This window comes from Sarcophilus harrisii, chromosome 1 (assembly GCF_902635505.1).
Source record: "Sarcophilus harrisii chromosome 1, mSarHar1.11, whole genome shotgun sequence".
In the NCBI taxonomy this organism is placed as follows: Eukaryota; Metazoa; Chordata; class Mammalia; order Dasyuromorphia; family Dasyuridae; genus Sarcophilus; species Sarcophilus harrisii.
Genome location: NC_045426.1, coordinates 486,627,333 through 486,699,421, shown reverse-complemented (window position 1 = coordinate 486,699,421; position 72,089 = coordinate 486,627,333). Strand labels below are relative to the sequence as shown.

General features: G+C 34.0%; 1 long non-coding RNA gene across 1 annotated transcript; it reads right to left on the bottom strand.

Moving 5' to 3' along the window:
* Positions 1 to 20,719: 20,719 nt before the first annotated feature.
* On the bottom strand, positions 20,720 to 65,066 carry LOC116421310. The gene is made up of 3 exons (XR_004231625.1): positions 64,939 to 65,066; positions 35,307 to 35,381; positions 20,720 to 20,883 (listed from the first exon to the last, which is right to left on the bottom strand). It is a non-coding gene; the product is annotated as an uncharacterized LOC116421310 (long non-coding RNA).
* Positions 65,067 to 72,089: the final 7,023 nt, after the last annotated feature.

The window sequence follows — 72,089 nt, the reverse complement described above, 5'->3', positions numbered from 1 at the left end:
AGCCTGCTGATTTTACCTTTCAAATGTCCTCAGATTGTGTCCTCTTTTCTGTTAATACCTCTCCTCAGGTACAAGCCCTCTTCACCTAGTAGAAGAATTATTGCAATAGCCTGCTGGTAGGTCTGTTTGTACCCAGTCTCTTTCTACTCCAATCCATCTTGCATTCAGCTACTAAAGTGATTTTCCTGAAACACCAATCCTACAATGTCACCTTTCTGAATAATATCACCTTATCATATAAATCCTATATTCTAATCATATTAATAATATCACCTTCAGAAATATAAAATACTTTATTGGGTTTCAAAGACCTTCAGAACCTACACTCACCTACCCACCCTGCTTCCTCACACATATACACACAAACTTTCCTGGTTTTCTTTATACTTTATACATAACCCACTATGTATTCTTTGATCCAATAACACTGGCCTCTTTTGTATTCTTCAGATAAGATACTCTATCTCTCCACTGTCCCCATTTTCTCCAGGTATCCCCCATTCCTGGGGAACTCTACCTCCACATCTCTACTTGCTGATTTCCTGACTTCTTACAAGTTCTAGTTAAAAATCTCTCCTTACACAGGAAATTTTCCCCAATATCTCTTAATTCTAGTTTTTTTTTCCTTCTGCTAATTCTTCCCTATTTTCTCCATATGTATATGTATGTACACACACATATATATATATATATAGAGAGAGAGATAACTATAGATTTATAGATACATATCTATATCTATCTATCTTGAGAGACAGACAGATAGACAAAAAGACAGACACAGAGAGAAAAAGAGAGAGAATTTCTTGTCTTCCCCATTAGATTAAACTCCTTGAGGGCAGGGATTATTTTTTTTCCTTTCTTTGTATTGTCAGCATTTATCACAGTGCCTGACACATATTAGATATTTAACAATACTTACTGACTGACTGACCCCAAGGAAGTTCTAGAAAGATTAACATTTCCTCATCAAAAGTAGGGAAAAGATTGGGAAGACTTCATATATTTATAGGAATATTTTGGAAACAAACCCAAAATGACTTCATAAAGCAAACCTGAAAACAGACAGGTGCCAATGGATTTGTCAAATGAAAGCAAAAATACCTCCATTTGGAACCAATGAAATAGTTAAGAAAGGAGTGTAATATAGAACTCCCACAAGCAACATCCATATGAACACAACCAACAATAAAGGAACAAAGACACGTTCAACAAGTTACTGAGTCATATGAATTTGTTTATAGAATTGGAAAGCTTTATGATTGTGATTCAGGAATGGATCACTGTCACCAGAATATTATAGAAAAATTTTACTTAGAGAGTTCAGATTTATTGATCAATACAGATTATGAAAGTAAATAGGAAACTGCGCAACATAATACTTATAGGTTGCAAAAAAGCTAACATCAGTACAATTCCTACAAAAGCTTGGTTTTGTGATGGGAATTATAAACCAAAAAAATTTAGACCTTAAAAAATCAACAAATGATAAATAACTATGGTATAAGTACTAATTCAAAAATGTTTTTGCCAATTCAATAAACTAACTATGGTAGAATAAGAGCAATTCTATTACACAGAAAACTATTTTATATGGTTCCCCAGTACTTCAAGTGATTTTTTTATAGATGTCATCATGCAATATACTCACAGATCTCTGAATTACAAAGTAATAAAAAGTTCAAAAAACAGAGACATAGATAAAGAAATCAAAACCATATGGAAAGAATAAAAACTATATTGTCTTCAACTTTCTGTCTATTTCTTCAAAGTGTCCTGATGATGTTTTCAGTTGTTTTATGGAACTTGAGCTCACATCCCAATACTTTAATTCAGTTAAGACAAATCTATAATATGACCACCAAAACTTTTCATTTGTGTTTTGTAACTACAAGAAACTAAGGGAGAGAATGTTTAAAATGTCAAGATTACAATAATAATAAAAATTATTATTTTAATAATAATAAAAACAATAAAATAACAATAATAAAAACATATTAATAAAATAATGATAAAATCAATTAACATAGTACTTTAAGGTGTGCAGAATACTTTATAAATACTGTCTCATAAAAAAGCATGGGAAGTAGGTTCTGTTATTATCATCATTTTACAGATGAGGAAACTGAGGCAAACAGAAGTTAAGTGATTTGTGCAGAATCATACAGCCAGTAAATGGCTGTGTCTGTATTTAATCTCAGGTCTTCTTGACGCTGAGACCTATACTCTATCTACTATCTCACAGTTTCTGCTGACTATAAGACCAGCACTCTTTCTGCTCCACCAATATTTAACTAGATGTGTTATTTCCATTTATTGTAGTAACCAGATGATGTCCAATAATTTAATCAGAGACATTATGAAACAGAAATCAAAAAGAATAAAAAAACCTTATATATCCTATAGAGAAGGGAAAAGTCTCCATATTCTTCCCCCAATACTCAACAACAACAACAACAACAACAACAACAACAATAAGTTTTATTTAGTTTACTTACTTCCATAGCACTTATTATGTGTCACTCCCTAGGTGATATATGGTAAAAGAATATGAATAAGCAGTACTCAGAAAAAGAAATCAGAGTTCTCTATAATCAGCAGATAGATGACTCAGTAAATAGGGTACCAGGTCTGAAATCAGAAAAACTTTGTAAGTTCAAATCTAGCCTCAAACACTTACTATGTGACCCTAAACAATCCACTTTATCCTGTTTGCCTCAGGTTCCTCATCTATAATCTGCAAGGGAGAAAATGGCAAGCCACTTTAATATTTTCACCAAATGAGGTTACAAAAAAATCAAATAAGACTGAACAAATAGTCATGTGGAAAAAATAGTCTAAATCACCACTGAGTAGAAAAATGCATATTAAAACAATTCTAGGTACCATATCACATCTATCACATTGGCTAATGTGAAAGAAAAGGAAAAAGACAAATGTAGAAGGGGATGTGGAAAAATGGAAATATTAATACATTGTTTGGTTAAAAGTTGTGAACTGTTCTAATCATTGTGGTTAGAACTATTCCCACTAGGTTATGAAATTGTGCATACCCATTAACTCAGAAATATTATATTAGTTCTATATTTCAAAGAGATAAAAGAAAAAAGGAAAACCTAACGTAAAGATGGGTTATTTTTATATATTGTTATATAAGACATCTCCACTCTATGATTGATTTACCTGGGGTACATGCTCAGTAGTGGAATCACTTGATCAAAGAGTATGAACAGCTCAGTGACTTTTCTAGAATACCTAATTATTTTCCAGAATAATTAGATTAATTCACAACTCCACTAACAAGCAATATGTCAGTCTTTCTATAATCTCCCCAATACTGGATATTTTCATTTTTATCATATTTAGACAATTTTATGTGTGTTAAGTGAAATTTTAGAAGTGTTTGAATTTGCATTTCTACTGTAATTACTTTGGATAATATATTCATATAGTTATTTCTAATATCATTTATTCATTTCCTAATAATATCCTTAATTTCTTTTGTTTATTGCAATATTTTTTTCCATTTGTAATTTTGTGGTTAGTGTTTTCATACTCCTTTTTATTACATTTTCTAAATACTTGTCAATTTTAGCTCATGGGGTTATCAGAATTAACTGAGATAATATATGTAAAATACTTTGTAAGCCTTAAAAAAAACTTTATAAATGCTAGTTTTATTATTGTCATTATCATTAAATAACACAGAAATAGATTTTCAATTTATATTAATTTTATAAGTTTTTGATATTGTTGATAATTATAATTATGTGCATAATTGTCTCCTCCAGAACAAATATTCCTAGTTCCTTTAACCAAACCAAACCTAGTTCCTTTAACCAAACCACAACAAACCAAGTGATGTCAGAGTCAATCATCATCCCGGTTATATTGCTCTAGATAGTCTCCAGCTTAACAGTATGCTTCCTAAAATATGACACCCAGTCTGTCTTAGAATAGAGAGAAAATCTTAGACTGGTCTTGGACTCTATGCTTCTCAGTGTAAGCACAAATCAAATTAGTTGTCACAGTGCATGTTGTTTCACAGTAAACTTTAAGTAACTCCTAAAAAAATTCAGATTTATTTTTTTCTTTTTACTTCATAATACAAATTTCTTATTTATTTTGAAATACAAGAGATTTGAAGCTTAGAGTTTGAGTTTCTTGATTCTTTTTCTTCCCCTAAGGATGCTTCTCTATGTGAAACAGACAGACAGATTCTCCATTTCAATCCTTGGTATTTATACTCACTGTTTTTTTTTAAAGATAAACGTGATATGTTTAAACAGTAAGATTTTTCTCTAAACTTAATAATCAAATGCAAACCTCACTTGAAAATGAGACATGTTTACTCATGATGGTTCTTTGATCTATTCAGGTAACACTTCTTTTTTAAATTTTTTTATAATTATAACTTTTTATTCACAGTACATATGCATTGGTAATTTCTTACAACATTATCCCTTACACTCACTTCTGTTCTGATTTTTCCCCTCCTTCCCTCCACCTCCTCCCCCAGATGGCAAGCAGTCTTATACATGTTAAATATGTCACAGTATATCCTAGATACAATATGTGTGTACAGAATCGAACAGTTCTCTGTTGCACAGGAAGAATTGGATTCAGAAGGTAAAAATAACCCAGGAAGAAAAACAAAAATGCAAACAGTTTCCATTCATTTCCCAGTGTTCTTTCTTTGGGTGTATCTGCTTCTGTTCATCATTGATCAGTTGGAACTGAATTAGATCTCTTTGTCAAAGAAATCTACGTCCATCAGAGTACATCCTCATACAGTATCTCCTGGTTCTGCTCATTTCACTTAGCATCAGTTCATGTAAGTCTCTCCAAGCCTCTCTGTATTCATCCTGCTGGTCATTTCTTACAGAACAATAATATTCCACAACATTCATATACCATAATTTACCCAACTATTTTCCAATTGATGGGCATCCATTCATTTTCCTGTTTCTAGCCACTACAAACAGGGCTGCCACAAACATTTTGGCACATACAGGTCCCTTTCCCTTCTTTAGTATCTCTTTGGGGTATAAGCCCAGTAGTAGCACTGCTGGATCAAAGAGTATGCACAGTTTGATAACTTTTTGAGCATAATTCCAGATTGCTCTCCAGAATGGTTGGATCTGTTCACAATTCCACCAACAATGTATCAGTGTCCCAGTTTTCCCGCATCCCCTCCAACATTCATCATTATTTTTTCCTGTCATCTTAGCCAATCTGACAGGTGTGAAGTGGTATCTCAGTTACATAGCACACATTTTCTAAAAGGCTTACAAACTTTTCCTCATGGATTTCTCATTTTGCAAATTACAGAATTATGTTTGAGTGTGGGAAACTACCTCAGCAGCTTTATAATCTAATTTGTACATAAAGGAGTGCACAGCACAACTTTTCCTGAACTAGATAAATAACTCTGGACTAGAAATAAGATTCTGAGAAGTTGAGGAAATGAAAGGATGTTAGAAAGTCCATTGAATCTGGAAAATGATGGTACTAACTGAAAGATTCCAGTCTTTTTCTATTCTTTTACAAAATAAGTTCTTATTGATACCTTCCATTTCCCTTTTTTTTAAACTTGCCAGTTTTGAGTCCTTATCCTACTGGATGGGGTCTTTATATTTGTCAAATATTAGAGTATTTGATACATTTGCTTTTGTATTTAAACCTAACTTTTTCTACACAATACATAAATTCTCTTGCGATTTTTTATCTTTTTTTCTTAATATGAAGTTCATTATTTTGTTTTTGTTCTATAAAATTCTAAAATTTTAATAAATATGACATTGAAGAAGCAAATTGATTTAGGCAATGTTGTCATTTTTATTATATTGACTCATCCTATCAACAAGCAATTAACATTTTCCAAATATTTAGATTAGTGCGTTTCTGTAAATCATCATTGGTAGTTGTATTTATATAGTTCTTATGTGTATCTTGGAAAATATTTTCTCAAGTCTTTAGTATATTCCTTGACTTTGATTTCATCTTCTATACAAGTCTTTATAGCCAGGTAGGTGGTACTAGACATAGAATGCCAGACTTGGAGTCAGAAAGACTTCTTTAGATCAACTCTGGCCACACTTAATATCTTTATAACTAAGCAAGTCACTTAACTCTGTTTGTCTCTGCTTCCTCTCCTGTAAAATGAGCTGAAGAAGGAAATGACAAACCACTTCAGTATCTTTATGAAGAAAACCCCAAATAGAATCGTAAAGAGTCAAACACAACTGAGCATCAAGCCTTTGTGAAATCTAAACTGGTTTATAAGATCTCTCTCCATGCAGACTGATTATTTTAAAAAATTTGCCCTTTTAAATATATATATATATATATATATATATATATATATATATACTATATTTCTTTTATTTTGCTAGCTAATAACTGTATCAGGAAATATATATTATCTTGATTCATCAAGATAAACTATCTCGATGAATCCATTATGCCTTCTGGTGATTATCTATCCTTAGTGTTCCCATACTATTGATTTAATAAATCATTCTGTAATTTTACCTAAAATTTATCTTAATGCCTCTTTAGGCAATTCATAAGATCATAAGAGCCCTAGGAGTGGCATCATTTCCCATTCCAGGGATTCTAAGCACCACCCCCACAACCATTAAGGAAAGAGGGAAAAATCTGTTCATATGCAGCACTGTAGGCAATAAATATTGATCAAATGCTACCAGTAAGCAGATGCTCACAAGAGCTATGAGAATGAAATATCCTCTACATCAATTGTGTACTTTTGATCATGTAACCAACCCTAACCTCCAGCAGAAGATAATTCCTGTTGAAAAGGCGCTAGCTATCCCCACAAATTGGTGGGATCAGAAAAGTCAGTCTACCCAAAAGCAACAAGACATCCTGAGGGAAAGTCAGGCCATACTATGTGCTATGCAAGTCAAAATGCCACCATTACCTTGATCACTATTTCTCCTCAGACCCTGATGGAGATGGCTCCAGACTTTGAACATCAGAACATTAATAATAGCAATATGTTCCACCTAGTTCCAGTCATTATCCTGGAAAGCAACTCTTCTTGAGATTCAGCCTGGCAACATCCTAAAGGTACTATAGCCCAAACCACTGAAGACCCAGGAAAGAAAGTTCTTGGCACTCAAGGCAATGATTCAAGATCAGAAACTGATATGATTTTATCACTGGACTGTGCCATTAAGGAAAAGTCATTACTATTTGTTTTGCCATTATGGTAAAGGACCAAGGAGCCTTTCTATCTGATTTATAGCTGACACCTTCAATTATGTCTTTTCTCTCCCACTGCAATGTGAACTTCTTAAAGCAGGCATTTTCTTATTTTGCTATTTGAATCCTCAGTGCTTAGTCTATGCACATAGTACATTTGTTTTCTTCCTCCCTTTCTTAAAAAATTCATTATATTTGACAATATCCAGTCCATTAACATCTTCCCCATTCTCTACATTTGAACAATATTTCTTTTAATGGCTCATTAATATTTATGAATTATTTTATGATCATTGAATGTAGTTCACCTAGGCCCCCAAACTGTAACTTATTTGTAGCAATGAATTAATCTCTTAATCATGAATCTTTAGCTCAAATTCTCTCATAATATGATGGATACTCTACCCTTTCCAACCTAAAGATCATTTTCCCTGACAAAGAACACAAAAGCAAATTGCACTTGACCAGTTTCATTTTATGCATGCAATCCATTAACTTTATGCTATCTTTCCAAAACCAATGGATCAACACCATCTTTATTATTCTCTTTGCCCCAGATATAACATAAAAAGTATTTTATGTTTTCCATGTTGTTTCTTGCTAGTTTTGTCTCACAGTTCAGGAAGTTTCTCAGTCAACAATGAGCCAATATTCATTTATTAAATGTTAATTATTGCTAGGTTATTTCAGAGAAAGTTAAAACACAGTCCTTGTTCTCAAGGAGTTCAAATTCTAACTGCAGAGACAACATACATAATCATATCCCTACAAGATAAATGCATTGCTATTATTTTTTTTTATTCTTTTGGTCTTATATTCAATAGAATTCATAAATAAATGGTCCTAGGACAATTTACTATCCCAGCATTATTCATTTATGTTTATTATTTGGTGGACTATTGCATAGATGAATACAATATTGATTTTTGTAATTTGAATTGAAAGTATTAGGATTTCAAATCATCTTCTTTAAGCTAACTTAAACATCTTCAGGAAAACTTCAGTAGCAGACAAGATGATGGTATGTAATATTTCCACATTTTATTTTCCTACTAAGTTTCTATATTTTGAGAGTTTTTCATTCCACATAATTTAGGGGTTATGAGTATCAGTATGATGGCATAACTTAAAAATATTATTAAGTGTTTTATGAATTAATGCTAATTCAGGTCACTGAGGACAGCATTTTGCCCCGAATGATGTAGTTCAAGCATAGTTCATTTATTGCACTCTGAAGAATATTTGGGGATCTGTATTTGTAGTGTGGAGATGTCATGTTAGTTTTTCATGTACAGCAAACTTCTGGTGTATCATTTCAGTTGCCTAATCATATCTTTCTAAGAACTTGAGGAATATATTGTCTAGTTTCTATAATTTGCTTGCATAATCTGCATGAATTAATATGTCTGGGCTGCCTAAGAATAATATCTTCTGTAATTTTTATAACAATGACCTAGTCTTGAATTATCACACACTCTTTCATTTCTATAAATAAATCTACATGATCCAATCCCTTGTTCAACTATACTTTTGAAAAATATTTTAAGTTCAGTTAATGTAGAAATCATTCATGAAGGGCCTTTTGCTTTCACTGTTAAAACTTTCAAACTACTTCTAAACTACTTCTAAAGGTAAACTGTTGTCAATTATATTTCACAAGCTCAATGGCATGTACCTACTGTCGGACTTTACATTTGCTTTGTAAAGTGGTGCCTGTTTATCCTAGATATAGTTAAGTTCATTTGTCTGATTATTTTGTAATTTTATGGGATCTGTCGATTATCAAAGTATTACTTTTTCTATAGCTGTCTTGAGACTATGGACCCTGTTTTTATTTGATATTGGATGGGGTTTTAATAATTTCTAAGTCCATTTTATACCAGTTACTGTTTGAAAAGCATATAGCAAAAATGATATGAGATGGCATTAATTACTGTTATAGTATTCCTTTCATTGACTATAAAAGGCTACTGATCAAATAAACTTTATTAATGCCTTTTATTTTTTAACAGTCACTTTTGAATACACTTCTTTTCCGCCCATCTCCAGAACTGAACCTTCCTTTGCAACAAAGAGAAACTTATGTAAAAACAATTGTGATAACTGTGATCTCAATTGACAATATGTAAAAGACTATTTTTGCTTCCACCTTTATGGTCTCCCACATTTCTGCCAAAAAGAGAAAGGGATGTTTCATCACCTGTCATCTGGGATCAAGATCAGTTATTCTGATACTTAGAGAGTCAACCCTTCTAATTCATTAGCGTTCTATTCATTTGCATAATATTTATTATATATATGTATATATATATACATATATATATATACATATATATACTATTTCTATCTACTTATTTCATTCTGTATGATTTAATACAAATATCTCCAGGTTTCTCTGAATTTCTATAGTTTTCTAATTTGTCTTCCTGCCTCAAACCTTTTCTCTCTCCAATTCATCCCCCACTAAGTTAACAAGATTGTATTCCTACAATATATGTCATCTTACATCCTTCCATTGTTCCATCACTTTCCTTCTCTCCCTGTTGTCTCTGAAATCAAATACAGACTACACTATTAGATCTTTAAATCATTTTACTACATGGCTCACAACCTCCAACTTTTTCTGTTTTAGTATCATTCCTTTTCATATGTTTATCAACCAAACAAGCTCCTCTATTTCTAATAAGCAACATCTTATGTTGCCTCATTACCCAGAATTCAATTCCTTGTGGCTCTCAGTCTTTTAAAATCCCCTTTCAATTTAGCTCAGATTATTTCCTGATTTCCCCAGCTACTAATGTTTGTCCTTACCTCCATTCTTCCCAACCTTACCGTTACTTTGTATTTATTTGGTGTATTATTATATAAGTACCTTTTGTCTCTTCCACTAGAAGGTAAACTCTTTGATATTAGGGACTGTTTCATTTTTGCCTATTTTCCCCAACATCTAGTATAGTACATGTAGAAGAAACTTATTAAATATTTATTGATTTGGTTAATCAACTGAATTTCTTATATTGCTCTTTTCTAACTATACAACAATATTCCACTACATTCATATATTACAGTTTGTCCAACTCTTTCTCAAATAATCTGAGACCACCTCGCTACTACAAAAAGTGGTGCTATGAAATTTTCTATTTTTGACCTCTTGTGGTATCTGCCCATATAAGGAGGGCTATCCCTTTACTTAGTGTACAGATATCATTTGTGTGACTCAAAAGGAAAAAGTCCCTTCTCCTGCAACTCTTCCCCAAGGAGACAAGTTCCTGCTAGGAAAAGAAACAGGATATACTAGAAAATGCAGAATGGAAAAAGCTCTCACATAAGGCATGCGGTAACTCAGTTTAACCAAAAGATTGAATCTGATATTTCATGCAAAGAGAAGTTCTTGAACCAACAAATCAAACAGCTAAATTTAGCAAGCTAAGGCTTATATTGGGTCTCCTCTCATGTGGGCTTCTTCCCAGAGTCTCATTCTTCAGCAACCTTGAAGTAGAATTAGCATCTTATATCTTCTCTCTTGAAGCTGGAAGCCAAAGAAGCATTCTCTTGAAAAAGTGCCAAAGGAATTGTAGAACCAAAAGTACATGAAGAGACTCAAAGACAATCAAAGCAGTTCCAAATCTTAAAGATGTCAAGCTCAAAGAAGATTAAATCTCTATTCTCTCCTACTCTGACCAGCTCTGCCCCATTCCTCATATAGCTGCAGGACATTAATTTCCCTCAGTGATTAGAGAATCCCTTATTGTATGCTTTGGGACTTGGGTTCTACCCAGTGGTGAGACAACTGGTTCAGAGGGCTTAAGAATTTATTTGCTTTTCTTAGATAATTCCAAATTGGGATCCAGAACAGATTAACCAATTCACAACTTTACCAACAATGTTTTAATACGAGTATTTTCCTACAACTCCAGCATTATTTTCACTTTTTGTCTCACTTTGAATTCGCTGAGTGAGAAGCAAAACCTCCAATTTGTTATAATTTGCATTTCTTTGACTATATATGCCATTTATTTTCCCTCTTTGGTTATATATCCTTTTTGATTCTGAACTTACCAGTGAACTCTCTGTTCAGTCATATATATCTCTTTAAATGTTTTCCCCAAAGCCATTAGAATTTCATTTTTGAGAGCCTTCTACTCTTTTGGAGTCATCCTTCTTGAGTTTTATTTCATACTACAGATGTTCTATACCTACTTCTAATTAGATTAATATATTCAGTGTGAAATGAATGCAAAACTGCCCCCTTTCTTTGTGAATCATGTTTCCAAAGACTACAAACTTGCATAATGTGGACATTAAAAAAAAAAACAACATGATCCAAAATGCTTTCAACTCAGCAGAATGATTGTCAACAGAGAACAGGGTCTCTCTGTGTCAATGATAAGAGCAGTACTCCTTAGCATAAATGAATATAACATGTCTATTGAAATACAATGGCCCTCTGATTGGAACATCATGCATTTTGCAATGTGCTATAAACACACATAGGACTTCACACTGAGATGAATATTGTTGAAGAAGGTGAACAAAAACAACCAGTTCTGAAAAAGGTCTGTAATCTCCATCCTTACAAAAAAAAGCAGAGTATGTTCGGTGGTCAAAGAACAAGGTGAGGGGCCATTGTGCTCAAAGTGGCTCAAATAAAGGCATAGGCCTTTCAAAAATTATTGATTATTGAGAGGTAATGATCTTACAAGAGTCTGAATGGAAGGAAAGAAGACAAAAAGATGATAAAGAAGACAAGCAAAGCAAACTATGGCTTTAAGAAAGAGTAGTAGCTCAGGCAGCACTGAATATACTTAATGAGAAGCATCCTATCTAGGGAGTATGAGGGAAACAAATTAAAATGAACTTCAGCTGAGCTTTTGCAAGCAGATAATGAACAGAATAATTTCTGCATTCAATTTCAATATGCTTTATTTTAAAATAATTTTCCTGAGCCAAAGAGGCAACTCCTTCATGCCTGTAAAATGGATTTCTTCTAGCGCTTCATACCCCTATTCTCCAAACAGGAATAATTTATGTTCATATATAAACTAGAAAAGAGAACAACATCTAATATCCCAGCAGAGTAGAACAATTATCAATTTAGCAAATCTTTCTGTTTATGCTTCACAGAAATTATTTTTTAGTTTAAATAAATTTTTATGCTCCTATCACAAGTGATATGATATATAAAGGTTTGGATTATAGGATGCAGAATTCGTGTAATTCAAACAAATAAAATTGTGTCACATGAAGGAATACCAGAAAATTGCTGGAAATAAAGTTTAACCTCTTTTTTTCAACTAAGAATCTATGTAGACACTCATAAATCTATATAGATAGGTTATTTAAAATTGATTTATATAGGTATAGATAGCCACATATTTATTTAGGAATATAACTATAGATTATATATGTACTGATATATTTATGTATGTGTTGGTATATACATATATACACACATATATTGTATAATATGCATCTATTTATGTATGTATTGAATTAGTGAAAACACATCACATTTAAATTTGTAATTTTACTAATATCTAAGTTCTGAAAGTTAATGTTTTCTTAGTTTAAAAAGAGATTAAACTTTATTTCCAGCAATTTTCTGGCATATATAGGATTCAAGTCCTAATCATGTACCTTTAGACAAATCATTTAATATCACTGTGTTTGTTTCTTCACCAATGGAGTAGAATGGGGAAATAAATATTTTGTTACCTATTCCACAGAGTTGCTAAGAAAGTGAAATGAATTAAACATTATATAACTAATAAAATCCTGAATTCTAATCCCGTCTCAAGACATTGATTAGCTGTGTGACTTTCCCAGAGTGGTTTATGATATTAAATGATTTTCCTGAAAGGGTGGTAAAGCAAAAAAAAAAAAGTCTTAGAGAAACATTTTTGTAGACAATGAGGCAATGTTGGAAGTCAGAAGATGGATTTTTGATATGGGCAAAAAACTAACCTAGAACTCATGTGAGTAGAACACCAGTAGTATAATTAAGTGGTAAAGACAAAAAAAGCAGTAGCTTTGGGAACACTAAAACTAGATTTGATAAGGGAACTTGGAAACTTTATAGGCACCCCTGTGCTAGCTTTGTATGTAGGACTATGCAATATTTTTCAATTCACTGTCTATACCCACCTCTCTGTCATAGTTTAAGTACAGAAAGGAGGACTTTCGATCAAAAGATGGTGGAAATCCTGAAGGGAAGCATCACTTTTGAACCCAAGGAATCAGGAAATCAGAGGAGCAGTATCATTTCCAGTTCCAAGAGTGGAAGACATTGAGAAGTATTGATTGTAATCCCCAAATCAGTCTAATGAGAAAGGCGCTCATTGTAGAATAATTAAATTGTACTAGTGGAAGCTAATGACTCTATGTGATATTGAAAAATAATCAAATAAAGGGAAAAATGAAAAAAGTAGAAGAAAATGTAAAATATCAAATCAGAAAAATGACTGACTCGAAAAATAGATCCAGGAAAGAAAATATAAGAACTATTAAATTACCTAAAATCTATGATCAATGAAAGCATTTAAACATCATATTTTAAGAATTTATAAAGGAAAACTATCCTGATATCTTAAAACTGGAGGGTAAACTGGAAATTGAAAAAAATTCACCAATGACCCCAGAATCTTTGCCAAGAAAACCCCAAATGAGGTCATGAAAAGTTGGATAAGACTGAAAATAATTGAACACTACCACTTTTTTTTTCTTTCAATGATGTAGATGAACAGATTAATGAATTGGAAATGCAAATAATAAAAAGCTGAAAAAGAACAAATTAGAAATCTCCAATAAAATCCTGAAAAATAAAAGGACAAATTAATAGAATTAAAAGTAAATATATATATATATATATATATATATATATATATCATTGAACTAATATATAAAACTATGTATGTTTTGTGGGAAAAGTCAATAACCTAAATAAACCATTGATTAACCTGATTTAAAAAAGAAAGAAGAAAAGCAAAGTACTAGTATCAAAAATGGAAGGGGTAAATGTACTACCAATTAAGATTAATTTAAAACAAATTTCAGCAGTTATCTTGCCCAATTATATACCAATAAAACTGAAAATCTCCATGAAATGGATAAATATTATACAAATATAAACTTCCCACATCAACATAACAGGAAATGGAATACTTAAATAACTCTAAGAAAAAGAAATTGACCAAGCCATTGTTACAATTAAGGTAAACCGAGTCACAAAGTTCAGAGCAATTCAATTTATTGATAAGGCTAGCAATTACTAACAAAAAGGGACTTTCAACTCCATTTAAACTGAAAAAATCCCAAATAAAGGCCGATAGATCATTTATACAGACAAAAAGGGGAGCATCTCTAATGAATAAAATCAATAATCAATGCCTTCAGTACTTAGCTTTACTTCACTTAATCAGCTATCAGTTATAATCACTTTAATATGATAAAAAGTAATCGTATGACATATTAAGAATGAAGTGTCAGGGGGAAACTGGAACTGAAACTATTACATAAATAGCTGGGTAAATACCTGGATCAGTTAATTCCAGGAACTATTATTATCTTTATAACAAAATGTACTGGATAAAAGGTGACCTAATATATAATGCAAGAAAAGTTTAATTGTAATACCATGAGAAATAGACTATGACATCATATGTAATGATTTATTTTGACATGGCCTCCTTGAACTAAGAGTCTAGCTATACTGACTACTTGCACCAAACATAAATAAAAGAATGATAAATAACTGTGAATTCTGTTACTTGGTGTCTCAGACCATACTGGGAAGGTTGTCAATCCTACCTTTGTTTCTCAATAAAGTTTGGTTTCTTTGCTTAGAAAGGCTTCACATTTTCTTTATTTCATATCTAAAAACTAAAAAACAGCATCACATATAGGGAAAGCAATATGATTGGCTAAAATTTGGAATTCAGGGATAGAAACATTCCCTCCTTTTGATTTATCACTATGAAAAACTCATTGATGGTGTTCACCTATATGATTAGTTATGTCATCATAATGGCAACATACCAGATTTTCTTGAAAGACAGTGTTTCAGAGATAGTAAGTCAGACTCTCTAGTATCTAAAGATATCCATTTCAAGGAGTACTTGAAAAAAATATCTAAAAAGAAAAAAAGAAATAAGAAGAAAAGAAAATGATCCATGACATTCCCAGTGTGTGATGAAAAAGCTCTTACTACAGATATAGAGCTGAAAATTTTTAATGAAAATTGCATACTTTTAAACCTTTAATTTTATGATCATTTTATCTGTATTTTCTTTGCAATGTGTGTTTTCTTTTGCGATATGGTTAATATGGAAATATTTATGCATAGTCATACATTTATAATAAAAATCAAATTATTTGCCTTCTCAAGAGGAGGAGAGAGATTTGGGCGGAAGGGAGAGAGAGAATTTGGAATTCAAAATTTTTACAAATACTTTTAAAAATTTTATATGTAATTATATAATGTATAAGAAAATAAATAAAAGTAATTTTTATAAAAGGAAACTCAGGTAAATATGGCAGTAACTACAGCAAGAAAACCTTGAACTAGGAGCAGTGACAGCTCCCAGTCAGGAAAGCCCCAGGTTCATAACATAGCAGTTTACCAATGGTAATCTCAATACAACTATCACCTAACATAAAGCCAGAATTAGTAACCTTTCTGCCTAAGGTCTTTGCTCTTAACCAACACAACTCCAGCAGCAACAATACTGAGTATCCAAACAGCAGAACCTGAAAGGTCTTAACTAAGACACTCTAGACATGGAAAGTCAGTTTGGTGCTATGCTGGACCAGTGAGCAAGGATATCAGTTTTTGTTACCAGTGTAAATGACCTTTTTCTACCAGCCATCTCTTCAGACTCTTCCTTCAAATGGTACTTCTCTAAACACTATCTTAACTCCTTCCTCTTGAAGAAACAGTTTGTATTTCAAACCAGCTCATTCTTTAGCTAGAGAAATCTTTGCTTAAGTGTTGCCCCTTCCCTTGGGAAGTCATAAAACATGAATCAAAATCGCTTTAGCAAAATACCATAATTATAAATCTACCTCCTTCTGCCTTCTCTCTCCCAGCCATTCTCTTAAGGCCTCACTCAGCTGTATTTGAGCAAGGATACCTATAAATCAATAATGCAATAATTGACTCCATCTGCAATATTTAAAGGACAAAGTAAGTAGAAAGTAAACTTAAAAAAATAGAGGTAAGTCTTGTAAAATATACATATAACTTGGGAGGAGAGAAGGTGAGGAGAGAGAACAAAGAAGGTGAAGGAATGGAAGAATCACTAACTTTCAAATCAACATGGGGTGGGAAGAAGGGTGTTTGTTCATTTATACATCCATCCAATATTCCTCATGCACTGTGTGATCTGCACACAGAGCTCCACTCTGGAGTTCAACACAAAGTATCTCTGCTGGTGCTGTTTTCTTCCACAGTTTCAGATCTCCTAACTTGACTACCTCTTCAAATCTTATCCTAGATTTTCCCTAGCCTGCTTCTTTTTCCATGGCTTCCCTTGCCCAGCATTACTTAGGTTAGAAGGCAATGTCTATTAATGTCATCAGCCCCCTTCCACCAGTCCCCAGAATAGGGCAACATTGGTGAAATTTTCTCCCAAAACATCAGGCAGACCTTCATTAGTATGAGCACCTTGAAAATTTCAATGAGGGAAATAATAAGAATGACAGCAGTCACCAAAACCCTTTGTTGTAGCTTGCCCCAGGTCACCAAGAGTAGCAACCCAGGGACCCACAATTCTGAAGCTTACACTAATAATAGCAATCCCTCCATCAGAAAGTTTCTGGTATAGATGCAACAGTTGTCCTCATCTAAAGGTTGTCTCAGATTACAAGAGTAGCAGAAACTTCAAATGGAAAAATTCAGGTCCAACCCAAGTTACTACTTTCCCCATCAGCTGAAGGAACAAATTCCATTACTATTCAAGTTGGAGAAAGGAATTTCTGATAATTCCACCACAGAAGACTTTAAGAAAAAAAAGGGATGAATGGACATATCTCCAATAACACTATATTCCTTTACTTGAAGCCCAGACAGGATTTTTAAAATATATTTTCAGAAAAAAAGAAAAAGATAAATGGAAATATTCAAGACAATAAACAGATGAAACTAATGAAACTAAACCCCAATACAATAGAACAATTTGGTTTTTTTTGACAAGAATAGATTTAAGAAACAAAATTACCTCAGAACATAACAGTGACAACACCAGAAAAAACTTAAAAGGACTAAAGTTGGGAAGAACCAGAGAAATTTGGTCTTACTCTTTTATCAGTAAGATAACCAAGAATGAGTTCCTATTACCTAAAGTCTCATAGACAGTAAAGTTAGAATTGGACTAGCATCTCATGGAATAGCATGGTATAAATGAAAAAGTCTGGCTTTAGAGTCAGAGGACCTGAGCTCAAATCATAGCTTTGCCAATTGAAATCTACATAACATTGGAAATGTTTAACTTCCTGGAGGTACACTTTTTTTTTTTTGCATTTTTAAATTTCTTATTTATTTATTTATGTTTTTAAAAGTAATTCATTTTTCCAAATGAATGCAAAGATAGTTTTCAACATTCACTTTTGCAAAACCTCATGTTCCAATTTTTTTCTCCCTCCCCACAACTTCCCCAAGACAGCAAGCAATCTGATATAGGTTAAACCTGTGCAATTCTTCTAAACATATTTCCATATTCATCATGCTATCCAAGAAAAAATCAGATCAAAAAGGGGAAAAACACAAGAAAGGAAAAAAATCCAAGAAATAACAATAAGATGAAAATACTATGTTTACATCCACATTCTGTCTTCATAGCTTTCTGTCTGGATGTAAATTGGCTTGAAATACTCATTTTCCTATTATATACCAGGAATTATGCTTACCCATAAGCCTGGGAGAATAGCTTTTTTGCAATGGTCCAGGTGCAGTGATCAAATTCTATATCAGGATGATAGTAGTTTCAGAGAAAAAAAGAGCCTATAGAGGAAATTGTACAAGGTTTTTAAAAAATAGGACCTAAAAATAAATTTTATATGGGGTAGGTAGGAGGACATAGAAGAGTTAAAGGTGCCACTTAGATTTTGAACTTGGGTCACTGTGCCCTAAACAGGAACAGAAAATTTCAGAAGGGAAGAGAGTTTGGAGGGAAAGATTATGAATTGCTTTTTAGGGAATATTAAGTTTAATAAGGCTTTTAAAATTACAAAAATGAAAGTATTTCCCTTAGTATTATTAACTGTATTCATCCAAGAGCAAGAACTAGCATAACTTCTCATGAAAAACTCAAAGTATTTCCATTAAAATCAAGAATGAAGTAAGGATTATCTCCACTGTTAGCTGACATAGCATTAGAAATGCTAGCTACAGCAAAAAATGAGGGAAAAAAGAAATTAACGAAATAAGCATAGGTAAAAAAAAATATGTCTATTTGTAGGTGATATGATGGTTTATTTAGAGAACCCAAGAGAATCAACAGAAAAAATTCTTTGAAGCAATTAATAACGTTAACAAAGAAGCAGGATACAAAATAAATCCACCAAAAGCATTCAGTTTTTTTTTTAGTATGTTATTAATGAAACTCAGGAGGAAGAGATAAGAAAAGAAATTCTATTTAAGATAACAAAAACACATTAAATACAAAGGAGTCAATGTGTTAAAGCACACAGGAATTATATGTACAATTCTGAATTTTTTTAAATAAATAAAAGAACTATATAATTGGGAAGATTCTGCCTTTAACAGTTTGATGTTTTGGATTCTTTTCCAATTCATTACTGATGATTCAAGTAGGTACAAACGATACTACCAGAAAGAACTTAGAAAATATTGCTCAAGATTATACTTTTGAGGCTACATAATGAAAACCTTAGGGACATAGATTGCATTTTTATCATATCTGATAATTGAAGGCAAGAGTTTCAGAAGAGAAAGGCAAATTTGGAAAGTGAACAACTGATCTACAAGATAGCATCTAACAATAGTTTTGAGATTTCTGGATCACGATTTATAATGTAGAAATAGCAGACTTTTCGCCACTGAGCATGGATTTCCTTGCAATCTTACAAATCCAGTGGGAGGAAAGATAAGGCAAGGCAAGGCAATAGAAGGGAATTACTGTTTATATTCACCTGTTTAGATTTCTCAATGAGCAATTATGCTAATCACTAGCAGTATACCACTGAAGTTGATGTACAAGAAAGAACCAATAAATTAAATCCATAGCCACACATCTATCTATACAAAAATGTTCAAAGTAGGGATAACAAGCAAAATGTACTAGGGATCTAACTGAAAAGGGACAAATCTGACCATATGGATGTTCCTGAGAGTGAGATGAGACACATGATTGGAAAATGACACACAAGGGATGTAACTCTTTAAAAACAGATAGGATAGGTAAAATGTTTGGAAGGGTTAGGACCGCAGAATGTATTAAGAAGATATATTCAATATGGAAATCCAGGAACCAGAGGCAGGAAATATGCTGGAGAGAATATGGTAGGAAGATCAAGAGAGGCAGAAACAGATGTGACCTTGTCATAGTAGTAAACTTCAAAAAGAGGAAATAGTCAAGGTATTCTGGAAATATACCATGAACTTGACATGGGAGCATGATATAGAGTAGTAGTAGTATGGAAACAATTAAATGGAAAACTGCTAAAAAAAAAACTATTTCTTTGCCTAAAACAGTTGGACTAATGCTCTCTTGACTTACTTTAATAATAATAATTTCATTATTCAAATGTCTGTTGTGTCAAAACACATAATATCTTTAGCTGAAAAAGTTAGTATTTATGATTGTTGATGTAATTCTACTGCCCTATAAGAAATGATGACCTTAGAAAAATATGGATAGACTTGCACAAAATAATGAAGAGAAAATGAGCAGAATTAAGAGAGCACAGTATGCAGTAACAACAATTTAAGAATATCTTTCAGTGACTAAGTGCTTTTGATTATTATAAATATCCAAATTAACTATAAAGGACATGTGAAAGAAGATATAATCTGCATCTAGAGGAAGAACTAATAAATAAAAGTATGTATTAAGATAACAAAAACGTATTAAATCCATAGGAGTTAACTTATAAAGATATACAGTAATAATACGTACAATTGTGAATTTTCTTACATAAATAAAAGAACTATGGAATTGGTTAATACACATGTATATATTATGTATGTATATATACACATACACACATATATTCACAACAATATATTTTGTCTAATAGTATTTATGTCTAGAGTTGGGGGGAAGAAAGAAAAAAGTGGAAAAAAAGAAGAAAATTACAAATTCTACATGATAAATTTTCAGTTTCATATACAATCATCTTTTTTTAATCTACTATGTCATGGAAATGCTTATTTTATTTCTTAGGTTCAAACTAAAGTAATTTAAAAAAATAAAAGTTTACAAAAATTACTATATTGTCACTTATCAAGATAAGCTTATAGAAAATTATGCCAAAATTTAGTTGCCCAGAGAATTTCATCAATATAATAAGTCAATTTCATGATGACACACTTGCCTGGGTTCTGGACAATGGACAATGCTCTCGAGCTTTCCCAGTCACCAGTGGAGTGAAACAAGGCAGTTTGCTTGCTCCCTTGATGTTTTCAGCCACGTTATCAAACATCTTCAATAAAGACAAAAATGGAATCAAAGTCAGCTACCACATTAATGGTAAATTCTTCAACTTGAAAAGACTTAAAAGCCAAAACCAAAGTAGAGGGAGTGTTGGGGCATGATTTTTTGTTTGCAAATGATTATGTGCTTAATGCAGTCTCTGAAACTGAAATGCAACGAACTATGGATCAATTGTCTACTGCTTTTGCTAATTTGGGTCTACCAATTAACACTAATAAAATACAGGGCCCCATTAACCAGTTCCATGCCTTCACGGGTGCAACCATCAGTCATAGCAATCTCATTGTTGTATCCCTGTGAAACTTGGACAGTTTCCCAGTGGCATTCCAGGAAAATGAACCACTTCCATTTGAATTGTCTTGGGAAGATTCTGAAGATCACTTGAAAGGATAAGGTACCAGACACACAAATTTGAATATTTATAATAATAAAAAAGACTTAGTCACTGAAAGTTATTCTTAAATTGTTGTTACTGCATAGAGTGCTCTCTTAATTCTGTTCATTTTCTCTTCATTATTTTGGGCAAGTCTATCCATATTTTTCTAAGGTCATCAAGCTCTCAAAGTAAACTGCCAAACATTCCAACTCCCCTTCAGAGAGCATAACTGCATTGGGCTGGTCACATTGTTTGAAAGCCAAATGTACACTTGCCAAAAAGCAATACAAGGACCCTCTCAAGTTTCTTTTAAGAACTTTAGAATTGATTGTACTTCATGGGAAACATAGTAAAGGGCCACCTGTCATGACATGGCTTTCTCAGAGAAGATGCTGTGTCCTATTAGCAAAGCAGAATTGAAGTAATTCAGAAGAAATGTGAGATGAACAAAGTTAGAGACTTCTATGTTCATAGAGACTATTTGTGTCTGACCTGTAGCAGAGCATCCTATCAGCCACAATTGGAGACAGTGTAACTCAATTCTAATATAATGATGTCATTTTGGTCCTTTTACAGAGTTCCATAATTTTCATTTTTAAAAAATTATAAATTAAATAGAAGAAATCGGGAAGTGAATAGTTCAGGCTTCTCTGCCATTTGAAACCTTTATATCATTTCTTCCTCCATGTTATAGAGCTACATTCTTTGCTATTTTTCTGGCTCTAAATATAATTTTTAAAAATTACATCACTTCTTTCTTTGACAATACAAGAGGATTTTTTTCTAATGTACCTGGAAAATAAAATGAAAAACTGACATTTTAGCCCAATAAATTGTTTTCTAAAATTCTTCTAGTCTTCTCCTAACCAATATGGATCTAATATGAAGCTAATCATAAATGCTCCTCTCTAAAGACTTAGACATTGAAAATTTTATACCAATGTTATATCCTAATACCATTAATTAATATCTACACAAATCCTTTAGTGGATTTCATTTCAGGCTTTCCTGTCTTGTGGAATCTTGAAATAGCATTTCCCTTATTCCCCCAGATTGCAATATATAATTATATTAGCAATAATATCTCACTGTGTGGCATATTCTTTCACAGTAATAGTGAACTGTCAAAAAACACAGCTCACCTATGATATTTAATCATACTTTAGAAACAATCAACAATGCATATGATTAGCCTACATATGCTGAAAACATGCTATTTAAAACCTGCTAAATAGCTTCATTCATGAGACAGAATATTTTGTCCCTATGGGAGATTTCTCAAAAGACAGAAACTTTCAAAAATCCTAGCTCATTCTCTATTGGTCAGAAAAATTGAGAGTTATCATTAATTAATTAATGATAACTGTTACAACTGTCAAAGTTTCCAGTGAACAGAACTTTGTTCTTTTTTCTATTAAAGTATTTGGAAGCAGGTAGACACCAAATAATGCAATATAGTAGGTATTATAGGAAAATTACTTGATTCACATGATGTCAGTGGATTGTTTTGGAGAGTTAGGGAAACATAAACATATAGAAACATTTTTGAAGAAATAGATGATTATATGACATATTTAGGTCAACTTCAGAATGTATTGCAATAAGAATTAATGTGTATGCATGAGAGAGAAAGAGAAAGAGAGAGAGAGAGAGAGTCAGAGACAGAAACAGAGACAGAGTTTCTCAAAGTTAAAAAAAAGTTCATGCCCAATTTGAATTCCTTAGAAATGCCTAAGAAAAAAGCCTTTAATAAGAAGCCAATACTTCTTTCAAGGGAAAAATTATAATTATATAAAGCAACAATGGCACATTCCCATAAAGAACTTAGTTTTTTTTTTAAGGCATTAAAGTGGAGCCACCTTAGAGAGGAAGCCTTGATACTGACAGAGACAAGTATGAATCTCTAGAAACCAGTATATCCACCAGTATATCCAGTTAGCAATGTCTACATGAGAATCAGCCAGTATATTTATTCCTTCACTCATTGAACAAATATTATTTTGAACATCTGATACATACAAGTTACTATGCTATGCCCTATAAGTTAATCAAATATATAAGTCATCATGTTTGTCCTCCAGACATTTGAAGTATACTAAGAAAAATAAAGCATATACATATAGATTAAAATATACATGCATACATGTATATATACATATATGTGTATGTAATTTTCATGTGTGTGTGTCATTTTCTTTCCATATCTGCCATTCTATTTTTTTCTGCCAGTCTATTAGTAAAGGTAATTGTCTCTCCCACTAAAAAGTAGCCACTATACTACATATGTCGTCTGAGAGAGTTTCTTGGGTACTAAGTGTCAAATGCCTTGTTCAAGGTCAAACTACTGGCAAGAGTGAGAGATTAGACATGAAAACAGTTTCTCTTGCCATAAATAGCTGTTCTTCTATCCATAATGCTACCTCAGACTCACAATTAGATAATATCTCAAGGTTTCCAAAGTGCTTTCTTCCCAATAAGCTTATGAAGTAAGGTAGTATAGTTATCACCATCATACCACAACCATTAACAATATATACATGCTCAATGATGGTTGTCTCTTCCAGATGGAGTCATAGACTTTAGAAGAGGAGCAGAATAAAAATGAGTGAGAAAAAAAAAAACAGAAGATAATAGGATAGAGGGAAATTCATAGTTAATCATCATAATAAATGGGAATGGGATAAACTCACCCATAAATAGATGCAGAGAGCAGAACAGATTCAAATTCAGAAGCCAACAATATACTGTTTACAAGAAACACACTTGAACCAGAGACACACAGTTAAAATAAGGGGCTTGAGCAGAATCTATTATGCTTAAGCTGATGTAAAAAAGACAGGAGTAGCAATCATGATCTTAGACCAAGCAAAACTGAATGAAAAGGAATAAGAAGGAAAATTAAATCTTGCTAAAAGGAACTATAGGCAACGAAATTATATCGGTACTAAATGTACATGCACCAAATGATATCACATCCAGATTCTTAAAGGAAAGGTTAAATGAATTTGAGGAAGAACTAGACAGCAAAACTGTTCTAAAGAAGGACCTCAACTTTCCGCTCTCACAGCCAGATAAATTTAACATAAAATAAATAATAAGAGAAAAATAGAATTTTGGAAAAGTTAATTATGATAGACCTCTAGAAAAAATCAAATAGGAATAGAAAAAAAGATATTTTTTTTCTTGGCTACACATGGCACCTTAAAAAATTGATCATGTTTTAGGGCTTAAAAACTTATAACCAAATACAGAAATGAAACAATATTAAACTCATTCTCTTCAGATCATAATTCAATAAAATTATATTAAATAAAGGGCTATGGAAGTAAAGGTTAAAAACTCATTGGAAACTAAATAATCTAATCCTAAATAACAAGTGGGTCAAAAATAAATCATGGTAACAATCAATAATTACATTAAATAAAATGAAAATAATGAGACAACATTCCAAAATTTTGGGTATGCAGCTAATGTGGTACTTAGAAGAAAATTTATATCGCTAAATGCATACATTAATAAAGAAAAAAGATCAGATCTAATGAATTGGGCAAGCAACTTTGAAAAAAAAAAAACCTAGAAAAAGAACAACTTATAAATCCCCAAATAAATGCCAAAATAGAAATCCTGAAAATAAAAGGAGAGTAAAATTGAAAGTTAAAAAAGTGCAAGGAACTAATACATAAAACTGTGAGCTGGTTTTATGGGGGGAACCCCAATAAGATAGAGAAACCATTGGCTGATTTGATTTTTTTTAAAGATAAAAAGATACTAATATCAAAAATGAAAAAGATATTTTCATTTCATTCATTTCATTTGCACAACTTGTGAAAAGAAAATTAAAGCAATTATTAGGAGTTATTTTCCCCAATTACATGCTAGCAAAACTGAAAATCTAAGTGAAATGAATGAATATTTTACAAAATTTAAACTACCCAGTTTAAGAAAAAAGGGAAATAGAATTCATAAATTACTTTCTTGGAAAGCTCTTTTTTGTAATGGCAAAGAATTGTAGTTTAAAGGATTTTCTATTGAGTGGGGAATGGCTAAACAAGTTGAAGTATATGAATGTTACTGTGTACAAAATAATAAGCAGGATCCTTTCAGAAGTACCTAGTAAGATTTAAATGAACTGATGCAAAGTTAAGAGAGCAGAACCAGAAGAACATTGTACACAGTAACAGTAATACTGATCAGCTGTGTGTAGACTTAGCTACTATGACAATGATCCAAAACAATTCCAAAATATCCATGGTGAAAAATATTATCCTTCTCCAAATAAAGAATTTATAGACTCTGAAGACAGATTGAAACATACTTTTTTCTTTAAATCTTCCCTTATTTTTATTGCTTTATTGTAGTCTTTTGCAAAATGATTAGTATAGAAATATGTTTTGCAAGATCTCTTATGTATAATTAACATAAAATTGTCTTCTCAAAGTGAGAGAGGGAAAGAATTGGAACTTAAAAAGAAATTATTTTTAATTTATATGTATATATATATATATATATAATTTAGAAATAGCTAACAAAATAAATAAAATAATTTTGAAAATAATAAAAGGCTTAATTATTTAAGAAATTATTTTTGTTTTTTTCTCCACCCCTAGTATCTACCTCACCCATTGCTTAGTTTCTTGAACAGATTCCAATCTAAGATATTCATCCAATTTATAATAAAATTCGTCTCCAGAGATTAGTTATTGAAGTCTTCTAACATTAAAACACCCAGTGATAGTGGCAAATCATATAAACAGGAGAAAGAGACATAATTAAGAGTTCTAGAATCTAGGAAAAATTAGTTATCCTGAAAGATAAACTGTTGAAAGAGATAACAGCAATAGAGAAGACAGCACGACAGGGGGTTCCATTGTTCTAGGAAAGGTATGACCCTATTTCCCAGAGGATCTAACTTATTTCCTAATTCAAATGACCTAAGACTGGAATGACACATAAGAGAAATAGGAGACTGAAAGTGGTAACCCAGGGATTGCTCCATCTGCATGGGCATATAAATGGTACTCTCCATTGAGAAGAAATCCCTTCAGTTGGGGAAGCATCACCTCTATTAAATGATAATTTCTGTGCTGCAATTCCATCTGATTATTTAGTTTCCAATAAGTTGGGACTCTGACAGAAGATAGTGAATTAGTTATATAGTGGGTTATAAAGTGAGGAATATTGGTTTTAAGTCCAAGTTCTACTAAAAGTAATTACTTATATAACTTTGGTTGAATTAGTTACTCTTTCTAAAATTCTGTTTTCTCCTTTGGACATTAAGTTAGACATTGTGTCTTACTCTGGGAGGCAGCAAGGTAAAGCAGAGGAGAAAATGTTGAACTTGGAATGAGAAAGGTCTGAGTTTGAATCCTGACTCAGGTGCTTACTTAGTTATTGTTTTTGAACATCCCATATAAGCTCTCCAAGTTTCAGTTTCAATAATATTGGGATAATAATAGTACTTACCTCACAAGACTGTGGTTAGGATCAAATGATATAACACGACAAACTGCTTCTTTACAAACTTTGAAGAACTATATACATGCTAGTTATTGCAATTATTATTGCTGCTATTATGCATTTAGAAAAAGATGTAAAGAAAGTACTTTGCAAACTTTAAAGTTCTATAAGAAATGATCTGATATCTGAAGTTATATTCAGATATATGAATTGATATAAGGTATAAGCTTATTCAGACACAAGCATTCAACACTACTCTTCCAGGCTGGTAGATGAACATGTACTCATGAAAACTGAGCAAAATCAATCAATCAATCAGCTTTTATTATGTTCCAGAAACTGTATTAAGCACTGGGAAACAATTGGCTTTCCATAAGTTACAATTCCATCAAGAGTACCTGCCTTCTTCCAAAGATTCTTTAATATCAATTATTTCCTTCTTTTGTCATCTTTGACAATTTACAAAATCAAAAGTAAATCCTCAGAGTTTTATTTACCTTTGTCTTATAATTAGTCATTTGAATTAATCTTTCCCATAGTTATTAGTTCTCTATGCTTTTTTAGACTATAGTTGTTTTCTTTAAAATCCTTTGCTCACTTAATCAGGTATAGTAGATAGAGTACTGGGCCTGGAGTTATAGAACTGGGAAAACATTTTTATAGAGGAATTGTAATAGTTAATAAAAATAAACAAATAATGTTATATGCATTTGCTATGTGCCAGGTACTGTTTTAATTACTTGATATTTATCATATTTAATCAGTAATATTGCATTGCATCAAAAAATCACAAGGAGAATATTCCCTTAGTTTCCATTTTTGGCTATTAACAATAAAAAGTTGTTATAAATATTTTTGTACTTATAGATCCTTTTTCTCTTTCTTTGGCTTCTTGGGGAAGATGCCTGATAATGGTAACTGGGTCAAAGGATGTGATGAAAGTAATTTCTAATTAATTTCCAGAATGACTCGATCAAGTCATATTAACAACAGTATGCTAGTGTCCATTTTACTATAGTCCCACATCTATCATTTTCCTCTTTTCTCACCTTTGCCCATCTGATAAATATGAGATAGAACTTCAGAACTGCTTTGATTTACAATTCTCTAAATATTATTGTAGAGGATTTTCCCCCTATAGCTTGAGTTTTTTCCCGTGAGAACTTTTTGATCACATGCTTAATCTATTTGTCAATTGAGAATTAGCTCTTAGTCACTTAAGCAGGTTAAGGAATTTTGTTATATATTTTTCTTATAGGAAGCATGACGGGGAAATCTTTTCATGGTGAAGAAAACTAGAATTTAAATTTGACTTGTAACACTTGTTATAGACAGTCACTTTGCTGAATGATTGAAAAATACTTCCCTCTTCTCAATCAAGAGTAGGAGTTGAATCCTACTAGACTATAACCCTTCTTCTCCCTCGTGGTAAAAGGATGATGTTCTTACCTAAGAGATCTACTCATGCCAGTCTTTCTTTTACTATTCTTTCCTTTCTCTTCTATATGCCAATATGTCACATTTACAGTCAATTTCCTTTTTTTGTCCAACTTTCCTGGAGTATACTTTAGTAACAAAATTTCTTCTGTTTTTCCTTCATTGATCTTTACTGAAATGATTTCCATTCTTTCCAATTCTGATTTCTGGATTCTGTCATATAGTATCTTCTTTAAAAGGATATTACTTTGCCCCATACATATATAAATCTATTTCTTTCTTTTTCAAAAAAAAAGTAAGGCAGCTAAATGGCACAGTAGATCAGAGCACTGGGCCTGAAGTCAGGAGTTCAAATCCCAACTCAGATACTTAATACTACCTGTGTGACCCTGGACAGGTCATTTAACCCCAAAAACTTTGAAAAAAATAAAGAAAAAAGATAATCTTGTACAATCATATTACAGAAATGGTTCATTCCATCATGTCTAAGTAAAATTTAAGCTATGGCCAAATTTTAAATCTTATTTTATAACATATATATATATATATATATGCATGTATGTATATATATTTCACTTTGCTAGTTGTCAAACTTGATTGATGTGAATTTGTGTATAGTTAGGGTAGGTAGGGCAGGTTACTATTGGATTTTGTCTATAGTGAATTGGGTGTCTTAATTTCTATTATTCTTTCTTGATTATAACTACTTCTTTGGTGGATATCTTCAGGCAGCCTTCTACTCCACCTTTTTCAGCCCATATTTTGTCTCTTAATAGTCCTCTAGATGCTTGATGACATGAGGAAATGTCATTTAAGAAGCAGGTGTATTAAAAAAAACAACAACTTGGCACTATTATATAGAACTAGGTAAATTAGGCCTGGGCATCTGGGCTTGTCATTGCTCTCTCAAGACAAACTACTGTACTATTTAACCTCAACCCTCCACAACACTTTGGCAACTGAGATAACCATAGTTGCTTGGGGTATTGAAAAGTACCCCAGAGCTTCCTTCCCTTTTGTCCTGATTTTTTCCTTTGGCTGAATGCAGCCCATAAAGCTCGTCTCCATTTGCTATGTCTTGGGATTCAGTAAAGCTTGTCAGAGAAAGACAGCAACAAAAAAAATAATTAATGATCCATTGAAGCCTGCCAGTTTCTGAAGAGGTTGCTTACCTAGGAGCTTTCAAACATTTCATAATTATTTGACGGTACCAGCAGATTGATTTCTTTGCCAAATTTCCATAATTCTCAAAGTTAGCTATAGCTATTTCAAATATTGTTCAAGACTCTACCTACCTTCTAGCTTTCCCTGCTCAGGAGATTCCTTAGCTCAGGGACAGTATTCATGTAGAATATTGTAAAACTAATCTCAAATATGTTGTAGTTGGCAGTCATCTATCCAGGGGTCCTCAAACTTTTTAAATAGGGGGCCAGTTCACTGTCCCTCAGACTGTTGGAGGGCTGGACTATAGTAAAAACAAAAACTTTGTTTTGTGGGCCTTTAAAGAAAGAAACTTCATAGTCCTGGGTGAGGGGGATAATCATCTTCAGCTGCGGCATCTGGCCCGGGCCATAGTTTGAGGACCCCTGATTAGACAATCTGAAGAACCACTTCCCAAAGACAGTCCATTCATTATGTCCTACTTCAGATTAAATACAAAATTAAGCTACTATAGATGAGGAAATAAAAGACAAAACCAAAACAATTAAAGGAACTTCTGTCTTGCAAAAGTGGACTATTAAGGAATCAATGAATTCATATGCGTATAAAATTGAAATACAACTTTTCTGAATGAGTTTAGAGAATTAATAATTAGTGGTAACCTGGAATTCAGAGATTGGTATTAATTATGGCCTCTAGAAGCCTTTAAAATATTTGAGTTGCTTGGTATATTGGTATTTTTCCTAAATCCTCTGGTATCATCCAATATCTGACTCTATCCTTTTTCTTATGAACCTGATTAAGACTGACATATTTGGTACGATTAGAGCAAGGGAAAGAGTGTGAACAATATCTTCTCTAATCAATTCAAAATTGCTGAGAAAATTAAAAGTTCATCAAAGAGAAGAAAATTCACCATAAAAGATTGCCCTTCACACTTCCTATTAAAAATATATGATAAAATCCCTCTGTAAAAAAATGTTTCTCCAGTCTATAACAAACAAAACCTAGATTATTGATGAATGCCACTTAAAAAAATACATCTAGCATTTTAAATGGACAAAGATTAATTTATCAGAAACACTGAATTGTGAGTCCCAGGAGTTTCTGAGTTAAACTTTCTAGTTAGGAGTCAGTAGAATGATTAAAATCACAGAATCACAGGACCAGAATCAACCTTGAAAGGTCATCTATTCCATCCCTCTGTCTTGAGATAAGACAGCATCTTAACTGACTAAAGAAAGATGAAAATATATTGCATTTTTAAGACCTTCAAAAAAACTATTTCTAAAAACTTCCCATTTTTCATTATAACTCTAGTAGCTTTAAGGCCAAAACTTGATGTATGGGAAAGGCTGATATCTACAAAGATTTAAGATAGGTATACAGTGTGCTATAGGGTAAGAGCACCTGAGTAAGAATCAGGAGACTTGAATTCTTCTCCTATCTCTCAAGATAATGGAATTTAAACAAGAAATGAACAGAAAGCTCATGGAATGCAATCCTGTCATTTCACAGGTAAATGAAAAGAAAATGTCTCAAAGAGGTTGAGACTTGCCCAAGTAACTAGGAAGTAGCAAAGCCCAAATTTAAAACTCAATCGTTTTTCTATTATTCTATCAATCTCTTTCACTAACTAGTTCTATTGCACTGGAAAAGACATAACCTTTCTGGAGTTCAATTTTCTCATCTATAAAATGAGTAGATTTGGATCTTCCCTATAACTATAAAGTTCTCAGATTTTTACTGTAGTATATAGGGCACTAGCTGTCACATTTCAGTCATGATGAAAGCTACAAGGCACTTCAGTATCCATAATTCAGGAACATCCATAAATATATGATTTTACCGATCAACCAAAAGACATATTAGTTCAAACCCAACAAATTGGAACAAAATAGCATAGTGAATAAAAAAATAAGAAGAGATCCCTCCCTCACCGAGACTTATGTTACACTTTCACAGGTTACCACATTTCAGAGTTCTACAAAGCTGAGTCTCTCTGTGCCTAAGATTGATTGGAAGTCAGTGGTCCTAGATATACTGTTACAAAATTTCTTTAAGCTGCATCTCACCCAACAATGGATACTGCGCTCCAAAACCCCACAGCAGACATTATGTAGAAGGTAGAGTTAAAGTCCCTTTTCTCCAAAGATCAACTCTATTTAGAATCCAAAGGAAGACAAGCAAGAACCCAAGTTAGGTAAAGAAAATAAGGTTTTTGCCTGCTATCATTTTGGCTTAAATCCCTGTTTTTCTCATAGATGTGGCAAGAAATAAAACCAAACCCCTACACACACACACACACACACACACACACATCATATCTTTTAGTATGTATCAAATCAGTGCAAAATTCTTCCGTTGCCCTATATATTTGAGTTTATGAAATGATGCAGAAAAATTCAAAGGTTCAAATCACTGTTAAAGTCAGTGAATTTTGTTCTTTTCCATGAATATAGCAGTCATTTATTTCACAAATATAAACTACTAGTCATGTGTGAGGTTTTATATGAATGTGTTTAGAGTAACATAATCATTTATTAATATTAGAAAAAAAGACCCAAAGATCATGAGTTTGGGTTCGTTTCTTTGTTTGTTTTAAATACATAACATTTAAATTTGAACCATATGTTATTTGTTGGAATGTCCAGCAATTGTTGGTCATCAACTACCTGAAACTTAGCATGTAAAATTACCTGCAGCCAAAGGACTAAGGAAGAGAGAGGTTCTTTTCTCTTTTATATTGTTATTTCTCATGGAGGTTGAAACTCCTAACTCAGTTGAAGCATATTTGAATATTTCAATATCCCAATGCTTCATGAACCTATAAGCTCATTGATGTGTCTTCCTGATACTGAAGAACTGAAACTTGCAACTCATCCATGTCCTAATTAGGGTTTATCCATATTTTGAATCAGCAATCATTTAGGCTGGAATATTTTCTCTAGGTAAGATGATGCTTTTGATATGTATTAGGTTACAAGACAGAATTTAGTCTGGCCCTGTGTTATTTCTTGTCCTTTATATAATTAGCTTACCTTCTTTCACTATCATATATTCCCTGGATAATGTCTTAATGTCACTATTGGTAATCATTGAAATTATGATATAGTATACTTGTGGCTACCACCATCTCTGTATGTCTCTTCCCTTTGTTCTATCCATAACTGTCATTCTTTAGATATTACACTATTCCAGGATTTGGAGTCCACAGCATTGTCAGGAATTCCCCCAATGTTTTTTAAATCAGTTCATTTACCATGGAAATAGATTTAGATAATTGAAAACATTATAATTTTCTAAATGCAGGTTAGGATAAGTAGCCCTCTCACACATTTTCAATGCTAAGACAAACTTATTTTCCATCTGCAGTATTTGTCCTAGATATATGTATTGATTTATTAATTCAGTGTATTGGCTATTTAACTATGTCATAGTCCAGACAATAGGCATTTTGTCATTTTCCTATATAAATTATTAGATTTAAGAACATTGATTCATCTATTTTGAGAAGTCATATATCCCAGTGAGTATACCTATAATATTTTGGGGTTTAATCAATCATCTCAACATCATACACAGATAACAGTATCTGGAGAACCCCATAAACCACAAGAAATCTTTTCAAATTTGACCTTATTGAGCACATCCTCCATTAATGTTGAAGATTTCTGAGTAGAACACATCTGTACATATTTTATACATTATTGCATGTTACTACTTGGACATTTAACATGCATTGCAATTTCATATCAAAAAACATTTTTGTGAGTTAAACATGCGTGGAAGTGGGTGGAGGACTAATGATGACATATGCTGTTCACTCATTTTTTAGCTATGTCTGACTCCTCATGACCCCATTGGGATTTTCTTTGCAAAAATACCTGAGTGCTTTGTTATTTCCTTCTTCTACTCAATTTATAATTTATAAATTTATATATTTTATAATTTATACACAATTTACAAATTGAGACAAATAGGGTTAAGGTACTTGCCCAGGGTCACACAGTTAGTATGTCTGAAGCCAGATTTGTACTCACAAAGGAAGATGAGTCTTCTTGACCTCAGTTCTGTCATTCTATCCACTGTACCTCCTAGCCACAGGTATTGGAATAAATATGCAGAATAAGACACATTTTTGGACAAGGCCATCTTTTGCTTTATTGAGTTAAAAAATTTTGCAATTAACAAATAATAAATACCTTATAAGTGGAATAAGTGGAACCTTATAGTATATTTGATGTATCTATGGTTTTCATCTGTCTTTCAGCTCCATTCTAGAATCTATTTCATGACATTTTTTTTCTACCATGTAAAAGAACATCCTTATCCTGGAAGTTCACTCTACCCCGAACTACTTCTCACAAAGGAAGTGCTTACTTCCATCCCAGATGCCTTACTTCACATTTAAGGAGAAAGTTCCCATTTTGTAGGAAACCAAGATTGTCTTCATCCTTTTATAGACTGCACTCCTGTTTATTTATAGGACTTGATTATGCCTAGATTTCTAGAAGAATAGCTTCCTGAAGACAACATCTTTTTCTCCCTCTTTTATTTGTATTTCCAATGCTTTGTACAATACATAGCACATAATGGACGCCCATCGGTTAGAGAATGGCTGAATAAGTTATGAGATATGAATGATATGGAATATTATTTTTCTTTTTCTTTTTTTTTTTTTAATTTAATAGCCTTTTATTTACAGGATATATACATGGGTAACTTTACAGCATTAACAATTGCCAAACCTTTTGTTCCAATTTTTCACCTCTTACCCCCCCACCCCCTCCCCTAAATGGCAGGATGACCAGTAGATGTTAAATATATTAAAATATAACTTAGATACACAATAAGTATACATGACCAAAACATTATTTTGCTGTACAAAAAGAATCAGACTCTGAATTATTGTACAATTAGCTTGTGAAGGAAATCAAAAATGCAGGTGTGCATAAATATAGGGATTGGGAATTCAATGTAATGGTTTTTAGTCATCTCCCAGAGTTCTTTTTCTGGGCATAGCTAGTTCAGTTCATTACTGCTCCATTAGAAATGATTTGGTTGATCTCGTTGCTGAGGATGGCCTGATCCATCAGAACTGGTCATCATCTAGTATTGTTGTTGAAGTATATAGATCTCTTGGTCCTGCTCATTTCACTCAGCATCAGTTCGTGTAAGTCTCTCCAGGCCTTTCTGAAATCATCCTGTTGGTCATTTCTTACAGAACAGTAATATTCCATAATTTTCATATACCACAATTTATTCAGCCATTCTCCAACTGATGGACATCCTGATATGGAATATTATTTTTCTATAAGAAATTATCAGCAGGATGATTTCAGAGAGGCCTGGAGAGACTTACCTGAACTTATGCTAAGAGAAATGAGTAGAACCCGGAGATCATCATACACGGCAATAACAAGATTATATGATGATCAATTCTGATGGACATGGCTCTCTTTAACAATGAGATGATTCAGACTAGTTCCAATGGTCTTGTGATAAAGAGAGACATCTACATCCAGAGAAAGGACTGTGGGATCTGAGTGTCAATCACAACATAGTATTTTCACTCTTTTTGTTGTTGTTTGCTAGAATTTTTGTTTTCCTTCTCATTTTTTTCCTTTTTGATCTGATTTTTCTTGTGTAACATGATGATTGTGGAAATATGTATGGAAGGACTACGCATGTTTAATATATATTGGATTATGTGACAGCTAGAGGAGGGGGCATCAGGAAAGGAGGGAAAAATTTGTAATACAATGTTTTGCAAAGGTGAACTATCTATGCATATGTTTTGAAAATTAAAAAGCTTTAATAATAAAAAAGAACAATGTATGGCACATAATAAGCACTTAATTTTTTTTTGTCTGACTGGTATGCTGTAAAAAAAAAGTGTATAACAATCTACTCTTATCTTCTCATATTTTCATGAGTAAAATTTGCAAATTTGGCCGAATATAGGTATATGCACTCACAGAACAAGTTTCCATACATCTGATATAAGATCTGCCATTGTGTCAATCTTCAGAAGTTTAACTATGATGTGAAATCTATAGTAGAGAAAACATAAACATCAACATAAATTTTGGTTGGAAATGCTGTAAAAATAATTTTCAAAACAAAAAACAAGAGGAGGCATAATTTACCTTCTGTTATATGTCCCACTTTTTTTTTTCTCCTCTTTTCATCTTATTATACTCCTTTGTAAATAACTGAATTTGTAATGCACTTTCCCTGCAGCTCTTTATTGGCCATTAAGATGTAAAGTAAACCCCATATTTTTAGTCAGATTTTCTTCTCCACTTTCCCCTAGGCCATTGCAGTTTCTAATCAAATCACTGAAAATATCAGACAGAAGACTTCAGGGAAAGTGAGAAGACATTTAGTCAAACATGGGATTATTCTAAGCCCAAAGCCCAAGAAAGAGAGAAAATGAATGAAGGATAGAAAGACATATTTTGATAAGAAAATCATTGCCTTGAACTGAAACAGTCATTCACAAGTTTGGCAACAAAGCATTAAAAGGAAAACAAAATAAATAGTTTAAAAATCAGATTGAACTTCGCAACAAACTCAACACCCAATTTCTCAAAATAGCATGGGTAAGAATAATAGGCCTTAAAGAGCACGTTCTTAGGTGCCTTTTCAGGGCTTCTTGACCTGTTTTGTGTCATGGTACCCTTTGGCTCTCTGGTGAACCTTTTGAACCCCTCATCAAAATAATGCTTTTTAATGCATAGTTCATATATATAAACAGAAGAAACCAATTATAATGAAATAGTTACCAAAATATTTTTTTTAAGAAATCTGTTTATGGACCCTGCTTTAAGAACCCCTGCCTTTGATGATCTACCCAATCTATCTAATACAGGTTCTTTCTCCAACAATTACCAAATGAACCTAAAGAGTTTTCTACGGTTCTCTTAAAAGCTAAAGGGGGGCAATGGAGTTGTCAAGCTGTCCACTTAATGGTTCTATTCCCATTATATATGACCACCTTAGTTCATTTTTCAATTATAGATTTCTTTGACAATTGCTTCTGCCATACTTCCCTCATTTTAAGGTTACTGGTAATATGTGCCTTTTTAAAACTAAGAAAATTTAAATAGGTGAAATTACACAAAGGATTAAACCAAGGGCATATTGAATTCAGAGAGGTCAAGGGAAGGAGCAAGTAGGATAGTAGCTATTTTCCAGTGGCTGAAAAATTGGATTTGTCTTGTTTGGCTCAAGAGAACAAATCAATGGAGAGAAGAAGTACCAGAGAGAGATTTAGGCTGATTATAAGAAAAAGCCTAACAGTTGAAAGATTATATGCCATAGTGTATAGAACATAGAAAGACCTGAATTTAAATCTTGTTTCAAATATTAATTAGCTCCATGATCCTGAATAAATCACTAAAACACTGTGTTTCAATTTCCTCATTTGCAAAAGGAGAAATTTAGACTCTGATTTCTGGAGTCCCTTTCAGCTCTAAAACTATAATCCTATGATAAATTGAATGTTTCCAAAAGGAGAATAGATCATGCCCTTTCTCCTCCTACTACCTTCAAATTAAAACCTCTCAGGTGTAGATATGATGTTACTACTCTTGCACTGGGATCCAGGCTCCCATGTATCAATAAAGTACTTGCTGGGACTACATACAGCAAACTTAGAGGTATACTGTTGATATGGAGATTAGAATCAAGTTTTTTCCTCATAGCTGCCCATATTATAGTTATTACAAGGAATCAGGGCACAGAATTAGAGATAAGGACCTACTCATATTTACTCATAGACTCTCTTCCATGTGATTTCTTGAATTCCTTCCACATTCTTATGCATTATCTTTCTCTTTTGCACATTAGCTTTTTTACAAGGAGTATAAATCACTCTAACTGTAAACACTAAGGTTTCCCTTCATCTAAAGTTGACATTTTTTGTCTAAATTAAGGACTACATTCTACCCCATTCCTCTCATGAAATACCAAAATAACAATAACAAAGGGAAAACAAAGGAGGGATAGCTATAGAAAGACCTGAGAAGATTTGTATGAACTCATGAAGATGGAAATAAGCAGAACCAGAAGAAAAAATTATAATATATCCATTTTTAAAATGAATAATTTCAAAAGCTGTAAGAACTCTGATCAACAAAGTAATTAATCATGATTTCAAAGACTGATGATTTTCACTGTTCACTTCATGACAGAGATCATGCAGAATAATAAACATATTTTGGCATATGGGCAAGGTAGAAATATATTTTGTCTGATTTGCCTTTCTTTGTTTTTCTTTCTTTCTCTTTCTTCTTTTATTTTTTTCTTTGTTCTGTTTCTTTTTTTCTTTCTTTCTTTTCTTCTTCAGTACAAAATGACTAATATGGAAATGTTTTACATGATGACACAAGTGTAACTTACATCTGATTGCTTACTCTCAGGGAAGGAGAAGGAGGAAGAGGAGGAAAAGGATAGAATTTGGAACTCAAAACTTTAAATCAAAATGTTTAAAAACTTGGGGGCAAAAAAAAGAAAAAAAACAATAATACAATATGAGCTAAATGAGAATTGTAATTAACCGTGTCTCTGCAACTTCAAAGGCACAACTGTCTACTCGTTTCTGGCATGCTCAGACTCATCAATAAAGTAACATCTAGGACAATCTTTCACAAAGAAGGTATTTACTATACATTTTTAAAGTTGAATTGTGGTTGAGCAGAATGTGTGCAGTGGTTTCTCAGGGATGTTGCAGGTAACCTCAAAATCTATAATCGTATGAACCTAAGTCATATATGAGGTAGACTTCTAAAATCCCTTCCAAATATGATATTCTCAGAATTTAGAGCTATCTGGTTTCTTAGAGAATAAATATCTATGAACTCTGTCCTTTTACAAATGAGAAAAGACTCAGAATTTAAGTGACTTTTCCAAGGTCATATAGCTAGTAGGTTTTAGTACAAGAATTTAAACTCCTGTCTTCTGTTTTCACATCCAGTCCTCTTCCTATTATACAATGCTTCCTGCAGTGCAAGAGTCTATATAGTTGACCTTTGCCTATGTTATTTATGAGCTAAAATACAGTAGCTTCATGTTACAGGGTTTGTGGTTCTTGTGAGGTCCTGAATTTTTATGTTGCAATAATTCAGGATAAAATTAGTCCAGAGTGATTTTTTAAAAATAATAACAGCTTTTTATTTTTCAAAATATATGCAAAGATAATTTTCAACATTAACCCTTGCAAAACCTTGCATTCCAAATTTCTCTCCCTCCTCCTCTCCCTAGACAGCAAGTAATTTAATATAGCTTAAATATATGCAGTTCTTCTAAACTTATTTCCACATTTATCATGCTGCACAAGAAAAAATTAGGTGAAAAGGGGGAAAAGGAAAAGGAACAAGCAAACAACAAAAAGGTGAAAATACTATGTTGGGCTCTATATTCCATCCACATAGTCCTCTCTCTGGATGTGGACAGCTCTCTCCATCACAAATCTATTGGTACTGGCCTGATTCACCTCACTGTTGAAAGAGCCAAGTCCATCATAATTGATCATGATGTAATCTTGTTGCTGTGTAAAATGTCCAGAGTGATTTTGCAGGAAAAATGATTACCGAGTAAAAGGTCTGCTCATTCTTTGTTTCTTTTGATGCTCACGTGTTAGCAGAGCAGGGTTGTTATTTGTCCTTCGTTCCAAAAGGACCATGACTTCAGGGAGATGATATCAGGACATGAAAGTAAATTAAATTGAAGTGAAGGAAGGCTGGGCAAGGTCACCTGCCTCACTTTCCCTCCAGAGCCATCTGGGTCCAACAGCCAGGTATAGATGAAGGTCTTCACCAGGTCTCAGTTTGACTGAGGCTGCACCCATTCAGGGATGAAGACAGGATAGCAATTGAGGAAGACCAAGCAGACAGTTGGGGTATGGGTGGGGGACAAGGAGGGCAGCCAGACCATAACAGCTGCCAAAACTCTGGAAATCCAACTGCCTCTCTCCAAACTGAACCTGTCTTCAATTAGCAAATACAGTCTGGGGAAAGCAGGGTCTTCAGTTCTGGTGTTGCAAAGCCCTAAACTCCAAAGAGATATATTACTGGTGCAATGGAAAACACTTACTCTGGAATCAGATCTGGTTCTGATTGGTAAATGACTCTGAGCAAGTCCCTCACCTTTCTGGGACAAAGTTTCCTTCTCTATAAAATGAGAAAATGGGCTTAATCTGTGTGCACCTCTATGATCATATGAGCTATAATTCAGTTACTGGCCTCTTGTCTCCCTAATGCCTCCCTTACACGGCTGCCAAAATAATCTCCAAAGAACACAAGTCTAACCACATCATTCCCACACACCACCATACAACAACAACTAATTCAAGGCTTCTTCACTTGATCTATACAACTTGATTCTACTCTGTTCTTCCAACCCTATTCCATTTTTCTCCTTTTCACATGTTCTTTGTTCCTACCCCAATGGATCATTAGTTGTTCCATAGATTTAATGTCTGTAGTACTATTAAAGACAATTGACAAGGCCATCATTTGGGTACACACATGTGTTGAAAGTCATTCTTTGGAATGGGAAGACATTCCTTCTTTAGCCCTAACTTTTTGAAGCCTTATTTTTCTGTAATGCTATTCTCCTACATGAACTCTGCCAGTCAATAAATATTCATGAATGCCTTCTATGTGCCAGGTACTGTGCTCAACCCAAAAATGAAAAAAAAAAAAAAAGAAGCACAAGACAGTACCTGCTCTCAAGAAGCTCACAACCTGATGAGGAAGACAAAATATCCCTCTAATTATAGTTTTGCCTCTTTCCTCAGATATTCCTAGAAATCTGTTTAATTTATCCTTGCCCCTTTACTCCCTTCTCTTTATTATGCTGACCTAATTTTGTGGCTTAATATCCCTAGTAGAACTTAAATTTTGTGAGGATAAGAAATGTTGTTTTTTTTTTTTTTTTTGGTCACTATATTTCTATTACCTAGTTTAGTGCTTTGTAAACAGAATGACTAATCACTTCACATTTATTCAGAGCATGCTATGTAGCAGGTCCTGTAGTAAACAGTGGGGAAACCAGTTTTTAAAAAATGAAAAACCTTCTCTTCTAAATACATTTACATATGTGTTGAACCAAGATTAAAACTGGGAAAAAAAGGAAAAGAAAAAAAAAAAGCAGTAGACATTTCATTGAAGCAAAAGAGCATGCAAGATTTGTGAGTAATAGGGTGCCTTCCCTTGGGTTTCCATGTATGTTCCCTTAGGACAGCTTTGTGTTTTGGGCCACAGTAATGAGTTGCCTGAGGCACAGAAACATCACTAGGATTTGGCAGTGAAGAAGCTCTGTCACAAGTTTAATAATAGATGTATCTGAAAACATTGTTGAAGTCCTTTTACTCTTCTCTGGATACTAGGCAGAAGTCATATGACCCTAACAATCTATGTCTTCCTCTTGCATTGCCTGATCACACACTCCTTCAGTTTCCAAACATGGCTGAAATCTCTTTATGAATATTATGGAATAAAATAAGAAAACTACAATTTCTATAATAATTATAAAGAGATACAAAAGTTTTTGAGATTTTTTTTTTCTTTAATGGAAATGTCATCTTAAAAATTAAATAGACAACTAGCCCATTCTTTGCTCCCATTTGGGCATTACAGCATCCCCTAGTGAGAATTTATTCATATATTCTTATTGTATGGATCATGGCTTACAAAAGCCTCATACATGACTATGTATGGCCAATACTCTATGAAATTTGGAGCTTCAGACAGAACAAAGTTTTTCAAAACAAAAATTTATGAAATCTAAGGAAGGAGATGTACAAAGAACTGGTACATGAATTTAGGATTTAAAAATCTAGTTCTGGGCACCTCTATATAAGAAAAGTAATTTCTCCTTAAAGCTTTTTTTCCTTTTTAAATGAATGTCAATTCTTATGCTTTACTGATATCCCTTTTTGTAAGTTTCTTAAACATTGGAGAAAAAACAATTTTAAAGCTGCTGTATTTTTAGTATAAACTTTGTAATTGCTTTTCACAGATATTTAGGAAAATGTGTATGTGTTTTGTTTTTAAATAAGTGTTGTTTTACTATCCAAATCATGTCAAGAGATTTAGACAAAGCTCTTAACATGTTGCAAGAGATTTTTAGATTGAAGACAAGAGACACACAGGAAGATGAGTCATGAATGAGGAAGAGATATGCAGTTTTAGTTTAGTATGAGATTGAAGTATTACAAGTCCATTGAAGTAAAGAATGATATTAATTTCTGGTTCTATTCAGCCTCAAAGAGATTAAAAATATGTGCATTATCCCAGAGAATTCCAATTCCTAGAAGTTAGTTACTTATACAAATAGTTGACACCATTAGTCAAATAAATTAAAAATCTGGTCCAAAATTCCATCAAAATGGCCATAGATTATTTAAGCTAAAACTGACATTAAAGCCTCCTGATAATTTGTGTGAAATATCTAATATTCACATATATTCTTATATTCTTTGTCCAATTTATACCCATTTTTCTGTAATCATTTTAGCTCATTCCTCTAATATTATTGAACTTGGGTCTGGACACAGAATGGCAAATTGTTTTCCCAATATCTGTCATTTATTTTATTTTAATAACTCTCTGCTGACTTTCAAGCCAATCCTCCATTGACTTTGTTCTAAGCATCTCTCAGTAGCAAGACAGTATTACATATAATTTATAGCTGGATTTTGGAAGATAAAGGAGACATAGAATGGATGCCAATGAGAGGTTTCCTCTTACCAGCAGGTGTGATTTATTAATAAGTTATTTAACTTTGAAAGAAAAATCATTAATGTTTTTGCTCCAGTGAGACAATAACCCTGTAAGAGTTAGATTTGATCAAATAATGATTAGATGAACTGTAGGGGGATTCAGATAAACTGCAGAATTATTACTTCTGGGAACCCAGATTTAGTGCTTTTTAATTTTTTAATATAGGAGTAGGGTATCTAGGAGATCAATAAGTCTAGGGAAAGCGTGAGATTTAGACATCACCTGATATGTTCTTCTATTAGGAAGGAGGCTTTCATACACAACTTTAATTATATAATTGTAAGCTTGATTAAAAATAACCACTTGTAGGATTATCTCTCCAGATGCTTTATTTTTTTTAAAGTTCTCTCAGTTTTCAGAGCAACTATATTAAAAGGGTGTGTGCAATATTAGTTTCATTATAATCTTCATTTCTTTTATCTATCCATATATATTTAATTTGTAACTTCCTTATAATTGTATCAGTCCTGAAAATGTTTTCTTCTAATTAGCATAGCTGTTAATGGAGCTTTTTCTATGTGAATAATGAGATTGCCATTGTTTTTATTAAATCAGTATAAATTGTGTATGAAAACCTGTTTGAGATAGAAGATGAGTAATTTTGTCCTCTCATCCAAGCAATTGTTCCTAATAATATCTCCTGAATAGTAGAAAGGAAGGGGGAAGACACAGAGCTTCTTCTCCCAGATTCTTTAGTAATTAAAACTGTAGGGTTTTTTACATGGCATTTATGGTGAATCCAGACATTTTGTTAATCCTTCAGTAATCTAGTCTTTTAGAGATGGAACTAAATTTAAATGTCATATATTCCAGAGATATGCCCACAACCAAAGCATCCTACAATGTTCCTGATGCCCACTGAACCAAATTACAATGTAATTGGGAGATATTAAAACAAAATAAATAAAAATACAATAAAAGATTGTTATCAGCATTGCAAAAAGTCAGATATTTTGTGCTGTTAGTCTAGGTGACGCCATTTAAAAACTTTGTTTTTAACATTGAATATGAAACAGCAGAAAATGACATTGTAGAATGTAATCACTAATTCCATTTTACCATGCTACTGAAATAAAGGAGGAGTTGAGGCAATCCTAATCCGATCTCCTCATAAATTACATAAATCAATTAAGGGCCAAAGTGGCACTAATCCCATGTCCTCATTGGAACATGGACCAATTAAGACTGTCTTTCTATTACACAACAATTGCTTATTTCTGTATTGAATAGAGGCTGATTCAACAGCACATGCTATCTTGCTATATTGATAAATTTCTTTTGTCTCAATTCTTCAGTTTGCCTCAGTTGATTAGGGTGAGGTCCTAAATGAGATGTCTTTCAATAAATACATTTCAAAATCAAGTCAATATGCAGCTATTGCAATCTTTATGTAGGGACAATTTAGGGCATTGCCATCCCTCTACCTACTCCATTATACCACTGATCTAGTCAATCAACCCAAAGAGAAAAGAGAAGAGAAGAGAAGGCAAGGCAGAGCAAGGGAGGACAAGGGAAGGTAAAAGAGGGGAGGAGAGGATGAAAAGAAAAAGGTTGAAAAAAAAAACCTGCCTAAATAAAAGCAGAATAGAACAGAGGCACAGAAAAACTTCCACTGCTGCCACTAGGACTTGGCTTGAGACCTATTGTATCTAGAAAAGAGACCTATGCTCCATTTTATCCAACTGTCAACCTGTCCAGCTGTGCTTTAGTACCATATTTATCCCTAGGTGTGTCCTAGTCTCTTCTGTCTGTCTGTGGTCAGCCACTATGTGGCTTCCCCTTCTCATCTCCTTCTTCCTCTTGGTTGGGTCAGACATCCATGGCCGACCCAGCCCCATGTTCTCTGTCCACAGCCTTTATGTGCCCTTGAATCTTCTGGTTCAAGTCCCTCTGGGGAGTCCTTAACTCCACAGGTATATGTCTCCTCTCTGCCTCCCTCCTTTCTCAAAACTTCTTTATGGAGAAGTCTGCATAGGGGTCCTTTTGAAAGGAGCCCAAAAACTCTCTAAAACTCCTTGAAGGACAGATTCTCCTTGAATCCTGGTCTCTGTAAAAGATCCTGGGAGACAGCACCACCCCCATTGATAACATTCACTACTGATTAAACTTACCATTGAATTAAAGAGACTCATTCAATTCTATTCAAATTCAGCTCAAGCTGTACCCAGCCCATAAAGAGCAACCTCCAGCTTGTAGCTAAGATTTATAAAAAGAGCCAATCTTAAACCCTATCTTTGCAGAGGAGCTAATATGCCATCCCTGGCATAGCAAATTCTGCTCACTGGGATATTCTCTTTCAACATTACTCTTTCTGTATCCTCACTTATTTCTCTAATGAGACTTTATATCGCTGTGCCGGGAACTTACTTTATATCTCTCTGTCAGGACTTTGCCACTAAGGAATTTAGCCTTTCTATTCATGCATACCAAAGGCTGACTTCCCAGTGCCTATAATAAACTTCTTTTTATCAGTCTAGGTTTTTGGGCTTGTAAATTCTTTTACAAAGGACCTCTGTACCACCAGAAGGGGGTTCCCCAAACTCCCTACTCACATGATGAATCCCAAGGGGGTTTAGGGGAGCCAAACCTCTTCATTTGGTTCCCTGAACCCCAGTCCTGCCACTAACCTCATCATTTAACTCCCTGACCACCAGGAAACCTAATCTCATTTTGGTTCCCTTAATCTAATCTTATCATTTAATTCCCTGACCAGGAACCCCCAAAATATGGATCTCATCATTTGGTTCCCTGACTGGGAACCCCAAATATAGATCTCATCACTTTTAGGTAAAGCAAGAACTGTTTGTCTGTACCTAACACTAAGCCTAGTAGCCATTGCTTGATGTGTTCAAAGTTGCAAAGCACTTAACATCTTCAAGTTCATTACACTTATTTTACAGATGAGAAATTTAGAACCAAAGAAACAGTGACTTACCTAAAGTCACATGGGTAATAAATACTGGTAACCTACCACCTTGGGAACATTGTAAAGTTTAAATAAGATAATATATCTAAAGAATTTTACAAAGTGAAAGCACTAAATAAAAAGTCAATGATTGTTAACTACTGTGCTCCCAAAGTGTGCAAAGATGAAATCTTATGTTTTGAAAGACAAGGCAGAAGAATTACAGGTAAAAGCATCTATGCCTCCTCCCACCTCAATCATACTTGACCACACAGCTAGGGTTTGGAGATAACAAATCCAAAAGGTTGAGGGGCAAAGCAAGGAGTGCAAATCAGGATATCTGATAAGCAAGCTTAAAAGGGATTCAGAGCCTTAAGGGGAATGCAACCTTAACTCAAGATTGTGTTTATTCAATCGATAAATGCCAAGGTGCTTGAATAACTATTGTTTAAATTCATTTCTTTGTGACAGAACAAAACCCTTGTAATGAAAGCTGTGCAGTTTGAGAATTCATTAGAGGCAATGAGGAGCAAGTCTTCCTTAGAGAATTATTCTTACTAAGACAACATCCAGACCTTCCTTTTAGGTTCACAATAATATCAGGGGAGGTGGCTAGTTATTCAAAACCATTTTTTGTCCTGTCTGAGCAAAATGAAAGAAAAGAGAACAATCAATAGAGTCATAGGAGAGAATGGACTTGGCTTATGCAACCCATAAGGTTAAATCTTTTGTTGCTGATTAATTTTTGGTAATAAAAGTCTCCTCCAGCTACTCAGATCTGGGGTATTTGGGGAATAGTCAGTCAGGCAGAAAGGCATCCTTTTTAGTCAATTAATGGCCTAGTCCAAAGCTATTCTGTGCTGGCAAAGGGACTGTTGAACTTTAAAGCCTATAGACACCTTGCAAAACAAAAGAATTCTTATTGTTTAGCTCAGGTATGCCTCATATAACAAAAGGCTAGGAAATGAAGGCTGAACCTGGGGGATTCATTTTGAATATATAAAAGGGGTGGTGACTTTCAACAAAAACATATTCTAAGTTCCCCTTCTAACCTTCATCCCAAAATGGACCTCCAGATAAAATATTTCCTTCTTTCTCTGCTGCTCAAAGGAAATAAAAGCAGTCATTTGAAAAGAAGCATGTAATCTTAGGCAGTGTCATCAGCCTTTGCCTATTGGTACAAATAGCACAATTACATATGCTATAGACTATGTTACATAAATTCATGCATGTATATGATGTGTCATCCTGAACATATATATGTGACATATACATACATGAATGTTAATATATACATATGACTACTATTACTACTGCTACTGCTACTGCTACTACTACCACTACTGATGGGATTGAGGTTCAGCAACCAGAGGATGATATTAAGGAGAGTAAAATTGGCACCAAATGTTGGGGTTAGGTCATGTGATAAATTTATAATGGCTTTTCTCTTTGACAAAATGTGAGTTTATTTATGAGAAAAGGTTATAGACAAAATAAAGAGTTATACGAGGAGTGGTAAATGTGAAATAGATTTGAGAAAGGACCTAGTTAGCAAGGAAAAGACAAGTTCCCCAGGAGAACTATTTTCATTTCCATGATGTGGGAGTTTTCCATTGACTGGAAGGTTAAATCTATATAGGAGTTTAACACACAAAAAGAGTTAGTTAGCTATAAGTATAAGAAAGGCACAATGAGGCATGGGGGAGGGGAGATGGGAAGAAAGCCCCCACAAGGTAGAATGCCTTGATGAACAAACCTAAAAGAGATTCACAAAGATAATGTGAACCATGGACAGATTTAACCTTGAGGGTTTGACATAATTTGGCTTTGGGATTGAATCAGGAGGATACCAAAGTGGAAAACTGCCCTGTAAAGGGCTCACCAGTCTTCACATCAGAGGTACTAGTCTTCCTTGAACATAGTTGTGAGGGCATAGGGAAAATTATGTCAAAATACAGTTCTCCAGAGAAGTTCATCAGTGCTCTTGAGCTTTCTGAGTCACCAATGGAGTGAAACAAAGCTGTAGGCTTGCTCCCATGTATGAAGTACAAGGTAGTTCTTTGGAAGGCCTCGGGATCAGCCTGAGTCAAGATAAATTAAAGTCCTTGGTCTTTAGGGGGAGAAGTGAAGGAGGCAGACAAACTGTCACGAGGCTTGCCAAAGGTGTATTCTGGGTTCTCGAGTCCAAAGTCACCAAGTTCTCTCCTCCTTGTGCTGCTGCAAAGTGATGCTCTGGTCCCTTTCTCACCTTGCCCTCAAGTTCTTGTCTACTATTATCTTAACACCAAACATTCAGTAAGCACCAAACAGTGAGAAGAGCCATTTATCCAAACATATGCTAATAGAGTTATTGGTTCACATCAAATAGGTAATTACTCTTAAGTGCTCAGTTGTCTGATTCAAGCACACCTTTTTTCAGAATTTTAGCCCTCTACATCTCCCGCTTTCTTTTGTTTTAGAACACAGGTGATCATGCAGTCCCTGACTTCTCAGGAAGAAAGATGAAAAACACCAAAGGAAAGTGGGGAGTCGAGCCAGATATTGTTAGTGGGTTTCTGGACTGAAAGGTCTTACCAGAAACAGGTATTCACAAACCCATTGGCTTGGGAGGTATTACACAAGCACATAGAATATAGTACAGGCAAGCAGTGATGACTCTCCCCACAGCTGATGCAGGCTCAATGTGATGTAACAAACATGAATTGGACATGCAAGTAGTGATATAACAAACAATACCAATCAACAAGGTATTGTAAAAGATTTCCAGAAGTCCTAGAAGGAGGGTATATAAATAACAATCACACATACACCTCCTTCAGCAGCCAAGAAATAGTCCAAAACCAATCTATTGTCCATTACTTCATGTGTCAAGGAATCCAATGATCCCTGCAAGTTTTTGAAGTCCTGCAACAGTCTCATCATATGTCAGGGAATGCAATGATTCCTGCAGATTTTGAAGTAGTGCAGCAGTCTTAACATGCCTCAGGGAATCCAATGATCCCTGAGGGTTTTCAAGTTCTACAATAGTTTTATCATGCCTTAGGAAATCCAATGATCCCTGAGGGTTTTCAAGTCCTACAATAGTCTTATTATGTCTCAGGGAATCCAATGATTCCTAAAGAGTCCTACAACAATCTTATCATGTTTCAGGGATTCCAATGATTCCTGAGAGTTTTGAAGTTCTGGATCAGTCTCATTAACAATTTTTGATGTCCAGGAGTCAATTGCCATAACTGCCATGCTCTTTCAGTGGTGGGCACAGTCAGCAATGGAACCATCCAACGTTTCTTGGGTCTTCTCCTTTGTTTCAAGAGTCTGCTCCAACTCTCTCTGATGGACAAGGTGAACACAATTCATTGGCACCCATCTGATTCCTTTTCCATCTGTAGAGATACAACCTATCTGGTCCCTTCCATTCACCACTTTCTGGGTCTCTCCACATCACCTGACAATTATCTAAAGATAGTAGAGCTGCCCGCACTGGACACTGCCCTTCTGGTGGGTGATAAAGCCTGTCTGCCGGAACCAGTGCATCTTTATCAAAAATCAAGAAGTTAATTGTATAAAAAGCTACATTTAGAAGTTCTCTAGGGTTACCTGTGGCTCCCCGTTTCTTTTGCTTTTGGAGGAGTGTCAATGTCTCTGTTTCTCCTCTCTACTATTGCCTGTCCTTGAGGATTAAAGGGTATGCCAGTGGTGTATAAAATCTTATACTGTGTACAAAAGTGTGCAAAATGTTTAGAATTATATGCCTCAGGAAATTATCTTATCAGTACTTCATTCTTTCTCCGCCAGTCCCACCTAGTGACCCAGGATTTCATCACTACTACCACTACTTCATTACTATTACAGGCATAGGGACAGCTATGTGTCCAGGTAGATAGAGCGACAGTCCTAGAATCTGGAAAACTCCTTTTTCTAGTTCAAACTGTGCAAGACAATTACTGTGTGATCCTAGGCAAATCACAGACCCCTGTTTGTCTAAATTTCCATCTGTCAAATGGGGAAGAAAATGGAAAAATACTCCAGTATTTCGGCCAAGAAAATCCCAAATGGGGTCAAGAACAGTTGGGCATAGTTAAAATGACTGAACTACAGCAATTACTGGTACCACCCAGACAGACACTAGTCACTTAGGTTCTCACCTTTGGTGTTATTTATATTCCTAACATTTTACTTTCATCTCATACAAACACACACCCATACAAACACACACACACACACATCTAATCAGTTGCTAAATATTGTTTTTTCTATCTCTGCCACATCTCTCCTTCACGTCATACTTTCCTCTTTTCTCACATTTACCTCTTTGGTTCAGCTTTTCTCAACTTCTTTATTAAGCTATTATAATAACCTTCTAATCAGACTCCTTGTCTTAGGTCATTCCTCATTCCAATTCATCCTCCACAAAACTTCCAAGGTAATTTTTCTAGGGCAAAACTCTAAACATAACATTGCCTGACACAGGCAATTGTCTCCTTTCACGTGGTAGGATCAAATATAAACTCTGTCATTCAAATTTTTCACAACCTGATCTTCCTAGCCAACTTTTCTAGACTTAATTGACATTACTTTCTTTCACTTATTCTACAAGCCAATCAGTCTCGTTGTCCTATAGTTCTTACAGTTGGTCAGTCAACAAGCAAGCATTCTTAGACATTTACCATGTGCCATGCATTATGCTAAGTAATGAGGAATACAAAGAAAAGCAAAAACATGGTTTCTGGTCTGGCAAAAAACTGAGTTACACAAGCAAAGGGGATGTTGTGCTCACAGTATAAGCATCTTTGCATACAAAAATTTAGTAAATTCTAAGCATTTGTTGCTGCAAAATTTTATAGGCTTTGGTTATATAAGTAGAACAAATACAATGTAATTTCAAAGACTAAAGAGAAGATAATGATTTATACACTAAAGAATAGAAAGTAGGAGAAAGTCTATGTCAGATAAAATATGATATTAGCCAGTAAACACCAGTTGATATCTCAACCTGGAAATTATAAATGAAGAGAGTTACTATCTAGAAAGAACTGATAACTGTCTAATTCCAAGACCATTGTTAACATTTCCTGCATGGCTTTGCAGAGTATAGTTAGTTACATGATTTATCCATCTTAAGTTAATAGTAGTAACAAAGTTAAGCTAAAAATGTTCTTTCAGCACTGACCTCAAAAAAAACAACACACATTCTTACTGGAAAAAGACAAAATGCAAAAAAAGTATACATACAAGACATATATACTATAAAAGGAAGACAATTTCTCTCTCAGAAGGTAAGCACTAAGAGAGGGGAGAAGAGAAAAGGGAGAAAAAGCAAATGTGAGATTTGGATTGAGTTTTGGAGAAAGCCAAGAAATCCATAGTCGTTATCCTGTAAAGAAATCCCTATAGAGATATGGCCTGGTAACTGTTCCTACAATTTCAGTTTTACAGGCACTGATGACACAGCAAAGAAAGTTCTTTTCACTAAAGTTCTTGGAACCATTAGATGGTTAAAGACTAGAAACTGCTATAATTTTTATCACAGGAAATGATAACTAAAAGAAGCGAGACCATCTCCTTTGCCACTGTGGCTTAAGCATCATGGGTTCCATCCATCTAATTTGTAGCTGAAACTTTCCAGCTGTATTGTATCCCTTATTAGAATGTGACCTTTTTGAAAGGAAGGATTACTTATTTTTTGTATTTGTATTTTCAGCACTTAGTACAATGCTTTAATAACAGCTTTATTCATTCAAAGTATTATTCCACCTTATTTCTATACCAAAATGTGTTATCATTTCCTAATTAATGGTCATCTATCTTATTTCCAATTCTTTACCATTACATAAAAAATGATGCTATAAACATTTTGTTGTATATGAAAACTTTTTTTCTCTTTGACTTCTTTAGGGTATATATCCAGCAGTGGGAAATAATTTCTATTGTCATCATTACTTGACTACTTCCTTTACTGACAAAGATACAAATCTTATTACTTCTCAGGTGGAGTTTGGGGGTGACAATAGCTAACTAAACAATTCAATTCCTTGTAGCTTAGTGATGTGTCTCTAAGAACTTAGCTAGACTCATTTGTTTTCTCACTCATCCTTGAAACTTGTACTGCTTAGTAGAAGCATGGTACTTGGTACTGCTTGGTAAAACTGGTAGCATTCCTACTCCCCAGTTTTCAGAAACTCAAAATATATTCAAGTCTTGTTCTGATGTTATATTCTTCAAAGTTTCATCAAGATGTAGAACAGAAATCTTGAATCTCAAATTGCATCAATTCTTAAGCAACTCCTAAAGGTGGACTGGATGGCAGAGAATACACAGAGTCAATAGTCATTTGTCTATGAATTTATTTCATTTTAAAAGAAAAGGGAGAAATTGTGAGAAACTGGGTCTTGCAGTCCTAGCTATCTTGCTTCCACAAGGTTCTTGGAACCTTAGGTTCTCACCTTGGAAAGGGGTAATACTCCAGAGAATTTCAAGGGCAGCAGTTAAGGAAGGAGATGTACTAGAAACGTTGGCTTTAGCGATAAGAAAAAAAAAAAGAAATTAAATTAATTAGGATAGGCAATGAGGATATAAAACTATCACTCTTTGCAGATGTGATGATTATATATTTAGAAAATCCTAGAAAACCATGAAAAAACATATTTCAAACAACAGCTTTAGCAAAGTTGACGGATATAAAATAAACCCACACAAATCATGAACATTTCTGTATCTTACTAAAGACAAAGTCCATCAGCAAGAGATAGAAAGAGAAATTACATCTAAAATAACTGTAGACAAAATAAAATATTTGGGTGTCTAACTGCCAAGACAAACCAGGAACTATATGGACACAATAATAAAACAATTCTCTCACAAATAAAGTCAAATCTAAACAATTGGAAAAGTATCAATTGCTCATGAGTAGGCTGAACTAATATAATTAAAATGACAATTAACCCTAAATTGGTCTACTTGTTCAATGCTATACCAATCAAACTCTCAAAAAAATCCCTGTTTTATAGAACTAGAAGAAATAATAACAAAATTCATCTGGAAGAACAAAAGGTCAAGAATATCAAGGGAATTGATGGAAAAAAATACAAAAAATTGGTGGTTTAGCAGTAGCAGATCTAAAATTGTGTCATAAAGCACCAGTCACCAAAGCCATATGGTACTGGCTAAGAAATAGAATGGTGAATCAGTGGAATAGGCTAGATACACATGATACAATAATCAATGACTATAAGAGTCTAGTATTTGATAAATCCCCAACCTTCAACTTCTGGGATAAGAATGCACTATTTTGTAAAAATTGCTGGAAAATGATATGTTAGAATCTTGGCATAGACCTACATCTCACACTCCATACCAAAATAAAATCAAAATGAGGACATGATTTGGATATAAAGGGTGATACCATAAGCAAATTAGGAGAGCAAAGGATAGTTATCAGACTTTTAGAGAAGGGGAGAAATTTATGACCAAAGAAGAACTAGAGGACATTATGAAATCCAAAATGGACAACTAAATTAAAAAGTTTTTTGTAGAAACAAAACCAATACAGAAAAGATTAAAAAAGAAATGCAAAACAGGGAAAAAGTTTTACAATCAGTTTTTCTGATAAAGGTCTCATTTCTAAGATATATAAAGAACAGTGTCAAATTTATAAGAATAAGAGTCATTCCCCAATTGACAAATGGCCAAAAGATATAAACAGACAATTTTCAGGTGATGAAATTAAAGCCATCTATAGTCATTTGAAAAAAAAATACTCTAAATCACTATTGATTAGAGAAATGCAAATTAAAATAGCTCTAACGTATCACTTCACACCTCTCAGATTGGCTTAAATGACAGGAAAATATGACAAATGTTGGAGGGGATGTGGGAAAACTGGGACATTAATGCAGTTAAGGAAACAGGGAAAAGTTACCACTTGGACAAAGAAGGATTAGAAAAGTGAAGGCAAACAGCAAGAATTCAAAGGACAAAAGGGAGAGTTGTTCTGATCACATTTTGCTTAGAATTGAGTTTACTGTTACTTTAAAAAGGAAAATTGTAATCTGGAAAGAGGATGACAAACCAGGATCCTGATGGAAGGAAGGCTAATACAAAAAGATTTGATTTGGCCTCTGTAAAGTGTGTCCCTGTTCCATGAAATTGGGAACATCCCTTCCTGCGAGAATATAAAATAAAATCTTTCCAGCCTTTAAAAAAAGCAAACATTTATTTCACTACTGTAGTCACATAAACCTAGAGATCAGCCAGGGCACTAGCCTGGCAGCCTGTTTGAAATTACATACTTTCTTCACTTTTCTCTAGTTCAATGTCCTCACTCAATTTAATTCCAACCTGGAATATGAACTCATTGTCTATAGATAATTTTTGTTGCTATTGTATTTGAAAGTTGGAGATTAGTACTTTAACTGATGCATCTATCATTATTTGCCTTCCAATTAATTGATAAAGCCCACTGGAATTTAACTATTCCATATGGGGCCCGAGAGGAAATACAGCATTTGAATGTTGTGTTTGATATGATTGCTCAGTGTCATTAGGGATTATTTTGCTTTCCAAAACAGTTCCAACAGAGAAATATCTGTCTCTTTAATTGACAATTTAGCGCTATAATAATGCATTAAAAATATTTACTCCAGTCAAGCATTAAGGTAAGTAAGTAAATACCAGCTCTTTCCCTCAAAAGAGTTGAGAAGGGCATGCTATTTCATTATGTAGTTACAGACGGTTTGATTGTAACCACATAAATTTGTCTGCCTTTGGGGATGGCATTTTGCATATTTTGTATGTGATTGGTGTCAGCAAAATGGGAATTGTCTTTGGGGATCCATCTAGGCAATGCAGACTCCAGTCCCTTTGCTCTAAGGAGCCCCACAGAGATGGTGACAACATATGTTTAGGATTACCTGGTATGTTTTGATGCTCCCCCTTTTTTGCCTTTAATGTTTTGCATAATCTTCTACAATTCTTATAGTACCTCCTAAGGGTACCACTCTTTCTTAGCGATATGAAGGTGCCTAAATGATCCAGGCACAGGATTCGGAAACATAAATTCTTTATTCTAGAATTTTGATCTTTTTCTTTTTGGTAAAATAGGGAAAATCTCCAAAGCTAAATTTTTTTTGCATAGCTTTTATGTCTATCTTTCTCTACATATAAGTAAGAGAGTCTCCATTCTCAGAGTTTTTAGAAACTCAATGTACAATATAGATATTAAGGATGAGACACCTTTTACTTCACCTACTAATGAAAAGGACTGATATATAAAGAGCTTGCTGGAGCTCACAAATAAACACAGAAACATAGTGTTCATTTGGCTCCTGCTGAACAAATACTCACAATTCAATACATATCTATACCATCAGAACAATTCACAATAATTTCAAGACTGGCAATATCCTTATATCTTAGATCCTTAAAGTATGCTTTTGGTCCATCAGCTGCAGGGTAAGAAGCAACTGCTCACATCTGCATCCCGAGAGACAACTATGGGTACTGAATATGTATCACAATATAGTATTTTCAGTTTTTCTATTGTTGTTGTTGTTTGCTTGTTTTTTTTTTTCATTTTTTTCTCCTTTTTGATCTGATTTTTCTTGTACAGCATGGTAAATGTGGAAATATGCTTAGTAGAATTGCATATGCTTATCCTATAGTGGATTACTTGCTCTCTGGGAGAGGGAAAAGAGAAACATTTGGAACACAAGATTTTGTAAGGATGAATGTTGAAAACTATCTTTGCAAATAAATAGCTATTTATTTAATAAATAAATTAATAAATTTAAGCTATTAAATAAAATTAAATAAATAATAAATCAAATAAAGCTACTAAATAAAATTTAAAAGCTATTAAAATAGAAAAAAATAGGAGTAACTCCTGTGGGATGACAAAATATTTTTTTAAAAGAAGCAACTGCTCAGATTAGCAATCTGGTACTAATGAGTTGAATTTAGGAACTCTAGTTTCTAAAGTTATGCTCAAAAAAGGAAGTAAAGACCCAAAAGAAAGTAGCCAAGAAATGAAAGTTCAGGCACTCTCTTCATTGGTTTGCCTAGGCAAGTTCAGTCTGTTCATTATAATCTTATGTTCCATCTTTTCCTCCTTGGAGGGACAGAGAAGGAATTAGGGATAGATAAAGGAGGAATTTTTCATTTCACTTTGACTGTTAAACCCAGGTTAGAAGTGCAAGAGAAAAGAAAATATTTTTTTAAAAAAACCTTAAAGTTAAGTCAAGAGAGTTTACAATTCAATTTATAGATCACAGGGAAAATAGTTCATCAAATAAGAATCTGACTTGTGCTGCTAACTCACAGTCACTAATCATTTTGGAGGCCACATAAAATGATAGAAAGTCCTATGTGTCTTCTCAGGCTAGTAAGGGGAAATATCTACCTCAAGGAAGTTGCCTTGCAATCCTCATTCTAGGTGGCTATTGTTCATTCATATCCTACTCTTCATGATTCCATTTAGTGTTTTCTTGGCAAAGATACTGGAGTGGTTTGTCATTTCTTTGTCCAGCTCATTTTACAAATGAGGAAATTGAGGCAAACAGTGTTCACTGACTTACTCAGGATCACACAGCTAGTAAGTGTCTGAGACCAGATTCAAACTCAGGTATTCCTGACTCTAGACCTGGAGCTCTATCCATTGTACCACCTAGCTGCTCCTCAGTTTAGGAGAATCACCAAAATGAGCAAGATCTCAGTTGAGAAATGCTTATTACATTAAATGGATAAATTTTGCTGTTCCAGAAAAGGAAAATGGAGATGGAATTTTTTTTACTAGATTCTTCTTTTTCCTCCCTCATGTCTCCATTTTTGTTTATGTATAGACTGCAATGGATTATAAATATAGGATTTTGAGTTGGAAGAAACTTTAGAGATCATTCAGTAAAACCATTTCATTTTGTAGAATATGTGTGACCTAAAGCAGATAAATTATCCAAATTCACATAAGAAGTAAAGGAGCTGTAAATCTCCTTTGCATAGAGAAACAAGAGATTTTCCTGAATGTGCAAAATTTTATTATCATATGCAACATTTTATAATAATTTCTAAAACATCTATTGAAGTGTCCCTTTTACTTATTAAAGAAATGCTCTGCTTTTCATAAAACAATCTATACAAATTTCTCAGCTTATATTTTATCCATCATGAAGTTATTATTTTAATTTAGGGACAATACATTAACAATTAAATTTAATATTGAAAGTTTCAAATGATTATAACCAGTCTGGTTATTTCAATTTTTTAAAAGTCAACATTTTGAAAACCAGCTTATTTAATTGTGCTTACCAAAATAAATGGGATTAATAAATATAACATTTTCCACACTAAGTTTGTTTAACTTCAAACTCACATATTTCTCATTCAAATACAGAGACAGAGACACAACTTGTCTGTGTCACAAGTCTATGCCAAATGATGGTGATAGTGGCAGGACAGTGGCTTTTTAATATTCTCTGTATATCTATTCAAGATTTGTGCATATTCATTCTATATTAAATTATAGATTCTTATATTCACTGCTAATTGAATAGAATTTGCTCTTATTCTAGCTTTCATTAACTTCAATATGAATTTTGTTTCCAATGAAAAAGCATTAGATATATTTATGTGGGAGCTGTCCTAAAAGATATATGATAACCATGATTGCTATTTCCTGCCCTACTCCCAGACCAATCCAAAGAGTTCCATGTTCTACAAATATGGATGGACTGAGGAGTGTTGAAAAAGATCCTTTTACTTCAAAAATATCTCCCTACTAGAGCTGCTACTATGCTAGAAATCCTCACAATACTAAGACCAAAGAAGAGCTTTATCAAAAATGGAGGTGCTTATCCCCTCTATTATATCTAATAATAGCAAAACCATGGTTACCATTAACACTTTAACTCAAATGTTTTAATAGATTAGCTAGTAATCTATGGAAATAGCATAATACAGTAAGATGTTTGCTGGATTTGCAGTCAAAGAACCAACCCAGCCTCCTACTTGTTTGACCTTGAAAGTAACTAATCACTAATGCATTTCTAGTTCTAAGTCTACAGCCTTATGATCTAAAAGGACCCAATAGAATGGAATAGGGAAAGAGAAGGTTTATAAAAGAAGAAAGAAGTCAAATAGCCTGAGATGTTCTTAGGGCTGGGTGTTGAGACAAAGGGAGAGGTGCGGGAAACCAGATGATATGGCTTGGACAACTGGATGATTCTTCTCTACAATTATGGAAGAGGCAAGTCATATTTGACATTTAAAGCCCTACACAATCTGTCCCCTTCAATCTTTTTTTATAATCTTTGAATGCTTTCTTCTTCTCCACTCCATCCATGGACACTAGCCTTCTTGCTGTTCCTCTAACAAATTATTTACCTCCTAATTTCATGCCTTTTTTCCTTCTTTCTTTTTAATTAGTTTTTTTTTCCTTTTTTTCTTTTGGTAAGGTTGTTGGGTTAAGTGATTTGCTTAGGGCTACATAGTTATTGTTAAGTGTCTAAGGTTGGATTTCAATTCAGGTCTTCTTTACTCCAGGGCCAGTGCTCTATCTAGCTCTGCACTATGTAGCTCCCTGTTTCATGACTTTTCCCTTACTGTTCTCCATACCTGTAATGTTCTCTGTCCTCACTTCTCACTGGTTTTCAAGATTCTGCTTCAAACCACTTTCTATTATCCACCCCAATCCCATGCAAGTTTTTCTTTCTGAAATCACTTTCCACTCACAATCAAGTCAACAAATATTTTTAAGCATCCCTTATGTGCCAAGCACTGTTCAATACATTGGGAATACAAATATAAAGGAAGAAATACATGCTCTACCTTCAGAGAGCTTTCATTCTATAGAGAAAAAGACACCACTTAAAAGGGAGCTGAAAAATGGGATTGGGGGTAAGACAATACACCCCATAGGGATATGGTGACAAAATCCAGAGTCAGAAAAAGAGCCCAAAAAGAATGAAGGATGATTCACCTGGGTCTTTCATTAAAATGGAACTTGTAAGAAAGGGGTCATGGGGTAGAGGGAGGTTATAGGCTTAGAAAGCTTCAGGGGTAAAGAGATCTTGTAAAGTGAGACTATCACAGAGACTGAGAGAATTGCTAAGGTATAACTGCTAGCTGAGACATGGTGAAGAGTCAGAAAAAAGATGAGAAAGGAATGAAGAACAGCTGGCCTGGATGTTTCTTAAGATAAAGGTTATGATAGAAACTCACCATTGGGACAAGAGAGTAAAAAGAGAATGTACACATATATTTTATGTGTGAAATTATTTGCATGCTATATTCCACATTAGAATAGAAACCCTTTGAGGGCAGGGATTGTGTTTCTGGTTTTTTATGTCCCTACCTCTCAGTAATAAATTGTTGACTGACCAGTTGCGAAAGGGTTAGGGACTTACTAGAAACAAAATTTGGTCGTGCCTGGTCAGACCAAGAGAGGGAATCCAGCAGCAAAGTGTGCAGCTATAATACTCTCATTAAAAATACCCCTGGCAGAACCTGCAGCAAATGTAAATCTTTATACATGAAAATTGCACTGTTAATAAAAGATTACTGTATGTCATTTGGTAATCTAACTATTAGTACTAGGAATTAATCAGCAGGAAACAATCACCTCTAAAAGCCAATGCTTGCTACTAACTAAATGCAGGTAGGATAATATTAATGCAGATGGGTATAAAGGAATTATTTCCATATTTTACTGACAAGTCACATTAAGAAGCATTATTATAATGCCTTATGAACTTTCTATGCTATCAAGTGACATACAATAATAATATAATAATCAGGATCAGAATTTCTGTTCTTAGTGAGACTTGAAGTAGGAGGGCTTTGCGTATTTTTATATGTGATCAGCCATTTCTCAAAACATTGCTTTGTAACTTCAGGGCACAAAGGTTTGAGTTGGTTTTAGAACATAGGATCAGAAAGTTGAAACTGCATTGACTAATGGAGTATAGTAGAAAATATCTGAATTCAGTGATTCTAGAGTTGATGTCCATCACTGCCAGTTAGTTACCGAGTAACTTTGGATAATTAATTTTACTTTTAGATTTTGGGCTCTTTACCTATTAAAAAAAACGAGGTGGACTGGAACTAGAGTAAATGATAGCAAAAGTCCCTTCCAACTCTGAAATTCTATAACTGATTTGCTGTTCAAATACAAAGACCTATGAGTAAAGGTGAAGTCAATTGAGTAAAACATTCCCCTTTTATATAAAGATAATAAATAAGCATTATGCTTTAGTACTTTAGTCAGGTGAGAATATATTTCCATTGACTCATATCAATCAAAGGCTTTTCAACTAAGTATAAAAAATCTTGCTCAATTTAGACTCATTAGAAGAACTGAAGTGATGACAGATAAAGTATTTGTTAGATGTAATTATGACCAGTAGGTTTTCTATAAAACAAGATATGAGGAAAAAACCAAGAACTAACTATACTCCAGTGAGTGATGAATGAGGAGAAAGTATTCCAATTAAAATCTGAGGGCTTTGAGGGTGAGGTTAGGAGTAGGGAAGGGGGAAAGATGGGTGCAGGGAAATATGGTAAAGAACACTTCATTTTGTCCTTGATATCCCCCCAAACCAAAAAGATAAGGGTCTAGAGGATTTTAAATATCTCATCTTCACATCTGCATCTTAGAATCATTTGTTGGGATCTCAGTGGCTAGTAGGTCCTGACAATATCTGCATCAGGAGCTAAGGCCAAAATGAACGCAAATTCCCAGCTCTACAAAGAGTCAGCTGAGAAGTCATACTATGCCTAATATCTTGAGATACCAAGAATATCTTGAGAACTTCAGGGAAGAGAGAAAAGTATTTCTATAAATCACTGTGATTTACCACATGTGCTCTCTAGTCTAGAGCTCAGCTTCCCATAGAGATGAAAGAGTGTGTCTGATTTGTAGGGAAAAGTGTTTTGTACCAATAATACCAGTCAAGTTGTTAGCAAGCATTTATTAAGTTCTTATTATATGGTACCCATTGTTCTAAGCTCTAGGAATAGAAATATAAGCAAAAATATAGTTCTTGTTCTCAACAAGCTTATATTCTAATAAGATAAAACAATACATAAAAAGAATATGAGAGGCAGGAGAGAGACAGAAATTTAGAAAGTCAAAAAGAGAGGAATTGAACGTGTGAGTATGGCTGGCTTTTCCAAAGAAGAATTGACCCCTTTCTAAAGATTAGCTGACTATGGGGATAATTCCTAACTAATTTCATAGAAGGAAACATGCTTGTGTGGGCTTTTGAACTATAAAGATAACCTCCCAACCCCTTTAGGGGAGCCTCAGATTCCTAAGTGAACCTAACAGATGCACGCTAGGGACCCCAGCCAGCAGGGCAAGCTGTCTCAGAATATGAGTTACATATTTGTGTCACCCTATCTCAAATCTAAAGGTGGAGCACAGGTGTTCTTAACCTTTTTTTTTAATCTTAGCACTCCTTTGACAGCCTTCTAATGCCTCAGAATAAAGTTTTCAAATGCATAAAATGAAATATATATAATTTTAAAAGAAACTAAACATATTGAAATAGTTATCTTTTTTTGAAGTTCACAGAACCCAGTTTAAGAATCCGTGGTGTAGTGAAAGAGTGCTGGATCTGGATGGAATCAATATCACATTTATTAGCTATATAACCATGGGCAAGTATTTACCATCTCAGAGTTTCAATTTCATCACATGAACAATGTTGATAATACTTGCAGCATGTACCTCACTGAATAATTTGAGCAAAGTGCTTTTCAAATTAAACAGCTATGTGAATATGGTATTGTTAGTATTATGAAAATGTGATTAATAATACTTACCCTAAACATTTCAGAGAAATGTCATGAGGAAAGCTCTTTGTAATCCTTCAAGTGCTGTATCAATGTAAATCATATTATTATTATTTAATACAGCTCTGTCTTTCCTGCATGCTTCTTTACCTTGAAACATTTGTTTTTGACTCTTAGGAGTGTCATTTGCAAACTTCAACCAGAGATGCAATAGAAAGTTCTCTGAGCAATACCAATTCCCCAATTAGAAGATCTTGGCTCCTATACTGAATCTTTTGTTCATTTTTCCTCTCAAAGTACACTCCATCCTTTTCAGTTTCCTCTGCTTCTCTGACACCAGCTCAATCCAAAATTTGAAATGTTATGTCTGGAGTGCCTAGTCCTTTGTTAGACAGTAGGTCCCTAAACTGACAGCATTCCAAAGCCTATTAGCATGAGTACTCTTCAACAGCCTGTGCTCTTCCTTTTCAGTTGGCCACCTGCCTCCTGTCATGCTGATTACCTGGGGAAGCACTGGACTCCCTTAAGGGCCAACTGAGTTTAGTGGAAAACAAGAGGTTGACAAAAGAAGGAGCATTGGGACCCCTCAAGGAGCTATCCTGGCTCAATAAGACAGCCAAGACAGTTCCAAAAGTAAATCCTTTCATTGTTCCCAAGGAGCTCTACTTTAAAGAATTTAGTACGTCAGATTTTGAGGAATGTGGTAGAATGAAAGAAGTTGCTGGCATTACATGAATAGTTCTTAAATGTTAAGGTCACATTGCCCTAGAGGACTATCTCATGATGTACAGCTTCTGAGGTCTCAAGTCGGTTGGGCTTTATATGAGTTAAGAAGAATAGTCCTCTCTATCTCTCAGGCACACTCCTTCAATTCCTTTTTATTCCACCAAGGGCTTAGTGATGGGTGCCCTGTGATGTGAATGGTGCATACAATGCTAACCATAGGCCCTAATAAACTAAGAGAGGCAAGCAGCCAAGAATGATTTCCCACATAGCGTTCTTCAGGGGATAGCAATCAGTCTTTGGTTACCATTTTCTTCACAACTGAGATTATCTTAAAAGTAAATGTGTTCTACTGGCAACATGACCGATGTTTAGATTACCTTTCACAGACTCCTTAATATGCTAAATAGTTGTGGTTCTCCTCTAACCCTCTCAATCCCAACCCAAACTCCTTTGGGTATATTTTTTTCCCCAAAGCCTACTCAGATGTCCTTCTAATGTGGCCTGGCACATTTCCTTTGTTCTCAAAGCTTTAATGTCAATAATTAAAGTGATTTGATAGCCTCAGTATCTGCTGAATTGTCCTGCCCCTTCATGGCAAAGATTCTATGTCAGTCCCATCAGTAGTCTGCCTTCAGTCTCCCAAAGTGCATTCATTGGAGGGTTCACTCTGCTAAACTCAAAAATAAACAAGTTAAGTTCACAGTACATCATTCCCTAGATCTTAGCTCAGAGCTTTTATAATACTAGGAATTTCTAGATACTCCACTTAGCCAACTAAAATTAACACTACTCTTGCATGAGCCCAGAGTCAGCTTCCCCACAGGGACAAGTGACAAAGACACCAGAGTCTGTGAAAACACAGGAAAAGGGGCTTGGGGAGGGTGTGAGGAGAGTCAGTCTGGCTGTCACTAGGTCCCACATGATCTATGTAGAAGTTGACATAGAGAAATGCTTTTGAGAAATCCCCCTTTGGCAATGTGGAAGAAACTTTACATCTTTCCTAAAATCATTTGCTGAGCTATTCATGCTCTGCCACAACAGTTTCCATCAGTAGAAAGGACAGCTGGGAGTTTGGGCCTGAAAATATCCCCTTAGGCTCTGCTGGCTATGAATTACAGAAGATGAGAATCTCAAATAGTCCAAGTTATTCTTCTTAATGAAGTATCTGATTTGAAAAGAAAAGTGAAAAGCCGTGACGTCAATCTGATGGACACATATTCTGAGACTCATTTTCCTCCTTGTTATCACGGGAGTAATACTGGTATTAACTACCTCACAGAGTTTTAAGGAGAACACTTGACAAAGATGGAGTTTACAAAGTGGTTTCTGTATCACTGATACAGATAGTGAGTTGAGGGAAAAGTAAAAATATTATTATTGCCATCTTAAAATGAAATAACTGAAGTTGAGGCACTGAGTGATTTACTCATAGTTCAAAGCAGGAATTTGGACTCTAATTCAATGATTTATAGGTCCAAGGCTCCTCTATGCCTGAATAATTTCAGATGCTTCAAAAACAATCCCAAAATGGACATATGGCCTTTACTGCCCCAGTCAGGAACTGTCCATTGTGGCACATTGCCACATGGTAGCAGCCTCTGTCAAGATCTGCCAGATGGAGTAATAGGTAGGTTCTCTGCGATAACCTAAGCTTCTCCGACCTCGCTGGCTATGATTGTGAAATCAGACATTAAGTTTCATAACAGCAGAAATTATATATTCATTCCTATTCAGAGAGAAGAAAAGAAAGAGTATTATGTAATTGTAATTGCCCCAGATTTGTAGTCAGATAAATTGAATTCAAATACTAGTGTAACCAGGATTTGCACGTGTGCACATGACCCAAGATGGAGGCGTATGGGAGATGGAAGGAATCTGTTTGAAAGAAAACATCCTGCATTACCATCTGGGGGTAGCAACCTCTTTCCACTTTTTATATAGCCAGACTGGGACAGTCTGTCTCTCTTCAAAGCTCTCTTAGAAGAAAAAAACCTTTATTAAGCACCTACTACATGCCAGGAATTGAACTAAGCACTTTATGAATGTTATCCCATTTGATACTTACTTTAACCCTGAAAAGTAGAAGTTATTATCCCATTTTACAAGTGAAAAAAACTGATGCAGAAATTAAGTGACTTGCCCAGCATCCTATAACTGGGATTTGAACCCAAATTTGAAATCAGGCTTCCCTGAGTGCAGATTGAGTGTTCTATCCAATGTGTCACTTGACTGAACCCCCTCACTGAGGGTGAAGCTCTTCTTGCTATTAACTTAATGTCACACTGGCAGAATAGGTGCCATGCACTAAGTCGGGTATGGGGGAAGTACCACTCCACCCCTTAGGTCCTGTGGACTCCCAAAGTGGGTTTCAGCTCTTGGTCGATTTAATATTTCCTTTCCAGTTTTTAAAGCAGCAGATGGGGTCCTTATAACTTGAGCCATGTGATCTTGGAAGGGAGAATTCAAACTGGATGTTGCTGGCAGCCCAGTAGAGAAGCTCTGCAAAGCCAGATTACTAGGACTTGAATGCAAAGTTCTTTGAACTTGAAACATGGTCATGGTGGTGGGGGTGGGGATGCGTGCTATATAAGAAATAAACTAAACTGTGAAACTAATACCCCTCCCCTTTCCAGAGAATGAAGTGGAGGGGAGAGGAGAAGTGGATTATATCTTCCTGGTGCTGAGAAGGGAGTATCTGGGTGATTTTTGTTGTTGTTGTTGTTTTGTTTTTAAAGTAAATATTTCTTTGCAGATCTAATCTAACAAATTAATTGTTAAACAGAATCAGAGTGCTAGAGACCTTTAAAACAGAGGAACCATGATCAATGAAAGCTTGAGTCAATGGAGGAGACTAAATCCCCTCAAATCTCTGAAAGGTCCTGAAGAAGAATGAAGGGGGTGCAGTGTGACATACCAGGTCTTCAGGTGGCATGGGACCAGAGTAATCATTCCTCCACCAGCATTTAGTAGTGTGTGACCCTGCATAAACTGAATGACTTTTTCTCCATTTCCTCATTTATAAAAGAAGGGTTTTGACTAGGTTTTGGGAAACTGGAGTGAAAAAAAAAAGTTTTTGCATATTATCTATGGGCTTCTAGGTGGTACATAGATAGAGTGCTGGACCTACACTAACTTCAGACTATTACTAGCTGTGAGACCCTAAGCAAGTCGTTTTAACCTATGCCGTCCCTCACTTTCCTTGTCTATAAAATGAGGATAATAATAGCACTTACTTCCCAGGATTGTTATGAGGATAAAATAAGATAATATTTGTTAAGCAAACCTTAAAATGCCACATCAATGCTAACTACCATTATCATCATCATCATCATCATTATTAACATTATAATTATCAGCATCAGCATCATTATTAAATATATTTCAGGCCGACAGCTTTGTTCTTACCATCTATGTTTGGACATGAAATATTGCAGGCTGTTATACCACATCAGAGAATAAAATGAAACCACTGTCATGCCTAACTTCCTAAAGCAATGGTAGGTGCTAAAACAATGGATTTTCAGTATGATGGAATGTTTCAGGCATGTTCATTCTGGTTGCCTTAACTCCTTAGATTTCTGAGAGGCTAGATATTAGTACAACCCCTTGATAATTTGTTTTTCATGTAACATATCAGAGGCGTTGAGATTTAGGTTTTTTTGTAGAAGAGTTTAGTGATCATTTTATTTGCATTTAAAACTATATTTTATTGATATGTCTTTGTATCACAGGCATTTTTAAGAAAAGCAAAAACAGTGGAAACAAAGTCTACACTATCCTAAATTGTATCCTCCCTTATGACAAAGAAAATTAAACAAAAACATTCAATGTAGTAACTACATCTCACAATGTGTAAAATATTTTGTTCCAGTAGTAGTCTCCTGCATCATTGCTGAATTTCCTTATCTTTTCTCTGGGACTTTATATTAGACCTACATTAGCCCCAAATGCCTGCTGACTCATCTCATAGATACAAAATAAAAAATATGAAGGACCAAATAAAAGGCCCCAAGTAAATGAGAACCTGTTCCATATACCTATAGTATGCCTTAGAATCCAGAAACAGGGTAGATAAGAATTAAATTAGAAATTTGGACCAAAAACCTTGGCACCTTTCTCTTTGTATGATCTCATGACCACCTGTGCAGGGAAAGTTTCTGAGAGTGATGGCCAAGGAATAGGATTAATCAGATTCTTTCTCTACTTTTCTTTTACTTTCCATTGCCTCTTGAACCAATTATAATTCTAAAGTAGTCCAAAATGTTGATCTGGAAGGGTAAATAACAGATACCTTGTTTCTTACAATTCACCATCCTAGACTCCTACAAAGCAAGAAAGGATAGTTAACATATTTGACATGGAACTTTTCCCATATTAAATAAGAAAAAAGAAAAGTCCTTTCTGGAGCTATGGCATTACCTCCCCAAAGTGTGTATAGACTTGCAGTCCTCCTCCTCTATCTAGCCATCATGAAGTTATAATAATTTGTACAAAAGATCCTTTTAATAAATGCCATTTGTTCACATCTTTTCCTTGCTCTATAAATACCTTAAAAATCACTGTTATATCCTAGAGAGATCCTTGCCACCAAACATAGGAATTGAAATATGTTGGAGAAAATGGATCATCCCCTCATTTTAAAACTCCCACAACTCACACAGTGAACACATTTGAAATACTTGAGTGAGCAGTTATTATTCAGACCTTCTTGAATTTTTTCATTTTATAGATCTCAGTGGACCCTCAGGGATTTCATTTATATGATTCAATTATATGGTTATACTACACTTATTATTCTCTATTTTTGTTTATTTGACTCTGCATCAGTTTGTACAAATCTTCCTAAATTTCTCTGAATTACTAAACTTTTGCAGGATAATAATATTAAAAAAACTTCATATGCCACAGTTTATTTGATTTTTTCCAGTGGCTTTTTCAGTCACTCCCCAATGATGAGCACCTGTTTTATCCAAGGTTCCTTGCTTCCATAAAGAATATTGCTATGGATATGTAAATATAAACTGTAACTTTATTTTCCTTTAATTTCCTGAAAGGTGAGAGGAGTGATCAATAATGGGACCATTGGGTCAAAGGACATAGACAATCTAGTCTTTTTTTTTTTTTTTTTTTTTTTTTGGCATGATTTCACATCCTATGCAGAATGATAAGGCCAATTTAGCTCCACTAACAGGGTAAGTGTTTCTATCTTTCCACTGGAGCAAAGGACTATTTGTTTAGTCACATTTGCCAATTTGCAAACAAAGAAGTAAAATCTGTGGGCTATTTTAATCTGAATTTCTCTTATCCCTATTACTAGAGATTTAAAACATATTTTCATATTAGCACTCATAGTTTGCAGTCCTTTTGAAAATTGTTCATTTCCTTTGATCATTTATCTGCTGAATTATAATTGTTTGCATTATATATTTATATTAAATACTTTCTATGTTGGATATCAGACCTTCTCAGTGATATGTGATACAAATATGTATACCACTCTATAATTCTCTTCTTATTTTATATTCAATGAATTTTTAAAAAGAATTTTACATAACTAATGTTTTCGTTATTGTCTCATGATCTTCTCTATTCTTTATTTAAGAATTATTCTCCTAGATATAATTTTAAAGGTATTTAATTTCAGTTCTTTTCTAATTATGTCATGAACTTTTATAATCAGATCATCCATCACCATACATATGCTATGACATGATCATCTAAATCTAGTTTTTGACACACTTCATTCTTCTCTGGTGTACTCTGCTTTTCTTTTTTTTAACCAATATGAAAGTTTTGATAATTGCTATTTTACATCACTGTTTGAGTTATACACAAGCTATGTTCTCCTTCATTAATACTTTTTCTCATTATTTCCCTTGTATTTTTCCAAATAGATTTTATTATTTTTCCTAATACTATAAAGTATCTCAAAGCAATTTGATTTGAATAGCACTAAATTGGCAAATTATTTTAGGTATTGTTTTCATTTATGTCATATTGTAGCTTCTGTATAGCCAAGCATAAGCAGTAAATAACTATTCAATTATTTGTCTTCTTTTATTTCTGCAAAAGATTTTGTAGTTGCATCTATGTAAATTTGTGTGCTGGTTAAATTTCACATGTTTTGTGCATTTTGAAAACTTCTAAATATAATTTAATTTGGTACCATTTTCTGGTTTTGTCTGTATTATAGAGAAATACTGATGTTTTTGTATATTTTGCATTGTTACCAGCTATTAAACATCTCAATTACTTCGATAATTCTCTATAATTTCCCAAATACATCAACATTTCATTTGCAAACAAGGATAATTTTGTATTCTTTTAATACATGAAAGTTTAGTTCATTCATTGATATCGACTGAGAAGAAAATAATGTACCCTAGGGAGAAAGAGCCCCATTTTAATAATGTTTTAAAAAGTAATAGGTATTATGAATATAATATTTTTACACTAAAGATTTATTTAACTTTCCATATGACTTGCGAGCAAAGAGAGAGTCTGAGTTATCTTTCATGTTTATTTTCTGTCTATGAAATTCTCTAGGAAAAAACCCAGAGAGAATGGTGACAAAGGGCTTTGGGCCATATATTTCAACAGAAGCTTTGCCATCACCTTCCTTTCTTAACCTCACATTTTCAGACTAAAAAAAATATTATGGGCTTTGGTTTGACCTGACATTTTCTGTCTGTTTGAAGTGGCTGTACAAGAAGTCAGTGTTAAGTGATGAGGCTACTGAAGCAAAATATTAGCAAACACCAACCTACAAAAATACTTTATTTGTCTAACATTTTCCCTTATTTTTCCTTTCAAGATGACAATCCAGTCAGATCTGTCATCTGCTCTCCTGACTCACCATCCATTTTCCTTCTACAAACTGATCCAAAAGCATACCTGGCATTGAGCAAGTATTTCCATTTTACCTGTTCTCTCGTTATCCTAATATTTATGTAATTGGTCCTTACATAGTTCTAGTCAACATCTTTCTTGCTGTGCTTACAAATACATATTCAAGATTTCCAGGTCTGACTGGAGTAGAAATGCATATAGGATATGATGTGCTCAGAAATGTAAATGATAACACCAAAGCAGAAAAGGAAAGAATAATTTCCTCTTTCAGATATCTGAAGCTGTAATTCACTGTGCTATTTCTTAATCAATCTTAAACATTATTAAATACCAAAATACATTCCAAACACTGCATTAGGAATGGAAGATTTAAGAACAAAAGTGAAATATCTGCCCTCAAGGAATATGCACTCTTTATACTATATACCTAGTATATCCAGTCATTATTTAAAATAAATAAAGTGGGGGTTGGAGAAAGAAACCCAATTCACTGAGGATCTATGATTTTGTCAATATGGGTAGTCTTTTAACCAATAGAACTCATCTTTAACATATTTATACTCTAAAAGTTATTCTAGAATCAGAGAAGCACAGAGTTACCTAGTCACACAGCTATTAGGAGATAGAAGCATGATTTAAAACAAAAGGATTTTTAAAATCCTTGTTTTATATCATTTATTTCTGCATATAACTCACCTCCTTTATTATGAAGAAAAGCAAACCCAACTAAAGTGAAACAATCTATGCAACATTTGACACCAATAATCTATTGTCACTTTACTAAAAGTAAGGAGATGTCATCATTGTCCCTGGGGTCTAGATTGGTCATTTCAGGTATTTAGCATTGAGCTTCAGAGACATGATTTGAATTCTCATGATCCTCATTCTTGGTGGCACAATGGATAGAGTGCTGGGCCTGAGGTCAAGATAACTCATCTTATTAAGATTTAAATCTGGCCCCAAAAAGTTATGTGTGGGACAGGTGGGGTCCAAGACCCCTTTCCCAATTAACTAATTAAAGACATCATCAGGTACAAAGAGAAAGTATTTTATTTAATCCCTGCAAGGAGAAGGCCAGACATACCTGGGAGCCATCCCAATTCTGCCATGTGCTCCTGGAACCCGGCTAACTTCCAGTTTGTCCAAGGTTTAAAAGCAAAAGACTCGAGCCTTCTCATTGGATAGACTAAAAGGATTAGCCATCCTTGACCAATGGTCACCAATGCTGGCTGCCTCCCACAGGTCATGGCATTTCCTGCAACTTCCTATATCTCCAGGTTCAAAGTGACTCAATACTGAGAAATATTTCATCCAATCAGTCCCATTCAGGTACTAGCTGTGTGACACTGGACACAAAACTTAACCATGTTTACCTCAGTTTCCTCATCTATAAAATGAGCTGGAGAAGGAAATAATAAACACTCTAGTATTTTTGCAAGAAAATCTCAAATGGGGTCAGGAAGAGTCAGGCACAATTGAAATGACTGAACAATTCCTGATATTAAGGCATGTAAAACTTTCTATAATGCTATACTGCTTCAAAGTAAACATAAATAAACCTAATTTTTACAGATGAGTATTGAATAATTATGTATTTTTATGTAATGTATGTGCATACTACATGCCTTTAAAATTGGAGCCATTGTTTAAGGTTTGTTTTCCATATGGAAGTGATAAAACAAAATGAAATATGAAAAAATTTCTTACCAATAACTTTAGCAATATGCCTATGATTTATCTCCCTACCAATCGCTTTATCCTGTATTCCTCCACAAATATAGAAATATGTCTGATAAAAGAATTATCTTGATAGGGTAAATAATAGGGGTGCAAGCCCCCTTATTTGTAGGACAACAGGACTCGAACCAGTTTTGAGAAAATGGGAAGATTTTTTTTTGGTAGATGAGGTTAATAAACATACCAAAACCTCTGTCTCCAAGGAGGTTGCTCCCTTTCAAAGTATCAATCACCTTGGTAAGCTTTGATTGCTGCTGGGATGAACATTGCTTGTCACATTTTTGAGGACTCTTTCTGGACTAACTTCAAAGTTTGAATCTCAATCATTTTTATATCCTTAAAATTGGAAACTCTTCATCCTTTCTGGATCAAATGATGCTTCAAATCTAATCAAAAGGCATTTGGAGGCAAAGCTGGGAAATAAAGTAGATTATCAAATTGGGTATTACTATTTGGAATCCAAAAGGAGGTATAACTATAAAGTAACAAGCCTGTTCTTAGTGTCTTGTAATTGGATTACAATAAGAACACCAAAATGGGTATTAAAATAGAATGTGAATAATGATAAGCATTGATTAAATAATTGTGTATCTTCTAAAGAGGACTACCTTGAACAAGTCAACATTCATCTAACACTAAGTTTTGACAAGTTTCTTTAAAAAAAAATTCATTACAAAGAAATTCTGGATTTGAAATTCAAAATTATATGTGTGTGAATACATATTTGTTCACAAATATATATACGCACACATAATACACACACACACACACACACACATACCTGCTGGGGAATTTGTTTTGCTTGAATATGCATATTTATTACAAGAAACTAACATTTTTCTTTTCTTTTTCTTTCCAATAGAGTAGGAGTGAAGGAGAGAAAACAAATAATTTCTGTTATTTAAAAAAATTAGAAAGATGTAACAAGTAATGTTGCATGAACTTTTAGGTGAGATCATTATTTTATTCATTTTATTTAAGCATTTTACTTTGTTTCGAGAGACTGAAAATAACCCATCTTATCCTATTACAGTCATTAAACTCTCAAAGAGGTTCACACATTTTACAGTATTTTTTTTGTTTTTGCTGCTTAATTTTTAATTGATAGTTTGTTTTAATATCATCATCATTTGTGAATATACTTTCACCCCTTTGTAAAGTAACTTCCATTTAATGATATGAAATTCTAGTTCTTAGTGCTCTTACATTCTTTGCCTGGTTAAAGTTCAACAGTCTGAGGATGGGGAAACTGCTTCCAGAAATTCAAAAGGGAGAATCCCTTTCCCTCACTTCAGGTAATAGGCAGGTAGGATCTGATTTTTTTTTTAATATTATGAGGTGATTAAAAACAAACAAACAAAAAATCCTTTTAATTGGCTTCTAAACTGGAACTTAGTATAAAAGTTTGATCTCTTGTTCTATTTCACATTAACTTTAAAATAAGTACTGCTGGAGTCCCAGCTGGAAGAGAGACATCTGTCCTTATCTTCTACTCTGTCCCCAGGTGGAGGTGAACCAAGTGTCTCTTCCCTTTTTCTATTCAAAAGAGCTAGCCCAGCTAAGCAAGGAAGCGTTTATTCATTAGTTGATTATGTCACATTCAGAAGCAAACTTGGTCGAGCCTCTGAAAAGAGAAAAAAAAAGGGCATTCTAATAATTCCTTCTACATGTGCTTCAGTACTTTTATTCTTCAAGTCTGAACCCAATCTCCATAGGGAGTTAATGGGGGATATGCCTCAGATTGGAGAGATATTTTTTTTATAACTTCTAACCTTGTTATATCTTTTTTCATAAAGCTATTTTATTGATATGGAGGAGAGTATAAAGGAACAAATCCTCAGAAATCTGAGAGGCCCAAGTCTTTCAGTGGGAATGGGAACTGAGAATGAAATTAGAAAAAATACAAATGTACTACATTTGTAATGAAAGAAGGAAGGAAGGAAGGAAGGGAGGGAGGGGAAGGATGAAAG